General features: G+C 43.8%; 1 protein-coding gene across 1 annotated transcript; it reads right to left on the reverse strand.

Annotated features, from left to right (window-relative positions):
• Positions 1-3,121: 3,121 nt before the first annotated feature.
• Positions 3,122-56,776, reverse strand: LOC147737389 (uncharacterized). The gene is made up of 3 exons (XM_086928509.1): positions 56,607-56,776; positions 11,456-11,527; positions 3,122-10,117 (listed from the first exon to the last, which is right to left on the reverse strand). The coding sequence occupies exon 3, from the start codon at positions 9,001-9,003 to the stop codon at positions 7,774-7,776; it is 1,230 nt and encodes a 409-aa protein (XP_086784635.1). The 5' UTR covers positions 9,004-10,117; positions 11,456-11,527; positions 56,607-56,776; the 3' UTR covers positions 3,122-7,773.
• Between the last annotated feature and the right edge of the window lie 15,313 nt (positions 56,777-72,089).

Here is a 72,089-nt window from a genome sequence, read left to right on the forward strand (position 1 = left end):
AAATGAAGAAGCAAGCAGCGAGACTCCTCCAAGACTCAGGCTGCACTGAATGGCGCTGGGGCAATGTTTGCCTCTGAATAAACACAATGTCTTTGCCCTTGAAACAGCTGGAAAGCTTTTCCAGACCAACAACTAACCCTGTTGTCCCAGGTCTGCGCACCACCACAGAACCTCGAGAGATAGGTAGGTTATTTATTGATTCTACTAGAACCAGCATAGCGCCTAGAGATAGCACAGTGAGGGTGTTTGCGCTATAAATTGTGATAATGATTTTACAAGTTTTTCACTGCTCTGAATCATTTTTGTCCACCATAAGCGTGGAAGGGTATACTCAGATGTGAGTCCCTTGCTCATTGCACCATCAGGATTCAAGCAAGCTGGGCCGAAGACGGCTGAAATGCCAGAAACCGGTCCCCGGAAGCTTGTTTCCTTCCCAGTATAAGAATTGGCTTGGTAGTTTGGTCTGCCCTGTTCCCATGATGCACTGGGCCAGGGTCAGACTAATTTGCATATAGCCAAGTTCTGAGCTGGGATGGTGCAGTGAGCTAAAAAACGGTGATGGATCAAGCCCTGATCTTTGGACTGGGTAAGAGTGGTCTGCTTAATTCAGACACTCTGTTCATCACCACCCCCTTTTCTGAATCATTTTTGTCCACCATAAGCGTGGAAGGGTATACTCAGATGTGAGTCCCTTGCTCATTGCACCATCAGGATTCAAGCAAGCTGGGCCGAAGACGGCTGAAATGCCAGAAACCGGTCCCCGGAAGCTTGTTTCCTTCCCAGTATAAGAATTGGCTTGGTAGTTTGGTCTGCCCTGTTCCCATGATGCACTGGGCCAGGGTCAGACTAATTTGCATATAGCCAAGTTCTGAGCTGGGATGGTGCAGTGAGCTAAAAAACGGTGATGGATCAAGCCCTGATCTTTGGACTGGGTAAGAGTGGTCTGCTTAATTCAGACACTCTGTTCATCACCACCCCCTTTTCTGAATCATTTTTGTCCACCATAAGCGTGGAAGGGTATACTCAGATGTGAGTCCCTTGCTCATTGCACCATCAGGATTCAAGCAAGCTGGGCCGAAGACGGCTGAAATGCCAGAAACCGGTCCCCGGAAGCTTGTTTCCTTCCCAGTATAAGAATTGGCTTGGTAGTTTGGTCTGCCCTGTTCCCATGATGCACTGGGCCAGGGTCAGACTAATTTACATATAGCCAAGTTCTGAGCTGGGATGGTGCAGTGAGCTAAAAAACGGTGATGGATCAAGCCCTGATCTATGGACTGGGTAAGAGTGGTCTGCTTAATTCAGACACTCTGTTCATCACCACCACCCTTTTCTGAATCATTTTTGTCCACCATAAGCGTGGAAGGGTATACTCAGATGTGAGTCCCTTGCTCATTGCACCATCAGGATTCAAGCAAGCTGGGCCGAAGACGGTTGAAATGCCAGAAACCGGTCCCCGGAAGCTTGTTTTCTTCCCAGTATAAGAATTGGCTTGGTAGTTTGGTCTGCCCTGTTCCCATGATGCACTGGGCCAGGGTCAGACTAATTTGCATATAGCCAAGTTCTGAGCTGGGATGGTGCAGTGAGCTAAAAAACGGTGATGGATCAAGCCCTGATCTTTGGACTGGGTAAGAGTGGTCTGCTTAATTCAGACACTTTGTTCATCACCACCCCCTTTTCTGAATCGTTTTTGGCCACTATAGGTGTGGCAGGGTATACTCAGACATGAGTCCCTTTCTGGGTAAGAGTGGTCTGGTTAATTCAGACACTCTGTTCATCACCACCCCCTTTTCTGAATCATTATATCTGCGAAGCATGACCAATCTTCTGGCCTTCAGGAAGGCACTGAAAACATGGCTGTTTACTAACTGATCTTGCCATCCTCTCCCATGCCTTTCAATCCTCTGTCGGCCTTCACACAGCGCCAGGACACCTCAGGGTATTGGTTGCGCTATACAAATACCAATAACATTACCATACTCACGTGTGAACACATTTCACCTTACATATATGTCTTATCAGTATACCATGACTAACGCTGCGAGGCATCAGAGCTCTGTACATGGTCCAGGACCTAGAGAGTCAACATGTGATTAGAGGGGAGATGGTTTCTAAGAGTGATAGAGGACTGTTAATGCGTCACAATGTGATATTCTTTAAAGAGGTGCATTTTCAGCTCTTTTCGATCACAATTTGTAGCTCTGACAATTTCATATATGCCTGATGTATTATTTCTATTACAGCTCCTTCTGCATTGAGAAGGCCCATCCTAGAACAGCAGAGGGACAAAACACATGCTGAGAAATCGAGAATGAAGGGATTGTGACAAGGTCGATGAAATCTAACAATATATCCTATGAAAAACCTCAAATTTTGAATTGATGGAGCGCAAAGAGCGATAGAAAGTGATAAACTGAGAAAAACGTAACCTGGAGAATTACTGGAAATTAACATGAATTGAAAACTAACAAAGAACTACATAATCACAGCTCTGTGACCTGGAAGTTGATTATTTCTCAATATAGCCCTTGTTTGTGATTACCTTACAGTGCTCACGTTATCATCCGCACTAGAAGAGATGGGAGCCTTGGGTGTCTGGCGACAGAAGCTCATTTACATACAAAGGGGGTGATGCCTGTTCACAACGCACAACACAACTTGTTTACGTAAAATGCTTGTACACATCACAGTGTAAAGTGACTCAGGTAACAGTGCGACCGTTGTATGACATGAGTGGGCGGTCTTAGTTGTTGAGACATGAATGTCTGACGGGTGCATCTTTAGCTCTTTCAACTGTTCGAGAGAGGGTGGCATTCTCAAATACTGGGGGCACATCTACCAACAGCTTTCCTCATAATCTTTACTTTTTGCATCTACAGTGGGTGCAGATGCCACCTAAGACAGTAACCGTTGTCAGGTAGGTGATCTGCTTCCTGGAATCAGCCTGCTTTGCTGTTCCCTACTATGGTCGGCAAAGGTAAATGTGTCTTCCACTAAAATGACACCAGCTCGCTTTTGGTAACATGGCTTGAGCAAAAAGGCCACGCTCGAAGGTAAATCAAAACAGTTGATGTCACAAATGTCAATACAATGTAGAAAAAAGAGACAAAGAAATTCAAAATTCAAAGTTTAGAGAAACAGGAGTATTTAATAATTACTCATGAGTGAAAATTAAAACCAGGTCAGTAGTTTAAGGGTTATTAATTAGCAAAAACAACTGTCACAATGGAAATAAAGGACTCATTTAGTTGTGTGTTCAAAATCACAAAAAAGGAAAATGAAGAAAAAAGCAGATCCACTGAATCCATCAGGAAGTCACATACAAAAAAGTAGGGGACCTCGCTAGCCATGCTCGAGAGGCACTGGTACGTCCAATTTCTGGTGATGATCAACACTGGAATTTGATGCAATGTTTTGGGCTCAATCAGTTCCAGAAGCTGACGAGATGCGCAGAAGTGTCATGAAGTGCAACATTCCCACAGAGTAGAGTTGGGTCATCAAGTTGAACCTGAATTCACAGACATCAAAATTTATGAAACTTCAGGCAGTTACAACAGCTGCGAAGTCTTCGGAGCTTCCAAGTTATAGAGATGGTCCAAGGTTGATGATAAGAGCCAAAGCATGGAGCGCGGTGTGAGACAAGCAGCGTACTGGAGCTCACGCTGGAGGTTCAAACATGAAACTTGTAACCACCAAGGTGTATCACAGCAGGTTTAAAGGTTGTTCAGCGATTCGAACACATATCTCACTTATCAAAGTGGAAAGGATACCAATAAAGGCAGATCAAGGTGCAGGAATATCAGGATTTGGGCTCTCTGTGCTCACCTGTAGCCGTACAGCGAAGGTGTTCATCGTATAAAAATGTATACAAAGGATAAGACCTCAGAACCAGGTAAAAGTAAAGTACATTTCTGTGCTTATGTTGTGGTGAAACCAACAAAATTAGGTAAAAGGAAGAGAAGGGAAAATACAAAAGCAAATCACGATAACATGGTTAAGAACAAGGAGAAATTACCTGATCCTACTACGGTAATGATAAATAGCTGCTACAGGAGGCCCTCTGGAGGCGAGTGATGTAGCAAGTCCAGGAAAATTACTTCAAGGTATTTATTGCCGCTCCCCAGTCAAACAAACACACCGGACCATCCCATTTGCTCTAATAACAGCCCAAGTGCCCGCGTCTACTTTAGCGTTACCACAAAAAAGGAAACACTCAGGTTGAGTTGGACACCTCGAGCTTACTCACAAAAGTACCTTACACCTGTGAGTAATCTATACATACAAGGATGCTCGTAGAGTAACTTTTCTAGTTTTAGCTATTCACCATTACGATAAAGTTACTCAAAAGTGTGGACTTGCACATCTGCACAGGCTTAAACAGAGGTGGAGTAAAATTTACAAATGTAACTTACTTAGGCAAAAGTGGAGCAATAGAAAATGCAGCACCATACATAGCCAACCACTGGTAATGCAAAGCCCTCCCATAGAAAATAATGGAGAGAGAGACTTAAAAATCAAACCCATTCGAAAATAAAGATAAAATTAAATTATGTATTTTGCCTTTTAAAAATACACACACCTTCAAAAGAATATTATAAAATTTCATATATTTAAAATTAATTCGTTCATGATAATATGTTATGCTTTTAAGTTTAAAAATATTACAACTATTAAAAAATACTTTCAATTAATTCTATACATGATTTTTTAAGGATGTACCCCTCCGAATAGAGGTGAATAAGCCACTCAGTAATTCGGAGTACGTAGTAAGAAAATCAGATGATTTTAGCTAGTTGGGATTTTTGAAACAGATCTGTGAGAAAACCTTTTTTTTACATTTAAAATCAATTAGATCTCTAAGTAAACTGTGAGTTTTTAATTTGTTCAATATTTAAAGTTTATAACATTTACATTTGTATTTAACATAAAAATATTTTTTCCAAGTGTAATAAACAATTTAAATATTGTTTATATTTTTTACACAGGGAAAATTCCACCCAAGTTGAATATATAGAAGATATATTTGTATTAAGGTTTAATTAAAGGTGTCCCACCAAAATTAACATTTATAATATGTATTAATAATTTTTAAATGTATTGTATTGTAATTGCATGTATCTACAGGCATTTGCATCAAAGTAAATACCGGTCGCAAATGGGCAGATTCTGAGAATCTGCCCCTTTGCGACCAGTATTTTTGCATTTGGGATGCATCATCCTAAATGCAAAAATAGCAATTTAAGGAATCTCTAAATTGAGATTACTTAAATTGCGATTGCATTTAAGGAATCCCAAATTGAAACTCCTTAAATGCAATGCATGAAAGTCAAAAAAATAGCGAATTCGCTAATAGGAGTAGCAAATTACCATGAAGTTGAACTTCATGGTAATTTGCTAAAACTTTGAAAAAAGCACTTTTGTGCATTTTTAAAGTTTCATGTTGCGCACACACATGCCTATGTGTGTGCAACATATGTGCAGAGATCAATTTCAGGGGTGCAACAGAGTGTCATTTTGACACCCTTGCACCCCCTGGTACTCGCAAATCGCTCATGCGATCTCCCCTTCATTCCTATGGGCCTGGAGGCCTGGAGGCCCATAGGAATGAATGGGACCGCATTCCTTAATTGCGACTCGCAATCTCCCATTCATTCCTATGGGCCTGGAGGCCCCATAGGAATAAATGGGACCGCATTCCTTAATTGCGACTCGCAATCTCCCATTCATTCCTATGGGCCTGGAGGCCCATAGGAATGAATGGGACCGCATTCCTTAATTGCGACTCGCAATCTCCCATTCATTCCTATGGGCCTGGAGGCCCATAGGAATGAATGGGACCGCATTCCTTAATTACGACTAGCAATTTGCGAGTAGCAATTAAGGAATGTTTAGGAATCGCTATTTTAATAGCGCTTCCTACATGCATAGGCTTTTGCTATTCCTAAATAGCGATTCCTTAAAAATCGCTATTTAGGAATAGCAAAAGGCTACGTTGATGCATCTGCCAGCTAGTGCTTATTACCCCTCACGAGGCATCAAAGCGCTTTTTCGGAGAATAGCACACTACTAAGGAACCCATCAAAGGATTAGTGTTGAATTAGTATAGTGAAAATTGAAATTATATTGAGTGGTGGACATGTTAGTCTGTTATTTGGATTGAAAATAAGAAAATCTCTGCAACGTGGTGTCACCGGATTGCCTGAAATAACCAGAAATTTGATTTTGGGCATTAATTATAACATATGTAATTATACTTCACTAAAAATGAAGTTATATTAGTGTTGCAATTCAACAAATGTTATTAAAACATTGGAAAATATTTTTTTCTTTTTAGATATTTTTTGCCTTGAATGACATTTGTTTAGATTTTTAATTAGTTTAAAATATTTCATTTAATGACGTTTTAATTTATGTCCGTACCTCCATTATTATTAATGGGAGTGTGTTGCAGTTCCAGTGGATGAGCATGTGTGATATTGGACTCTGAGCTCGGGTACATTTACAACTGTTTTAGGTACATCATGGCTGTTGTGACTGTAGAGGTGTGGTTTGTAAATAGCAATGGGTTTACTCCTTTGTGGGTGAGTGCTTGTCCGTCCCTACACCCCTCCTTGCTCCTCCCTTAGCCCCTCCCCTTTATTCATAAATATTTCCCATTTTACACCCACTCCTCTCTCTCCCTCTTGCATTTACTACAAAAAGTATATAAACATGTGCGGAAACTCTGCAGTCGGGGCAGGCAACTCCACAAAGAAAAAGATAGGAGAGGCAGAACGACAGCACGTAGTTTGTGAATCGCATTTTCTTGTATTTTAGTCGTCCTATAGTAGTTTATGAATAGGCCTGTAAGACTCTCTTGGGTGTATCTGATGAGATTGTAAAGCTTGTGAAACTGTCCTCAGCAGATGGGAAGCAGGTCCATTTGTAGCAAAAAGGACATGGAAAGAGGCCACTAAAGTGGATCTTTGTAATAAGAGGCTGTGTCCCATTGCAACAGAAGTCATTAGGACTATCTAGGCCAAGAATGGTTTGCATATGGCTGGCCTTGTCTGTAGTGGTACAGAGACTGGAGAATGATGTGGCGGGATGTTGCTGAGATCAACTGCCAGTCATTCCATCACCTTTAGTTTTTCTCAATGATCAGCCGTAAGTGGCGCAGACATGAACAGATGTTGGTCCCATAGAGACCTATGACAAAGGGACTCCTGCTGCAGCCCCCTGGTGAGTCTCATTAAGGCTGGAAACAGTTTGAAGTTACTTGCATTCCAGATCCTAGCAGCGTGGCCTCAAAGTTCAGGATCAAATGGCCTTTGTGGGTCGGTCATTGCTTATAAACACTCAGGGAATAAAACATGCTGAATGGAATGAGGCCACAAATAGTTGTAAAAGAATGAGATTAACTCAAGCATTTCCATCCCTCGCTGTGTGCTTTTCTCAGTAGACAGTTTGTTGGACAATCAATGGATCAATGTCTTTGTGGCTGCTTCATGTAAAGGTTTTGCGATGCTGAAAGCTCCTCCTCAGGGTTGACAGTGAGCACCTTTTACTCTCCCACATTGGCTCGCTTATGTAGAAAGGTTACATTTACAACTGAAGTTTTTGTCACATTGAGAGCACGGGTCATTTTCTTTCTCATTGTGCCTTCTCTCTTGTTGAATGAAACTGAATCTCCAGCAGACCCTTCCCCGGCATTTATAACAATGACGAGGTTTCTTCCAGGAAAGTTCTCGCAGGTTGAGTGAGACCAGATTTTCGACTTTTTCAGCATTCAGAGAGCTAATCAGGTATTTTCCCAGTGTGAGTTCCCTCATGGTGAGTGAAAGTTATTTTATGACTGAACCTTTTCTGGGATTCAGAACACCGATACGGTTTGAGCCCAGTGTGGGTTCTCTCATGTACCCTAAGGTTGGATTTGCTTCTGAAGTTTTTACAGCATTCAGAGCACTGATACGGTTTGAGCCCAGTATGGATTCTCTGATGTTGAGTTAAACTTATTTTGTAATAGAAACTGTTTGGGCATTCAGAGCACTGATACGGTTTATACCCAGTGTGGGTTCTTTCATGCACAGTAAGGCTGGATTTATGACTGAAGCTTTTCCAGCATTCAGAGCACTGATAAGGTTTTTGTTCAGAGTGAGTTACCTGATGTCGAATCAGACTGCCACGAAAACTGAAGCTTTTTTGGCACGTGGAGCACTGATATGGTTTTTGCCCAGTGTGAGTTCTTTCATGTAAAGAAAGATTGGATTTGGTACTGAAGCTTTTACAGCATTCAGAGCACTGATACGGTTTTTGTCCAGTGTGAGTTCTTTCATGTAAAGTGAGATTGGATTTGGTACTGAAGCTTTTACAGCATTCAGAGCACTGATACGGTTTATGCCCAGTGTGGGTTCTTTCATGCACAGTAAGGCTGGATTTATGACTGAAGCTTTTCAAGCATTCAGAGCACTGATAAGGTTTTTGTTCAGAGTGAGTTACCTGATGTCGAATCAGACTGCCACGAAAACTGAAGCTTTTTTGGCACGTGGAGCACTGATATGGTTTTTGCCCAGTGTGAGTTCTTTCATGTAAAGAAAGATTGGATTTGGTACTGAAGCTTTTACAGCATTCAGAGCACTCATACGGTTTTTGTCCAGTGTGAGTTCTTTCATGTAAAGTGAGATTGGATTTGGTACTGAAGCTTTTACAGCATTCAGAGCACTGATACGGTTTATGCCCAGTGTGGGTCATTTCATGTTTAGTAAGGGTGTCTTTATGACTGAAGCTTTTACAGCATTCAGAGCACTGATAAGGTTTATGCCCAGTGTGGGTTCTTTCATGTACAGTAAGGTTGTATTTGCAAGTGAAGCCTTTCTGGCATTCTGGACACTGATAGGGTTTTCGTCCATCGCTAGTTTTCTCATGTTTAGTGAGGTGGGATTGATGGCTAAAGCTGTTCTCACAGTCATTGCTCTTACTCGAGTAGTTTGTTTCTCCAAGTTGGGTTTGTTCCTGGATACATGCCATCTTAAGACTGACTCTGATTTCTGATCATGTACTTGTTTGTTACAACTCAGCATTAACTTCTAAAATACATTTCAGATGCTCTTCTTAACATATGTATTTAACTAATTATAGTTTTTTCCTGGAGATCATTTTCCTACCTTTAAAGTCACCGATCTAACTTGTCTTATAAACTTTCACTGAGGAGCCCCTTGTATTGACTAAGAGGCCTCTCATGGATTCATTTTCTCCAAGTTATGCCCGGGTGAATTCTATCTAGTTTAATTAGTCTCATTTAGTTATTCTAGTTTATCACATTTGATTTAGGAGTTTTAAAGGCACCGATAAGGTCTTTGGGCTTTAGTGTTTGCCTGTTAAGTATGTTTGTTCATACAAGTAATGGCAGGTAATTAGGGCATGCCAGGGTGGTTTATGAATTATCAATAGTGTAACACTGGCCTCTTTTATACTTTCTGTGCCAGTATATGCTTTTTCTGTTCAGTGGTTAAGACAGGTACATAATCCACTTTGGAAGTTACAGGATCCTTTGAAACTACTCGGATCAACCCAAGAGACAGAGTTGGTGGGGGAAAATCTTCCTATATTGGAAATGATAATCCGGCATCTTTGCAGAAACAACATCTAAGAAAGAGCATTTACAATTTGTTTCTTTTAAACAATCTTTAATCTCCTCTGAATCACAGGAGACGGAGTCAAAAGCTTGCACTTGTAAATCGGGGATATTAGTCTTTTTGACAGTTCTGTCACATCACAACACGTTTACGGATGCTAATCTGTTGGGGAGGGTTTTAGTCTTCAATGCATTTCTCATGAACCATGAAACAGAATTTACAACACTGAGTTTTCTCAAGTGCTCTGTGTGGGTATCAGTTGTGGCCAATGTTCTCCTTACTCTCAGTCACTGACACTTGGTAAACATTTATGATCATTTTCCTTTAGGGATTTGACAACTTTCACATTCACCAGTTTCTTCCGCTCCAACATCCTCACCATTCCTGGCACATAGAATGTGTTTCTTCTCTAGAGCTCGAGAATGTTTTAACTTTCCTTGAAATAATCCTTTTCGTTGTGTTTCACTAAATTTAAACCTTCTTTTATCTGTTCATGCTTCTGTCACCTGTAGAAATGGAGTAAAAAATTGTAAATGAACACAAAGACAAAATATTTGTGACTTTATACTTTGCACAAAGAAAGCATTAACAAAAACAAGATAGGAAATCAGTTTCAGTTGCATTTCTGATAGTGGTGAAACAGTGTTGATCGGTAGCTTGGGATCACTGGAAATCAAGGATGTGAGAGCAAAAGAAGTAAATATTTAAGAAAGAAACACAGATTCTCAGAAGCAGCCACACTATCAAATTGCAATTTCTGTGGCAACAGCTGGGAACATAGTGAGATATTTGTCATTCTTGTAATAAATTACTAGATGTTATTTACTCCCCTGCCCACCTAGACTGTTAATCTAATCCTTTTTCCAGTGATCTAAGAAGGGACATTTTATTGAACAGCACAACAGCAAAGGAAACCAAAAAGGGTAAAAAAAAGAAAAACACAAAACAGAGGAAAGAGAAAAAAGGCTATCTTCCACTTTCACCACAAGGATCAGGCGTAGGAAACTCCGCAGTAGGCCTGGGTGGTAAATTCCGCTTGTGGAATTTGCGGAATCTGGGTAATTTTGCATTCTGCGGAGAACACGGAATTGCCAAAAATTCTGCGATTCGACGGTTTTGAGTAATTCTTTGCTTGCTCGCGCTTTCAAAATACTTGTTTGCGAGATATTTCTCCCCGAGCACGCAAACAGCATTCACGAACAGGAAAAAAGCAACGCGAACGGGGGGAACAAGCAATTCCGTGTGTTTGCAGAACTTTTGCGTGCTCGCAGAGATTTTTTACCATTTCGCCAAGCTTTGTGTAGCGCGACTACTCAAATTCCTCCCACCCCTACTCTTCAGCAGATGCTTGTGAACCCGTAAGTTACTTCTAAATACAGTGCCCCCAAGGTCAGCACCAGGTGCAGTTCCACCGGTCGCACCACCCTAAAGCAAGCCCTGTGTGCATGTGTGTCCACACACATGTACTGTGTCTTTTGCTTGTAGTAGACAGGACAAAAAAGGGCAGGATGGGAGGACGCCAAGAGATGGAAGTCAGATCCAGAGAGAAAATACGCAGAAAGAACAGACAGAGGGAGGATGGTATCATGTGGTCTGGAAGAGGAGACAGATGTGCCAATTGTTAAGAAACTGGTGGGTAAAACTGACCTAAAATGAACTGGACCTGCACTACACGCCCAACACGTACCAGGAGGAATGTGGCTCCATCAGGTGATTATCAGAAGTTTGATAACAACAAGAATAGTGCACAGAGGGAGTCAAATGTGGAAGCTGAAGAGACAAAAAAGGGAATAGAGAAAGAAGAAACAGGGGAAAAGGAAATGTAGAGTTATAGGTATCCTTACCTGACAGTTATATTATATTTTGTTCTTCCGGGGGTGGCACCCACGCTGCACTGCCTGCTCATCCCAGAATACCTTGAAAGGAAGGAAAGAAATGGTTTTGCGTCAGACGACAATCACACTTCATCCCATTGTACAAATAACCGTCCTGAACTCACAAAACAAAAGAATCTCTTGTTCTCTGGATGCCATTGTCAAGCAACTCTGGTTATGAATACATATTTTTTTTTTGGTTCAAGAGCCATGATCCCTCGCTGGAAAAGGTCTCTGTGAATATAGAGTGCACCCACAGTCTCAGAGAACAAACCCTAACAACCCAGTACACGTCTTCATAACCCCCATCTTTCCATTTACAGACCATGAAACTTGCAAATTAAAACAATCTGATTTGCAAAGGTATGTTAATGTCCTTGTACATAATTCTGCCCACCGTTCATAAATCAGTGAACCAGACTCTTAGATTTAAACAAACCACGCTCTCTGGGCAACAGTAATTCAAGCTCAAGCTGATGCAGAGTTTGAATGCTGAGCAATGGAAGCAACAAAGCATCAACGTGTTGGTGCTTTTTATCGATAACTTATCTGAAGGGATGATGCGGGGGTCAGCATAAATAAATCCTTCACGAGACAAAACTTGGAACATTGAAATGTTGAGACCTCCATTGAAGACAATGGAGCAGCAGCAGCCTATTCAACCTGATATAGGACCGCTGCTCTCAACATTACAATGTCCTAATACACAGCCTCTGCCTCTCTGAAATATATGGTTTGGGCAGGAGAAGGCAGAAGATAGAGCCTGCAGCGGGGCACACAGGAGCCTCCCCCCTTCCTCCTCTCATAGCTCGTAGTGTCACTGGTATCTAAGAAGGAAGAGGGGGGTTCTGCTCATCTCCTGCATCTCCCCGGCTCAACTGAATGATGAAAACAGTTTAGCCGAGCCCAGGCAGAACCAGGGTCTGACTTCAGCCTCCTTTCACAGCTATTGCTGTGACTGTTCAACATTTCACCCCTGTGGTCCTGCATGCGGCTGTTAACTGTTTCACATTCACAGCAACAACTGTGAGATAAAGGTTTCGGAGTACCGGAGGTGTTTCGACCCCCTCGGTCTCTGGGACACCTTTATTTTATTAATTAACACATTCTGCCCTCATGGGGCAAACAGTGTAATGACCTTATAGTCAGCCGTAGCAGGCAAAACTGCCCATTAAAGGACCGTTCCCTTGGTAAAGGCACTTGCATTTAGCTTTGGAGTTACAGCAAGCAGTAAGGTCATATTAAAGATTTAAAGTAATGGTTACTTAGTCAGAGAAATAATCATCATAATATTTGCAGAAGGATCACATACAGTTAACCTCTAAATTATATTAAAAGCCAGACTCAGATATAACTCTAGATGTAAAGTCAACAGACAGACCACCACAACAAATGTGTGCTAAGAAATAAGAAAACCTTTTTCTATAATATCAAATAGCAAACTGACATAGAATCTGCTTAGTTCAAAATCAAGGAAAAGTTCTTACGTACAAAATCAGTAAGAGGAGTGACATGTAGTCTGCATTTTGGAAAAGGGTAAAATAAAACAATTGCAACAAATATCCCAAAACAGTACATTTTATAAGTTTTTAGACAGAGAGAACACATTATTGACATGTTCATGATGAGGTAAAAATGACAACAACTAATGAATGTTCATGAAAACATAGCACAAAAAAATGTAATTTAATAAAACACACCTACAAAATGAATAATTAATTATGACTCTTCACCTTAAAGCAGGAGATTGGCATTTGATCTTGCATGTTCTACCATACAATACAGCAACATGGGACAACAATAGTATTAATTCTTTTCAGGTCCTTTACTATCCTCCTTTTTCTACCTGTTTATTTAATTCCCGTGATAGTAGAGTTACATGGGCTCCATATCTCTTCTTTTAGAATGCCTTGCTTAAAAATGTTATCAATGACAGGCATATGCCCTCCTTTGCTTCACGTATATGGTTGTACTGAGGAGTGTGTGGACACACTGCATTCGGTTTCACCGTTATTTAAGCTGGCTCTGCACTTTCAATCAATTCACATTTTTTTCCTGTAAAATTCCAAGCCTCTTGATTTACTGTGCAATTTAAATCTGGATTTAAATACTCTTATGTAAAGCCTGGAAACAAATTAACTCTCGAGTTGCCGAATGTAATTTAGAGTCTTCACGTTGTGTTTGAATACCAACACCATCCGGTGTACAGTAAATTGCTCAAGTCAATTTACATGGTTATTCCCTAACAAGTTTCTGGCCATTCATCATTGACCCAATTTGTACGGGAACATTTGCTGACAGCTCATCAGTTGTTTATTAGAAATGCCTACAACTTGGAGTCCTTTCCCAAGAGGGGCGGGTTGGGAGCTCCTGTCAGTCTGACTGTGGAACGGGTAGCACATTTAATGATTAAAAGTGATGCTAGGCGTGGCTTGGCGCCGGCTGTAATGGCCGCCTGATCTCGGAGCTCCGCCGGCCCGAGCCCTCAGCCTCGATCCAGCCGTACATAATCCGCTGCTTCGCGCGGATGACCAGTGTCCCCAAGTTCCCCTGACCCCGCCGCGCACAGCGGTCTGCCTCCGGCTCCTCTATGTCTCGCCGGCACCGAGATACGGCTCCCCCCGGAACGTGCCTGCATCGCGGCCGGCGTGCCGCGCAACGAGAGGCCCCGGCTTGAGGCCTAGTCTTGGTGGGGACGAACTTGGCTCTGCGGCGGGCACCCAGCCTCTGCTTCACGAAGCGCGCTGGGGGGAGGCCGCATGGGCCGCGGACCTTCGGCCCAGAGCCGGTAAGACCCCTGGCTGGACACTCCTGCCACGTGAGGGGGCGGCGTGCAGGGAACTGCGGCCCCAGCTTGCGGCCAGTCTACCAGTGGCCGACTTCACCCACCGGGGAGCACCCGACATCCTCCACATGGCGCCCTGTAAGGGCAGGACATTTTGGGCCGAGGGGCCCCCGGTGAAGTGTCGGCGGACCTGAGACTGCGGCGCATGGGCCCCAAGGAGGTGGCGGAGGCCTGGTGCGGCGCCAGAGATACTGTGTAAGTGGCGAGCTGGCCTGGGGGAGTGACTGGGACCCTGCGGAGCCCCGGCCCGACGATCGTGTTGCCTCTGCCGCGGCAGTGGTGGTTCCGCCTCTGCCTGTGGTCCACTGAGGTGCCGTATGGCTGGGTAGTATGGCCCCTGGTGTCCACGCCGATCACCTCACACTGCCTGAACTTTGAGGCGCTACCTAATACCACGGACCTATCCTATCCGCCCTGGTGATCCTCTCCTGACCGTCGGCCCAGTTGGGGGGCTGGAAACTGGAGGGACGAGCACAGAGTGCTTCCATTTTACCAGCTATTGCATTGCGTGCCGGCGACCCACTGTGACGACAGAACACCGCCCCGGCCCACGGGTCTGCTTCTCGATGCCAGCTTCAACATGAGGCCTAAGCAGGGTCCGCCCGCACAATCGAACAATCTCGATAAATACACAGTACAGAGGGGTACGCCGCAGACCGAGGTAACGGCGAGCGGCCAGCAGAGTCCAAAGGAACCATCGCTGGCCAGTAGTATGACGGCTATTCAGGCACTGGGCACCACCCTTGAAACTAAAATCGACAAGATGGCCATAGAGGTGAACCTTCTCCGGACTTACCTCAATAAAACGTCGGAAAAGACAAAGGCTAATGAGACCGACATTGCGGACCTGCGGGCGTCTACGAAGCATCTGGAAAAGAGAGTCAATGATTTGGTCCAGCAACACCGTCAGATGACAATACGGCTGGACGACCAGGAAGGGAGGGCCAGAAGAAGTAACATACGCCTGGTTGGAGTTCCGGAGGACCTCGAGGGGCCCAGTGTGGAGCTGTTCGTTGAGGATTTAATCCTTAAGCACCTCAAGCCAAAACGTTTGTCTAAAATCTTTACCGTCGAGCGCGCGCACCGGGCGCCCATCCCCAAACCTAAACCGGGAGCGCCACCGAGGACAATTATTGCTAAAATCCTCAACTACAGAGACAGAGACGCTGTCCTTCAGGCGGCCAGACAATCTGGGGATCTACTCTACGAGAACGCCGTAATTCGATTCTTTCCCGACTTCACCCTCCAGGTCCAGCGCGAGAGGAGGTCTTTTGCAGGTGTGAAAGGGGCACTCCGAGAAAAAGGTATCAAATACATGATGTTCTTCCCCGCCAAACTCAAGGTTCTCATGGGAGGAAAGTCCTTTTTCTTCACATCGCCGTCGGAGGTGCAGGAATGGATCGACAAGGAGGTGGCCGTGACGTGCGAGGGTGCGGAGGCCCAGAACTGGAGAGACACTCAGACCGCATCTCTGGGCTCAGCGGCCGGGGGATCTGAACGAGATGGCCAAAGTCAACGCTCCTGGAGATCCCGCTCCACAAGTCCGAGCTGAACGACACAGCAGAGGGACGCCCGAAGACGGCCTTCGCGAGACTCAGAGCCGATAAGTGTCACTTTAATGAATTGATCTGTTGCCTTTGACTCTTAGATTCTGACCCAGGGGGTTAGTTGCCCATATGACATCATAACCAAACATAGACACTGGAATTCCGAGTTGCAGGACTTATGAACTACCTCACTTAGAGGTTAGGGGGGGCGCGGGTGGCGGGTGGGGCCGGGCCAATGCCCGCTTCATGTGACAGGTCCATCTGAGGGGAGGGTGGATTGTTCATTGTTGGAGGTTCCTCTTTGGGGTGTGTCTCTGGGGCGAAAGGCACTCTGCTAATTGGGGATGTGGGTAGTTCTAAACCCGCAGAGCAGGGCAGCAGGGAGGGGGGATGTGGGTGGGAAGGGCTGGGGGGGTCGGGAACAGTTTGGTAACGCTGGGCTCCACCAATGCTGTAATGATCAATGTTTGTATTGAACATGAATGTTGGGGAGGTAGCTGGGAGGGTGGGGGAGTTGGGAAGGTTTTACGGTCATGTGTAGTTCGCAACGTCATAATCGACCCGGGCGCCAGAATGCAGGAACAAGTCATGTCACACAGCAACGGTTATGGCTAGGAGATGGGAAAAAAGCCTCAAAGTTCTGAGCTGGAACGTCAACGGGCTAGGAGACAGACTCAAGCGCACCATAGTCCTGAGATTCATTAAAAGGTACCAGCCGAACGCAGTCCTGCTGCAGGAAACACACCTCATTGGGAACACATGTCAGTCCCTCAATAGGTGGGGGTACACCCTTACAGTTCACTCCGGCTTTACCTCAGGCTCCAGGGGTGTAGGGATCCTGTTGCGTCGCTCACTGCCCCTTCACATAGATCATGCTGAGTCAGACCCTCAGGGCCGCTTTGCAGTGGTGTCCGGCAGATGGGAAGGTTACCACCTGAACCTGCTCTCTGTGTACATCCCACCTGGCCTCCAGACTCAAGCATACACAGATCTGGGAAAACTGCTTCTCTCCCTCCCTGATGGTCAATTGGTAATGGGAGGAGATTATAATGCTGTAGTGTCGGGGACCCTGGACAGACACCCCCCCAGAGACATACCACAGGGGCAGAAGTGGCTGGCAGACTTCTTGGAAGCCTTCGGGCTCACAGATGTCTGGCGGCTACTGCACCTAGTGGATACTCACTTCACCTTTTTTTATGGGCCATATCGCTCATTCTCCGGCCTTGACTACATCCTCACTCTACTACAACACGACACAACGGTACCAGAAGCCACGCACCTCACCCTTGGCATATCTGACCACTCGCCGGTTATTACCCATATAACGTTCGGGACTCGGCGTGAGTGCTGCGTCGCACCAATAAGCGCTTGGCACTTGAAGAATGAGGAGACTAGTAGGAAGCTATCTAAGTCAATTACCCAATACTTTGACGATAACGTAGGGTCGGTGGACTCCCCAGTCACCCTGTGGGAGGCCTTTAAAACCGTGATCAGGGGGGAGGCGTTGTCGGCCATCGCAGGTAAGCGAAAAGATAAAGAAAAGCTGGTTGCCGCAGCGGAAGCAGATCTGGCGGTGTTAGAGAGGGAAGCGCGTGAAACTGGGGCGACTGACGTGCAACATCGACTGCAGCTAAAAACAACGGAATATAGGGAACTAGTTACACAGGAAGCTAAAACAGCAGCCATACATAAGATGGGAAGGCTATATGACCAGGGCGACAAAGCTGTGAAACTTATAGCATGGCTCGATAAAAAACAACAGGCCAATAAAGTAGTGCCGGAAATACAAACAGCCTCAGGGACTAATGTAACTGAACCCCGGGAGATAGTGGCCGAATTTGGACGACACTATAAACAGGTTTACAGCCGGGAGTCCGACCGCCCAGAGGAGGACTCGGTAGCCCTCCTTACAGATATCCGACTGCCTTGTCTGTCGGAGGAAGACCGAGAAACCCTTCAGAGCCCACTCGAGGTCACTGAGCTTCAATGCGCTATAGCCGACCTCCGCCCGGGAAAAGCCCTAGGACCCAACGGCCTCCCAATAGAGCTCTACAAGCTAAAGCCGGATGCCCTCAGTAATCACCTAAAACACATGTTCGAAAAAAGTAAAGAGGCGGGACTGTTGAAACGAGACCAACGCCTAACAACTATAGTGGCAATACCTAAAGAGGGGAAACCTAGAGAGTCCTGTGCCTCATATAGACCAATCTCGCTGCTCAACGCGGAGCCCAAAATTTTGGCCAAAACACTGGTAAATCGACTTCAATCGGTCCTGCCTACCCTGGTCCATCCAGATCAATCAGGGTTCATGCCCCACCGCAACACCGTACTCAACATTCGACGTCTTAATGGGGTACTTGGGCAACGACATAGGTTGCAAGAAGATGCAGTGGTGGTCTCTCTTGACGCCACTATGGCATTTGACACCCTAGAGTGGCCCTACATGATCGCGGTACTTCGTAAATTGGGCTTTGGGCCGAATTTTATATCCTGGATCCGTCTCCTTTACACTGAACCGCTAGCCCAGGTGGTGGTAAATGGTAAGGCGTCCGAGGTCTTCACCCTTGAGAGAGGGACTAGACAGGGCTGCCCTCTCTCTCCCCTCCTATTCGCGCTTTCCCTTGAACCGCTCGCGGCCTGGATAAGGCAGGACGTCTACCTCAAAGGGATAGCATGGACGGAGGGAAGGGAGGACAAGATCTCCCTATACACCGACAATATCCTTCTGTACCTCTCCAGACCGCGTAGATCTGTCATGGCGGCGCTTGATATCTTCACGATTTTCGGACGAAACTCCAGATTTCGGATAAACTGGAGCAAATCCCATTTTTACGTACTCCACGGGGACCCCCCGAGGCTCCCTGCCACTTGTCCCATAACAATGGTGGAGGACGGCTTCAAATATCTAGGAGTCTTTGTCTCCACAGACAAGACTCTACTGTACGAAAGAAATCTACTGCCACCTCTAAGACGGCTCCAACGCGACGTTAAATCCTGGCGGCAACTTCCATTGTCATTGCTGAGCGGCCCTTTTTAAAATGATGGCGCTGCCAAGATTTCTCTACGCTTTACAGAACTACCCAGACCTAGTACCCAACTCGTATTTTGCAGCAGTTGAAACGGCGCAGCGTGACCTCCTATGAGCAGGGGCGCCTATAATCGCATTGCGCAAACTCACACTGGGGTGGTACAACGGTGGAATCGCCCTCCCTGACATCCGCAAATATTACTGGGTTGCCCACCTCTCAGCGATCAACCAAGGTACATACAGTGACGGGCACGACCCCGGGTACGGGATGGACAGATGGCTACTTCCTGGGGGGAATTATGAGGTCGCACTCTACTCCAAGCCAGGTAAACACCAACTCACGGGACCAACTAAACACTCAGTACAGATATGGCACATTGCTCAGCGGAAACTAGGGTGGTCAGATGTCTATACTATGTCAGCTCCACTATGGGCCTCCGAAAAACTTGGCAACTTGGGGCACACCAAGGGGTTCCGTAACTGGGACCTGATAGGAATCTCACAAATCAGAGACATCGGGGGCCCTAAAGGAATTCACACGTTTACCCACTTCCAGGACACATACGACCTAGCTCAGACCGAACACTTCAGGTACATGCAAGTGCGACATTCTCTGCAGGCGAACATTCCACCAGAGACTACACTGCCTCAGACCTCCCCACTCGAAGACAGATTACTGGATGGACACATTACAGACCACGCCATCTCTCTCACATACAAAAAGCTAATCAACAACCCCCCCCCCGACACGCTCCTTCCCCTAAAAGAGAAATGGGTTGCTGACGGGCTAGAGATAGATGAGGAAGAATGGATGTATGCTCTTGCTTCCCCTAGGGAGGTGGCGATTTCGGCCTGATTGCGATTAATCCAACTGAAAATTCTTCACAGAGTGTATATCTCATGTACTAGGCTACAAGCGATGGGGAGGGGAGGATAAGGGCTCTGCAGAAGGGGATGGGGAGGGGAGGAGAAGGGCTCTGCAGAAGGGCATTTGGGAGCCCACGGACCTGCCTCCAATCTGGGTGACACTTGGGCAGATGGTGGCGAAGAGAAACATTGCTAGACTGTGGGGAGCCCCCAATCCACCAAAACTGACAGACTGGCAAAGCGACATGGATTGGTGCATGCTGCAAGAAAAGACTGTATATACAGCGAGAGGATGCCCCCGCAAATGGGGAGAGGTATGGTCAAGCTGGAATGACTTTAGGGGAAACATATGTGGGCCTCCTCATGTCCCACAGACCGGCTCGGAAGACATGGACTAAACTGTTTTTCTTGTTGCTATAAATGTGAGTAATGTATACATTTCTGATGTATTCCTGGTGATGTAACGGACTTAAGCTGAACGTAACTTACTGACCGTGTTTGTTTCATTACTTAATAAAAAAGAAATTAAAAAAAAAAAAGTGATGCTGGATTCCCATTTACTTCTTCTACAAAAAGGGCCACTCTGGGTGACCTCTAGGACTGCACCAAGCATGCAATCCTTCACCCGTCTCAGGCGCTGTCATTGTGTCTGATTCAGTCCAGTAGAAACTCCTAGTGTAGATGCAAGTTATGGAAAATCCTTATTAATCTCTGAAGGATTTTGTTGAAATCCTGAATTCTATGTCAGGAAGCGGAGGCGAGAATTATGCATGTTCTTTCTTCATTTTATTAACAGCAAGTTAGAAGAAACAGAAAAAACACAGGCTGCCAACTACATATCCCATGAGGCACAACAGTAACCATGGGAGCCAGTCCACCAATCATAGTCCAGCCGAATACATAAAGCAGCTCCCTCGACGAAGTCCGTCCTCTTTCTTCATTGCTGCCCTCAGTAAAGTCCCTTTGCATATTCTTAACTGCGTATTTGGGACTTGCGGGGGCAGTTTCCTTGTGTGGCAGCTTTTATTTATATTGTATTGCTAGCGGGTTTCTCCCGCTGTGTAGCCGACGCAGTAGGCTTAGCTTGAGCGTCTCTGTTTAGCCAGTGCGCCGTGCGGTGCTGTCTTTCCATAGACGCGCGGCCGGTGCTTCAGCTTCACCACAGCGTTCTTCGTGCACGTGTGGTGAAACACTCCGAGGCTTCTGGTGCTTCGTCTGTTGTGTTGCCCTGCCTCCCCCCAGCACTGACACCGCATGGCGGTCTGTTTTACGGGTTTTGCCCTTTAATAATAAGCGTGGCCTGGTTGTATTAAAAAAAAAAAGTTTGAATATATGTGAAAGTCTTCACAGCCACTTCTGTAGTACATTGAAGTCTAACATTTTGGTTACTCACCTGTTTCTAGAGGCACTCGTGTTGGGGGGGAGCCTTTTATAATTTAGTAGGGTGTATCTGTTTATGGGTGCCCGGCCCTCATTAAATATGCAGTCACCTTCTGACCATGACTATGTATAAGCTCACTCTGCTGAGGTGCAGCCCCCCCAGGCACGCACTCCTGCAGAGGTTGACAGGCTCCTTTCTTCGGCCATTGCCCAGGCGCTTGCCCCTCTGCAGGACAGCGTTAATAAATTGTCTGCGCAAGTGTTCAAGACTGGTTATGGTGTTGTGAATCGATCTAGGACCCTAATTAAATATTCCTGATTCATGCCCTTATGTGGGGATAACAAAACATATCCTTATAAAGGCATAAGAATCATGTCCATATTTAGTCATAGCCAATGCAGTACTAATACGGCAAGGCTACTCCCATCTAGAAAGTACAACGTGTTCTTTAAACAAATCCAAGCCTCCGGCAGACCGGCAATTCCCCCTGCTTTTGTCTTGATTTGCGCAAGAACTCCTGGAGTCGAGAACATACTGTTAGTTCTTAGTGACGTCTTATGTCAAACCTTACATCAAACACGCCACCTTCCAGGTATAAATATACCAACGTTGCCTTAAGCAAATACACGGTGGTGGTTTGGAGCAGAGCGGCTATCTACTTGCCCGAAGCCCAGCTGATGAGAGAGCCGAAGGAAGCCGACCCTCCCTTTGACGCACTGAGAGAGATGCTGTCTTTTCTCCTGCCGAGAAACCCAGCTCCGGTGTTTCCAGTCACCCTTGCGGGTAACTGGGAGATCGAGTCCTGAGAGAGAGATACAAGACCTCCTTCATTCTAAAAACCAAGGTACGGAGCTGACTAAAACGTTAAGAGAATTCTTGATTCAGATTCTTGGCAAAACAACCAACTTAACTTAAACTGCTACTCACTTACTCCTTTCCACGTATTAGGCTTAGGTCAAGTACACCGGGTAGGCGTATATCAGAAGCACCAGTTGAGTACAATAGTCAATGTTTTTATGTATGTATATATTTTAACCATTTTAAAGTATCATATGGCTAAGAAACCATATCAATGCTTTTACAGTATTATTTCATAATACTCCTTTTACTGTACGCAATTTACTTCATGATAAGTATTGCAACTGTGGCAATTCATTTCTCTTGCATGAGAAAGAAGACTGCTTAATAAATAACAACTTTTATTGAAAACGCCCGTCTCTCTATTTCTCTGCAGTCTGGTGAAACTAAAGCATGCACGATTGACTGAGTGAAATAGTTGTCTATTGTTTTCACACGACTCTGGAGATACACTCTTATTCTGAGGGAGCAAAGTTGTCATGTTTATACGGTTGTCAGAAACGAATCCCTTCTTGTCTATTCAGGGAAGTTAACACCTCCTTGTTCACTCAATAAAGTTTCTAGTGACCTCTGAGCTAGCTGGCCAAATTAATTAAGTTTAATATAGTCAGTAGAGACCTAGATAACCTCAGTCCTACGTCTAAACTGCCGTCTATATTATTCCAATGCGCAGAGCCTATTGGGAAAATAGGAACTACTCTACATGGCACCCAACATGGGGCGCCAAGTAGTGTAGTTTCTAGTGACCTCTGCGCTAGCTGGCAAAATTAATTAAGTTTAATATAGTCAGTAGAGACCTAGATAACCTCAGTCCTACGTCTAAACTGCTGTCTATATTATTCCAATGCGCAGAGCCTATTGGGAAAATAGGAACTACACTACATGGTGCCCAACGTTTAGTAAGGCGATAATCTAACGCAAGACGCAAGACGCTAGAGTAACTCAGTCGTGCTTTTCACACAGACCCCTTTTTCCCATAAAAAACTCCAATAGACGTCTGGAGCGGGTAAAAGGTTAATATCCGCCGAAACATAGTAGGATGAGAATCCTATGTATTCGTTTTTGGTTTAGTCAACGTTAAAGGATACAGTGTTCCAAAATATTGTGCACCTAATCTTAGTTTCCCTTGAAACTTGTTCTGCATAAAAGAAAAAAAAAAACTTTCTGTCACAAAAAATGCCAGAAAGTGATGAAGAAAGAGAAGCTGCTTTAGCAACTCAACTATTAACTGAGGACACAAGTCTTCAAGATGAAGACCCGAATGCTATAAACATTCCGGTCAATGTAAGAAGAACCATAACTATTAAACTCATAGAAAATGGACTATCATCGAGAGTTGTTACAGTCATATTCGTGGTAGAGGCCCATGAATATCGGCAGACAGAGGTTTTCTATTCATGGATACACTTTCCAGCAGCACACGCTGTAACACAAGTCTTCCACTATTACAAAATAGAGGAACCTCCAGATGAACACGCGCCTTTCGAGGACGTTGAAATCCCACTAACTTACCAAGAGCACCTGCTCTGGTTTAATGGCGCCCTAAAACATCAACATCACATCACCAGGCTCGGTCCACTAGGTAGACCAGGAGCCACGTGGCCGGTTCTAGCCAGCTACACACCACATCCTGACATTGAAAAGATGTCAGACCGAGAGCTTTTAGCTCAGCTAAAACTGCTAATTAAAATACATAGACAATTGGTCCAATATGTAATGCGGACTTCAACAGTCCAACCAGCAATAAAAATTCCACAGACCACCCCTCAGCAGGGGAACATAAATAAGATAACTCCACAAAATATACAATCAGCGATTGGCAAAATTCCCGCAAAACGGGAACAGATTCCATTCTGGTTAGCTCAGAAAATTACTCAAATAGAGGCAGTATTTCCTGATACTACACCTTATGAGAAACACAGAATTCTGACTATCTGCCTTCCAATGGGGATTGCACCACATGTGGAGGACTGTGACACTTGGGGCACAATCTTTGCTTCAATTTACACAAAAACACATGGTGTTCCGTCTATGGCGGTTTTACCAGACGTACTAAGCCAAATTCAAAATGAATACGGTCCAGAGCCTGCTTTAAATCTAGGTATGAAATTACTGAAAGACTTTAAGCAAGTCTCGGCTATACTACTAGCCAACATGAAAGGAGAAGCAGCATCTGTGGCGATCCGCCAGAAACTGAAAGAAACAGCTATAGCAGAACAACCATTTGAACTTTCCAAAATCATAGAAAAATCCTATGAAGAATTAGGTAGAGATAGTTTGGGTGGGAAACCAGTAAAACCCCAACTAACTGTCAATCCTGAAAAAAGATTTATTAAAAATAATCTCAACACTCCAAAAAAGAGTTGGGAGGGTAATAAACAATCCACTCCCAGAGAAAAACGATTCCAGTCCAGAGGAAAGTCTCCTCAACGAAGAGATAGATCTATAGAACAGGGAGGCAAGTCTCCCCAGAGGGAGCCCTCTGAGAAAAGATACAACCTTAGGAATAGGGATAATTTGAAAAAAAACGGACAGATATCAAGACACTGATACACGTCCCTCTCGATCTTTTCAGACTTCCTCACAGAAATCGGAAAGAAGAGGACGGTCAGAACAGAAAGAAGAGCACGTCAAGTCCAAAGACAAGGAACCTGCTCATCAAAGTAAAAAATTACAATTTCAAAAGAAGAAGGTAGCTAGTGTTAAAATAAAACATGCCGAGGATTCTGAGGACACAACTGAAAAACAGAGAGTGGACCCAGACAATGCTAGACAGCGCAGCAGAAGTGACCATAGCTCGCAAGATCTTGATGAATCTTCTGGAGACAGTGAACACGATGAATACATTCAAGTGGAAACTGCAGACACCAGAGTTAGCAAACCCCATAAGTTATACGAAATAACATTACGTATAGAGGGGGACAAAACTAGGAAATTAAGGGGTCTCTTTTGGGATAACCTTTCGAAAGGCTATGACATCCTGTTAGCTGAGAAAGACTGGCCACCAGAGTTTGTCAGGGAGTGCCCTCATGGCGAAGAAATAATTATGCCTGCCTTCTCAAATAACATTCCAATTCATAAAAAATACACATTGGCAAGAAAATGGGCAGTGGCACAAGCTCCTGCATTATATAAAAATCATGTAGGATGGGGGTGAGGATTCTCCTCACCATAAAATCCAGTTAAAAAATCAACCTACTGCACAAAGGCAGTATCCTGTTAAGCAAGAAGCTAAAAAACAAGTCAGGGAGATCTTAGATCAACTTGAATATCAGGGGGTGATTGAAACATGCACCTCGCAAATGAACAATCCTTTGTTTCCTGTCTCCAAGCCAGACGATTCATATCGTCTAGTTTTGGACTACAGACACCTTAACTCATGTTGCAAAACATTTGCAGTACAAAACTCACACAGTGCAGCACTAATGAATAACATTGTGCTCAAAAAATATAAAACAACATTAGACATCTCTAATGGATTCTTCTGTCAAAACATTGCACCAGAAAGCAGGTATTTGACCGCTTTCTCAACAATGGGGTCGCAAAAACAATTCTGTCGACTCCCACAGGGATTCAAGAATAGCCCAGGATTATTCTCAGCCAGGGTAACAGAGTTACTACAAATATATGATGATGAAGCATTGTCATATGTCGATGACATCTATCTTACAGACGACGACCTGGAGACTCACTTGAAAAGAGTGAACACCATTATACTTGGGTTCGCAGCTGAAGGGTACAAATTCAACTTTAAGAAGTCTCGAATTGCCCATCTAACTGTCCTGTTTTTAGGATAAGAATTATCAAGTAAAGGCAAAAGCCTAGCAGACAACTTCTTAGAGAAGTGTGCTGTACTCCAAGCTCCAAAAACGCGGAAGAACTTACAATCAATACTAGGTTTTCTGAATTTCGGAAGAACATACATTCTAAATTACGCAGAGAGGTTTAAACCTCACTACGAATTAATAAAACCTGATTTCAAACAAAATAATTGGACTCAAAAACACACAGAAATCTTAAGATCATTACAAACAGACATGTTAACAAAAACAAAACTGCAAACATGCGAAAACATACGCAACCTTGTAATCCGAGTCATCCCAGGAAGATGCGGATTCACGTACCTGACCTCTAATGAGGGAGAAACGGTACCAATAGCTTACAAATCACATTTGTACACACAAGCGGAAATGAAATTCAGTTCTACTGAAATAATTCTAACTGCGGTTCAAACTGCTGTAGCAAAAGAAAGAGCCCTAGTCCAAGGGAGAAACATATCTTTTTTCACAGCAGAATCAGCCCTTGAGGCATTAACAAGCCCACACAATCTAAATGCTGTGGCATTAGATCCAAAATGGATACAATGGGAAAATTCTCTTGCTGCAGAAGACGTGAAACACTATTTTGATCCGAAAATGAAAAAACTAGAACATCTAGAATATGAACAGGAATATCCTCTGCCAATCGAAATTCTGCCTCTAGAACAGTATTCCTGTGTAATCTACATGGACAGATTTGCACAACACTACGTTGTGGACAAACAACTTTACTATCACGCGTTAAAGGTCGCTGGCGCTTAGGTAAATTTAGACCTATGATCACCAAAACTGAATCACTCAGAAACTGTACAGCTCAGCGAGCTGAAATAAAATCTTTAAAGATGGCGCTTGAAAATGCCGATCGCGAATTCCCAACACTAATATAGTGTGATTCGCATTTCTGCGTCAGGTCTTACAATAATGACATGCAGACATGGATCAAGAACGGTTACAAAGATGACACAGGTGCCACAATAAAACATAAAAAGCTTTGGGAACAAGTAGTTCTTTTACAGAAAGAACTACAAAAGACTCACGTGATACATACACTGAGTTATCAATGTGATGGCGTTCACGTTGCAGGGAATTCATTGGCTGATAGAGCCTCCGCTGCAGCAGTTCAACCGGCTTCCGTAGCCACAAAAAACGTTCTGAAAAAGACATAGATGGAGAAACCAGGATGGCAGTAAAAGCCTGATTAAAAGGCGACTATGCAGCATTACCTCTAGGCTATCCACTCAATAATACATACATAATTGATGCAAACTCCGTTCCTTATGCTCAAATCCCTGAAGTGGGGGATAGAGTAATTCCAAGCACGAACCGGAGGGCTTACTTGATTTAAGAAGCACACATGGGACAGGGTCTGAGACGCCAAGAGATCTTAAAATCCCTAATTGAATTAGAATCAGAATACTGGTGGCCGGGGATGAGCCTGCATGTTTTTAACTTTGCAATGGCTTGTCACAACTGCAATAGAGATCGCAGTTGTGAACCGGACCAGAAACCAGCCCAGATACCACTATTAGAAAGCATAAGGCTATCTATACGCAAACGTCCAGAAAGATATCAGCGGTGCCATAATTATTAAGACTAGATTCCCTTAAGATGTAGACACCAGCACTCGGCTGACGCCAGAACTGTTATAAAAGATTTGCGAGTCTTTATCGGCATATACGCAATCGGCATGCTACATTCTGACCAGGGTCCTGCGTTTAGCTCTCGAGCTTACAAAGAGGCCATGGCCAGCATGGGCATTGCATTGCGGTACTCTAGTCCCTTCCATCCTAAGGGAAATGCGGTAGTGGAAAGAAAAAAACGTGACATAAAGCAATCTATAACAGCGAGGGTATTAGGTTCGGGTGATGGGTGGGTCAAACATCTAATAAGTGTCCAACTTAGTCTTAACAATCTGCCAAGAAATTCTGTACAAGGTATAACTCCTTACGAACTATTGTTCAGCACTAGAATGAAAGTCCAGAACTTAGATTGTCAGACTTCAGTGGTGAAAGAAAAAGCCTTTGATATCAAAGATCGTTTGGCTGTTTTACAGGACTTAAATGAAACAAGAAGAAGTCTTAGTAACATAAAGTTAAAGCCAACAGCCACTGAAGAGAAACCACCTCTCCCAGCAAGACCTGTCTGGATTCCAAAGATTGGGGATTTAGTCAGAAAAAAGATCGCGGTGAAGAAGGTATTTGGGCCTTCTTACAGAAAAGCAGTACCTGTCTTAGCAATCAGCGGAACAAGATCAGTAGTACTACCGCCCCTTGCTGGTAAAAAGGAGAACAGAGTTGTATCCATCGACCTGGTAAAACCCCAATCATGTGGCCAATAATCAGGATTAGGCTCAGTGGACTCCCAAGAAATAGTAGAAGACCAAAACTTGCTACAATCCAAGAGGTTCAAACTGAGAGACTAATCACCTTTGATTAACCTACAGTGAACAAAAATGGACTATGCAACAACGCCATGGAACTTGTGTCTCTTGAAACCCAAACTGCAACAGTTCGTCAAGAAACACCAGTCTACAATGATGTAGCCTCAGACTATGCTAATGAAACAAAAAAAATGCAAAGACAAATGAAAATCCGGAAACAATGCCAACAATTGACAGAACTGCATCTGGCTACTTCGTCAACTTCGATGACTTTTCCTATAATCCAAGGGAGCATGAAGAAATGCCAGCAACAAAAACTTTCAAAGAAAAAATAACTGAACATTTTCACCAACTAAAAGAAACATATCTAGTTTCACCATGGATTGAATTTTGGATTGTGTTAGGTGTACTTTTCCTCCTCCTTTGGCTCATCATGGTTTTATGTTTGGGTAGATTTATTGATGGAAAATATAGTACAATGGACACAGCAAGTCAGAACATCAACTTGGTCCTAAAGCCTCACAGATCCTCTAACATCGAGAAAAGAGAACTGTCACCAGTAAACATCACAGCCAATCCAATACCCGGTGGGGTAGCATGGGACAAAATGGAGTATAAGTCCTATCTTGAGTGTGGGACACACTCAACCTCGTTGCACTGTTGCTATATGTGGTTCACAGTTTGAACAACACTACATATTCAACAATTTTCACAAAAATAAATGAATAAACATCTATGTATTGCAGAGAACACAAATCATCAAAATTTACTGCACAAAATTATAAACATTCTCTTTTAAACATTCCAAAACATTTTTAAGAAATATTTTCATGAGTATTAGTAGAACAAACAATCAAATTGATGAATCTTCTCTTGAGCCCAATGCATTTCGAGCTTATAAAGCTCTTCATCAGGGGCCAGAAACTGAGATAAACATGATATCAACTCACTCGAATTCAAGATGAACAAGGCTTCAGACTTTACATGGCAAAGATTCTAATTATTTAAAAATCACTTCTAGAAGATGGCGAAGTCAAGTGATAGAGTGATAGGATTAAACCATAGCTCACACCGCGGTGCGTGAAAAAATTATACATACTCACAATCCCAAAACGATTGTAGACTGAGCCCTTAAAACCTAAAAAACAAATTCAGGAAATGGAACTCTTGAGCGGGTTCGACAAAACAAGAATATAAGTTTTGTGGAAGAGGCTATTTGGAGAAATTTATAAACAACAAAGGTACCAGAGGGTCTCAAGAGATGTGCCCAGAAGTAAAGAAAAGCCAACCAATCCCTGAACTCTAAAAAGATGCGTCACAGAAGGCTCTCAACAGGATGAGGAAAATACCCATCAGTCACCATACGGATCCGCCCTTCATCATTTGGGATTTTATCCGTACCACCCGTCTGAGAAGATCGGTGCCACACTAAGAGGTCAACCCGGTGGTAAGGGGGTTCCTCGAAAGGTATAGGCAATGACATTGTGGTATGCCACTCGATGTTATGAGTGGCCAGAGACATGGGACTGGGGTGTGCAGTGCTGGAAAAAGTGAGGGAGTGAGAAAACCAAGAGAAAAGTGTATTAAAATTGGTTTTGAGAAAGCACTTGACAAAATTTATTCTATGTGCGCCTAACATACCAATATTAAAAATAAGTGCAACCTAAGGCTGTCTGATTATGTAGACCGCCTGAGGTAAAAGTGGTCGACTAGTTTCTGCAATCAAGGGACTATTGCGTCCTTGCATTCATCAGGACCAAAATACAATTAAAGCTACTGCACCAAGTGAACTAAGTGAAGTGAAGGGTGACACCAGGAAAACAAAAACAAGTGCACATGGTCACCTGAATGCTCCGGGTGCCCTTACAGTCTGTGTTGATCACTATGGAAAGAGAAGAGGGTTAAGTATAGCTATCATTAACTAATGGGCTGACTGGAAAGTCCATTTCATGTGGATCAAACATAACATCACACTCAGAGTGTTGATATACAGGCACTTCGTATTAGTATAGCCCGATGTTAATTCATTAGGAAAGAAATTTCATAAGCCAAATGTCTTTCAGTCCTTACCTCGATCTGTAAGGTAGACTGGCCTCACCCCACCTGGCAGTGGCTCAGGGGAAGATGAAGCACCGCTCTAAAAAACATGTAGAACACATGTCAGACACAGTATGCACATACAGGGACAATGCACTTCCTGTTATCGGTAGCCGATAATGAATGGTATTGGTATCTTTAAATAATCGTACCCAGCAGTGGCGGAGCCGAGACCCCGTCTAAGGAAAACCTTTTGTCGGAAATGCGCATTTCCGACAAAAGGTTTTCCTTAGACGGGGTAAGGACTGAAAGACATTTGGCTTATGAAATTTCTTTCCTAATGAATAAACATCGGGCTATACTAATACGAAGTGCCTGTATATCAACACTCTGAGTGTGATGTTATGTTTGATCCACATGAAATGGACTTTTCAGTCAGCCCATTAGTTAATAATAGCTATACTTAACCCTCTTCTCTTTCCATAGTGATCAACACAGACTGTAAGGGCACCCGGAGCATTCAGGTGACCATATGCACTTGTTTTTGTTTTCCTGGTGTCACCCTTCACTTCACTTAGTTCACTTGGTGCAGTATCTTTAATTGTATTTTGATCCTGATGAATGCAAGGACGCAATAGTCCCTTGATTGCAGAAACTAGTCGACCACTTTTACCTCAGGTGGTCTACATAATCAGACAGCCTTAGGTTGCACTTATTTTTAATATTGGTATGTTAGGCACACATAGAATAAATTTTGTCAAGTGCTTTCTCAAAACCAATTTTAATACACTTTTCTCTTGGTTTTCTCACTCCCTCACTTTTTCCAGCACTGCACACCCCAGTCCCATGTCTCTGGCCACTCATAACATCGAGTGGCATACCACACTGTCATTGCCTATACCTTTCGAGGAACCCCCTTACCACCGGGCTGACCTCTGAGTGTGGCACCGATCTTCTCAGACGGGTGGTACGGATAAAATCCCAAATGATGAAGGGCGGATCCGTATGGTGACTGATGGGTATTTTCCTCATTCTGTTGAGAGCCTTCTGTGACGCATCTTTTTAGAGTTCAGGGATTGGTTGGCTTTTCTTTACTTCTGGGCACATCTCTTGAGACCCTCTGGTACCTTTGTTGTTTATAGGCTTCTTTGGGGATTGTATCCAGAGCATGGTCTTTAAACTTCCCCCAGGTCCCCCCCTACCGTAGTGTTTTTGTTATTTGGAGAAATTACCTGAAATGCTGAAGCTTCACAGATCACGAAGGGGTTCGAGGCAAGTGGACTAGTCTAAACTTAACCGATCACAGCAACCGGCATCCACAGTCTGCTGGACAAAAATAACTATTACTAACAGACTCTGGGAGCTACCAAACTCTGAAGACAAGAAACTCCTAAACACAGATCCTTACCTCAGTCAAAACGCGTCACACAAGGGACTGCTCAAGCTCACACTCTAACTGGGTTCGGGTGTTTACCGGAAGCCGCTTCTCTCTACATTTCCTCTTACGTCTATAAGGGATCTAAACTAAGAAAACTGAAAATGGACTACAAGCGGACAAGTCCTCTGACTCCGTGAAAACGAAACAATGACACTAAAAATGACGGGCGGGGGAACTCAACAAAACAAGTCCTCAGCAAACACATGGCAAGGAGGTCCTTATACTGCTACTAGGGCTAAAAACCAAACTGGTGGAAATCTACCCGGATCTAAAAACCGGCGCCATCTTTGAATGGGAACCATGCTCACTCGAAGTTGAAAAAGAAAGGAGAAAATGTAGTATAAGAAGAGAATAAGAGGATAGGTTAAATGAAAAAGTGAGGAAGTGAAAAGTACTTATGGTGCCATGTAGAAAGAGTAATACACTCTGATATATGAATGATAAACACAAACGCTGAAGATAAATAACATTTTAGGATTTGCATGCACAGCCAAGATTACAGACCATAGTGCAAAAAGGGTCACAGAAAGCATGATAGGTCGATTTTTTCATTAAGACCTGCAGGTTCTTGTGTTTTGAGAAATTTTATCCAGTGAATCTCTCTCTGGAGGAGGGATCTGGTGAGATCAACCCCCTCATGCATTTTTATAAGTTCCAGTATGGAAAACCTGACCTGGGAAATGTTGTGACTATTCTCTGACCAGTGTTTAGCAAGGTTACTCTTGAAGTTTTTGTTCCTAATCGTGCTTTTATGCTCAGAAATTCTGGTTTTCAGTTTCCTTTCAGTTTTGCCTGTGTATAATTTACCACAGGGGCATTTAATGTAGTAAATCAGATCTTTGGTGTTGCAATCACCGTCATAATGTAAAGTAATTTCTCTTCCAGTTTGAGGGTGATGCAGTTTGTTGCCTTCAATCACATTCGAGCAATGAACACAGTTGTGGCATTTTTTCATTCCTCTATGTTGAACATCAGTGTTTCTTACGGGTGTAGTCAGAAGTTCCTTGATATTTTTAGATCTTGTATAAGCGAAGATCGGTTTATGGATAAAAATACCATTGAAATCGGGTTCATTCTGTAGTAACTCCCAGTGTCTTTTAACAATGTTCTTGATTTTCTGTGATGCAGTGGAAAATTTTGAGACAAAGACGTGCCTCTCATTCACTTTTTTGGGCTTCAGCCTAAGCAGATTGTCCCTACTGGTGGTTTGGATCCTCAATTTGGCTTTATCCAGTACCTCATCAGGATACCCTCTTTCTTTATATCTCTGATGCTGTGATATCAAACTCATTTCAAGGTCTTCATTCGTAGAATATATTCTCTTGATTCTCATATACTGAGACACAGGTAAATTGTTCTTGAGATTCAACGGATGAAAACTGTTGAAGGATAATGCATTATTGACATCGGTGTCTTTGCGGTATAACGTTGTGAATACTTTTTGATCTTGAATGTTGATCATAACATCCAAGAATGAATCTCTTTGTCACTGATGGTGTGCATGAATTCAATCTGTTCTAGACACTGATTTAGTTCTCCAATTTCAAATTCTAAACTTGCTTTTGTGCCAGACCATAGTACAAAGATGTCGTCAATAAAACGGCGGTAGATGATAGCGTGTTGCTTCCAAGATTCTTTACCGAATACAAAGTCTGCTTCAAATTTCGCCATGAAGGTGTTGGCATACGCGGGAGCTCCCGCAAATCCCATAGATGTTCCATTCTGTTGGAGAAAAAACTTTGAAGACCACTGAAAATAACTGTGATAAAGACAAAAATGTAACAACTCAAGAACGAAAACTTTATCTGCTTTAATTGATGGTTGCTGCAACAATGCCCATTCTACGGCTTCCATGCCGGACTGGTGAGGTATAGAAGTGTACAACGACTTAACGTCGATGGTACACAATAATAGTTGATCACTGATTTGTATTTCCTGCAATTTTCTCAAAAAGTCGTTAGTGTCTTTAATGTACGAGGGCCACTGTTGGACAAATGGCTGGAGAAATGTGTCAATGTACTGACCGAGTGGCTCAAAAATGGTGCCACAACCGGTCACAATTGGACGCATAGGGGGATCTTGTAAGTTCTTATGCACCTTGGGGAGCATATAGAGTAGTGGTCTCTTGGGGTACTGAACTGTGAGAAAAGATTTGGTCGTGTTGGAAATGTGACCTGACTCAAGTGCTTGTATCAAAATGTCTTGAAGAGTTGCTTTGAGATCCTCTGTCGGATCCTTGTCTAATTCATAGTAAATTGATGTGTCTGCCACGTGCTCATCAACTTTCTGTTTGTACATGGTAGCATCCATGACAATGATTGCTCCTCCTTTATCAGCCTTCTGTATCTGAATTTCGGTATTCTCCTGTAGGCTCTTAAGGATATTCATGTCATAAACCGATAGGTTTTTCTTTTTAGACTTACTTAGATTCAAACGTTCAAGATCATTCAATACCGCATTTTCGAAAGCGTCCAAGATTTTATGAGTGACCGGTGCTTGAAATTTAGATTTAGGTTTAAATTCCAAGAATTCTGGTTCCTCTTTGTTGGGCTGCGGTGGAACGATATTTGTGAAAAAATGTTTGAGTTTCAAGACTCGCATGAATCAAAAGAAAGAGATTTCACACTCCAATTTATTGGTGTCATAAGTAGGCACGAATACAAGACCTTTATTTAACACTTTAATCTCGTCCTGTGTTAACTGAGTTTTTGAAATGTTGAGGACTGTTTGCCTCTTGCTTCTTGTGCCTGCTCCTTCTGTGTCCTCTGCGGGGATTTTTTTGGGGGCTGTTTTCCTGGCGGTTGACTTAGATCCCCTACCTGGGCTAAAAAAGACTGGTTTGATCCTACTGTTCTTACAGCTTCTGATGTTGTTGCTTGTGCTGGTTGTGAAACATCATCCATATGAGTTTGAGCGGATGGTCTAGTGATGTTTAGGTCTGTATCTGAAACAAGACTCTCCTCTGAGGTTGTGGGAGCTTTTTTCTTTGGATATACCTTCCTTTGACCATAAACTTCAGCCCACGTATATACTTCATTAAGTTTATAGTCCAAAGTGTCCCTTTTTAACTTCCTCAGTTTAACTTCTTGCAACTCTTTGGAGTATTTGTCAAGGTTTATGTTGATGTCATTCAAAGATTTTTCCCAGTCTGTTTTGTCCATTCTTGATTCAAGGTTATGTTTAATTTCTTCAATTTCATGAGAAAGCTCGTTGATTACTTTGGCTAGCTCTTCAATCAATAATAGGATCAAGTCCAAGGAGCATTTATTAAGAATTGAGTACCACTTCTCCATGAACTCCTTGTTAAGGTGGAATCTGTACAACATGGGTTTGATAGACATTCTCAATCCTCGTGGGATCCTTTTCACTCTGTGGTACTGCACCAAAGTTGACGCATGCAGTTTTTGGTTTACTTCTCATTTTGCCAAGTATTCCAGCTGTTTTAATTGTTGTATGATGGTATTGCCTTGTATGTCCGAGGACTTGACATCCTGGATTAGAGAATAAATAGCACTTGCTTGTTCGCTGGTGTATGCTAAGATGGTGGCTCTGTTATCTGTGATACTTGAAATTTGATCAAAAGACATGGTTGGGTGCTCACTCCGTATAGACAAAATCTCAAAATGATATGGGTGGGTGAGAGGAGCACTCCTGTTATGTTTCAGTAATTTTTAACTGAGCTTAGTTTTTATAAAGTTCAACATAAGCGTGCAACAGAGGTAGCACGTTTGTCCTAACCGTACCTGAATTAAAGTCCTATCTTGAGTGTGGGACACACTCAACCTCGTTGCACTGTTGCTATATGTGGTTCACAGTTTGAACAACACTACATATTCAACAATTTTCACAAAAATAAATGAATAAACATCTATGTATTGTAGAGAACACAAATCATCAAAATTTACTGCACAAAATTATAAACATTCTCTTTTAAACATTCCAAAACATTTTTAAGAACTATTTTCATGAGTATTAGTAGAACAAACAATCAAATTGATGAATCTTCTCTTGAGCCCAATGCATTTCGAGCTTATCAAGCTCTTCATCAGGGGCCAGAAACTGAGATAAACATGATATCAACTCACTCGAATTCAAGATGAACAAGGCTTCAGACTTTACATGGCAAAGATTCTAATTATTTAAAAATCACTTCTAGAAGATGGCGAAGTCAAGTGATAGAGTGATAGGATTATACCATAGCCCACACCGCGGTGCGTGAAAAAATTATACATACTCACAATCCCAAAACGATTGTATACTGAGCCCTTAAAACCTTAAAAACAAATTCAGGAAATGGAACTCTAGAGCGTGTTCGACAAAACAAGAATATAAGTTTTGTGGATGAGGCTATTTGGAGAAATTACCTGAAATGCTGAAGCTTCACAGATCACGAAGGGGTTCGAGGCAAGTTGACTAGTCTAAACTTAACCGATCACAGCAACCGGCATCCACAGTCTGCTGGACAAAAAGAACTATTACTAACAGACTCTGGGAGCTACCAAACTCTGAAGACAAGAAACTCCTAAACACAGATCCTTACCTCCGTCAAAACGCGTCACACAAGGGACTGCTCAAGCTCACACTCTAACGGGTTCGGGTGTTTACCGGAAGCCGCTTCTCTCTACATTTCCTCTTACGTCTATAAGGGATCTAAACTATGAAAACTGAAAACGGACTACAAGCGGACAAGTCCTCTGATTTCGTGAAAACGAAACAATGACACTAAAAATGACGGGCGGGGGAACTCAACAAAACAAGTCCTCAGCAAACACATGGCAAGGAGGTCCTTATACTGCTACTAGCGCTAAAAACCAAACTGGTGGAAGTCTACCCGGATCTAAAAACCGGCGCCATCTTTGAATGGGAACCATGCTCACTCGAAGTTGAAAAAGAAAGGAGAAAATGTAGTATAAGAAGAGAATAAGAGGATAGGTTAAATGAAAAAGTGAGGAAGTGAAAAGTACTTATGGTGCCATGTAGAAAGAGTAATACACTCTGATATATGAACGATAAACACAAACGCTGAAGATAAATGACATTTTTTGGATTTGCATGCACAGCCAAGATTACAGACCATAGTGCAAAAAGGGTCACAGAAAACATGATAGGTCGATTTTTTCATTAAGACCTGCAGGTTCTTGTGATTTGAGAAATTTTATCCAGTGAATCTCTCTCTGGAGGAGGGATCTGGTGAGATCAACCCCCTCATGCATTTTTATAAGTTGCAGTATGGGAAATCGTGACCTGGGAAATGTTGTGACTATTCTCTGACCAGTGTTTAGCAAGGTTACTCTTGAAGTTTTTGTTCCTAATCGTGCTTTTATGCTCAGAAATTCTGGTTTTCAGTTTCCTTTCAGTTTTGCCTGTGTATAATTTACCACAGGGGCATTTAATGTAGTAAATCAGATTTTTGGTGTTGCAATCACCGTCATAATGTAAAGTAATTTCTCTTCCAGTTTGAGGGAGATGCAGCTTGTTGCCTTCAATCACATTCGAGCAATGAACACAGTTGTGGCATTTTTTCATTCCTCTATGTTGAACATCAGTGTTTCTTACGGGTGTAGTCAGAAGTTCCTTGATATTTTTAGATCTTGTATAAGCGAAGACCGGTTAATGGATAAAAATACCATTGAAATCGGGTTCATTCTGTAGTAACTCCCAGTGTCTTTTAACAATGTTCTTGATTTTCTGTGATGCAGTGGAAAATTTTGAGACGAAGACGTGCCTCTCATTCACTTTTTTGGGCTTCAGCCTAAGCAGATTGTCCCTGCTGGTGGTTTGGATCCTCAATTTGGCTTTATCCAGTACCTCATCAGGATACCCTCTTTCTTTATATCTCTGATGCTGTGATATCAAATTCATTTCAAGGTCTTCATTCGTAGAATATATTCTCTTGATTCTCATATACTGAGACACAGGTAAATTGTTCTTGAGATTCAACGGATGAAAACTGTTGAAGGATAATGCATTATTGACATCATAACCATCAATTAAAGCAGATAAAGTTTTCGTTCTTGAGTTGTTACAAAAATGTAACAACTCAAGAACGAAAACTTTATCTGCTTTAATTGATGGTTGCTGCAACAATGCCCATTCTACGGCTTCCATGCCGGACTGGTGAGGTATAGAACCCGGTTAGAGTGTGACGCGTTTTGACGGAGGTAAGGATCTGTGTTTAGGAGTTTCTTGTCTTCAGAGTTTGGTAGCTCCCAGAGTCTGTTAGTAATAGTTCTTTTTGTCCAGCAGACTGTGGATGCCGGTTGCTGTGATCGGTTAAGTTTAGACTAGTCCACTTGCCTCGAACCCCTTCGTGATCTGTGAAGCTTCAGCATTTCAGGTAATTTCTCCAAATAGCCTCATCCACAAAACTTATATTCTTGTTTTGTCGAACACGCTCTAGAGTTCCATTTCCTGAATTTGTTTTTTAGGTTTTAAGGGCTCAGTCTACAATCGTTTTGGGATTGTGAGTATGTATAATTTTTTCACGCACCGCGGTGTGGGCTATGGTTTAATCCTATCACTCTATCACTTGACTTCACCATCTTCTAGAAGTGATTTTTAAATAATTAGAATCTTTGCCATGTAAAGTCTGAAGCCTTGTTCATCTTGAATTCGAGTGAGTTGATATCATGTTTATCTCAGTTTCTGGCCCCTGATGAAGAGCTTGATAAGCTCGAAATGCATTGGGCTCAAGAGAAGATTCATCAATTTGATTGTTTGTTCTACTAATACTCATGAAAATATTTCTTAAAAATGTTTTGGAATGTTTAAAAGAGAATGTTTATAATTTTGTGCAGTAACTTTTGATGATTTGTGTTCTCTGCAATACATAGATGTTTATTCATTTATTTTTGTGAAAATTGTTGAATATGTAGTGTTGTTCAAACTGTGAACCACATATAGCAACAGTGCAACGAGGTTGAGTGTGTCCCACACTCAAGATAGGACTTTAATTCAGGTACGGCTAGGACAAACGTGCTACCTCTGTTGCACGCTTATGTTGAACTTTATAAAAACTAAGCTCAGTTAAAAATTACTGAAACATAACAGGAGTGCTCCTCTCACCCACCCATATCATTTTGAGATTTTGTCTATACGGAGTGAGCACCCAACCATGTCTTTTGATCAAATTTCAAGTATCACAGATAACAGAGCCACCATCTTAGCATACACCAGCGAACAAGCAAGTGATATTTATTCTCTAATCCAGGATGTCAAGTCCTCGGACATACAAGGCAATACCATCATACAACAATTAAAACAGCTGGAATACTTGGCAAAACGAGAAGTAAACCAAAAACTGCATGCGTCAACTTTGGTGCAGTACCACAGAGTGAAAAGGATCCCACGAGGATTGAGAATGTCTATCAAACCCATGTTGTACAGATTCCACCTTAACAAGGAGTTCATGGAGAAGTGGTACTCAATTCTTAATAAATGCTCCTTGGACTTGATCCTATTATTGATTGAAGAGCTAGCCAAAGTAATCAACGAGCTTTCTCATGAAATTGAAGAAATTAAACATAACCTTGAATCAAGAATGGACAAAACAGACTGGGAAAAATCTTTGAATGACATCAACATAAAGCTTGACAAATACTCCAAAGAGTTGCGAGAAGGAAAACTGAGGAAGTTCAAAAGGGACACTTTGGACTATAAACTTAATGAAGTATATACGTGGGCTGAAGTTTATGCTCAAAGGAAGGTATATCCAAAGAAAAAAGCTCCCACAACCTCAGAGGAGAGTCTTGTTTCAGATACAGACCTAAACATCACTAGACCATCCGCTCAAACTCATATGGATGATGTTTCACAACCAGCACAAGCAACAACATCAGAAGCTGTAAGAACAGTAGGATCAAACCAGTCTTTTTTAGCCCAGGTAGGGGATCTAAGTCAACCGCGAGGAAAACAGCCCCCAAAAAAACCCGCAGAGGACACAGAAGGAGCACGCACAAGAAGCAAGAGGCAAACATAGTCCTCAACATTTCAAAAACTCAGTTAACACAGGACGAGATTAAAGTGTTAAATAAAGGTCTTGGATTCGTGCCTACTTATGACACCAATAAATTGGAGTGTGAAATCTCTTTCTTTAGATTCATGCGAGTCTTGAAACTCAAACATTTTTTCACAAATATCGTTCCACCGCAGCCCAACAAAGAGGAACCAGAATTCTTGGAATTTGAACCTAAATCTAAATTTCAAGCACCGGTCACTCATAAAATCTTGGACGCTTTCAAAAATGCGGTATTGAATGATCTTGAACGTTTGAATCTAAGTAAGTCTAAAAAGAAAAACCTATCGGTTTATGACATGAATATCCTTAAGAGCCTACAGGAGAATACCGAAATTCAGATACAGAAGGCTGATAAAGGAGGAGCAATCATTGTCGTGGATGCTACCATGTACAAACAGAAAGTTGATGAGCACGTGGCAGACACATCAATTTACTATGAATTAGACAAGGATCCGACAGAGGATCTCAAAGCAACTCTCCAAGACATTTTGATACAAGCACTTGAGTCAGGTCACATTTCCAACACGACCAAATCTTTTCTCACAGTTCAGTACCCCAAGAGACCACTACTCTATATGCTCCCCAAGGTGCATAAGAACTTACAAGATCCCCCTATGCGTCTAATTGTGACCGGTTGTGGCACCATTTTTGAGCCACTCGGTCAGTACATTGACACATTTCTCCAGCCATTTGTCCAACAGTGGCCCTCGTACATTAAAGACACTAACGACTTTTTGAGAAAATTGCAGGAAATACAAATCAGTGATCAACTATTATTGTGTACCATCGACGTTAAGTCGTTGTACACTTCTATACCTCACCAGTCCGGCATGGAAGCCGTAGAATGGGCATTGTTGCAGCAACCATCAATTAAAGCAGATAATATTTTCGTTCTTGAGTTGTTACATTTTTGTCTTTATCACAGTTATTTTCAGTGGTCTTCAAAGTTTTTTCTCCAACAGAATGGAACATCTATGGGATTTGCGGGAGCTCCCACGTATGCCAACACCTTCATGGCGAAATTTGAAGCAGACTTTGTATTCGGTAAAGAATCTTGGAAGCAACACGCTATCATCTACAGCCGTTTTATTGACGACATCTTTGTACTATGGTCTGGCACAAAAGCAAGTTTAGAATTTGAAATTGGAGAACTAAATCAGTGTCTAGAACAGATTGAATTCACGCACACCATCAGTGACAAAGAGATTTCATTCTTGGATGCTATGATCAACATTCAAGATCAAAAAGTATTCACAACGTTATACCGCAAAGACACCGATGTCAATAATGCATTATCCTTCAACAGTTTTCATCCGTTGAATCTCAAGAACAATTTACCTGTGTCTCAGTATATGAGAATCAAGAGAATATGTTCTATGAATGAAGACCTTGAAATGAATTTGATATCACAGCATCAGAGATATAAAGAAAGAGGGTATCCTGATGAGGTACTGGATAAAGCCAAATTGAGGATCCAAACCACCAGCAGGGACAATCTGCTTAGGCTGAAGCCCAAAAAAGTGAATGAGAGGCACGTCTTCGTCTCAAAATTTTCCACTGCATCACAGAAAATCAAGAACATTGTTAAAGGACACTGGGAGTTACTACAGAATGAACCCGATTTCAATGGTATTTTTATCCATTAACCGATCTTCGCTTATACAAGATCTAAAAATATCAAGGAACTTCTGACTACACCCGTAAGAAACACTGATGTTCAACATAGAGGAATGAAAAAATGCCACAACTGTGATCATTGCTCGAATGTGATTGAAGGCAACAAGCTGCATCACCCTCAAACTGGAAGAGAAATTACTTTACATTATGACGGTGATTGCAACACCAAAAATCTGATTTACTACATTAAATGCCCCTGTGGTAAATTATATACAGGCAAAACTGAAAGGAAACTGAAAACCAGAATTTCTGAGCATAAAAGCACGATTAGGAACAAAAACCTCAAGAGTAACCTTGCTAAACACTGGTCAGAGAATAGTCACAACATTTCCCAGGTCAGGTTTTCCATACTGGAACTTATAAAAATGCATGAGGGGGTTGATCTCACCAGATCCCTCCTCCAGAGAGAGATTCACTGGATAACATTTCTCAAAACACAAGAACCTGCAGGTCTTAATGAAAAAATTGACCTATCATGTTTTCTGTGACCCTTTTTGCACTGTGGCCTGTAATCTTGGCTGTGCATGCAAATCCTAAAATATCATTTATCTTCAGCATTTGTGTTTATCGTTCATATATCAGAGTGTATTACTCTTTCTACATGGCACCATAAGTACTTTTCACTTCCTCACTTTTTCATTTAACCTATCCTCTTATTCTCTTCTTATACTACATTTTCTCCTTTCTTTTTCAACTTTGAGTGAGCATGGTTCCAATTCAAAGATGGCGCCGGTTTTTAGATCCGGGTAGACTTCCACCAGTTTGGTTTTTAGCCCTAGTAGCAGTATAAGGACCTCCTTGCCTTGTGTTTGCTGAGGACTTGTTTTGTTGAGTTCCCCCGCCCGTCATTTTTAGTGTCATTGTTTCGTTTTCACAGAGTCAGAGGACTTGTCCGCTTGTAGTCCGTTTTCAGTTTTCATAGTTTAGATCCCTTATAGACGTAAGAGGAAATGTAGAGAGAAGCGGCTTCCGGTAAACACCCGAACCCGGTTAGAGTGTGAGCTTGAGCAGTCCCTTGTGTGACGCGTTTTGACGGAGGTAAGGATCTGTGTTTAGGAGTTTCTTGTCTTCAGAGTTTGGTAGCTCCCAGAGTCTGTTAGTAATAGTTCTTTTTGTCCAGCAGACTGTGGATGCCGGTTGCTGTGATCGGTTAAGTTTAGACTAGTCCACTTGCCTCGAACCCCTTCGTGATCTGTGAAGCTTCAGCATTTCAGGTAATTTCTCCAAATAGCCTCATCCACAAAACTTATATTCTTGTTTTGTAGAACACGCTCTAGAGTTCCATTTCCTGAATTTGTTTTTTAGGTTTTAAGGGCTCAGTCTACAATCGTTTTGGGATTGTGAGTATGTATAATTTTTTCACGCACCGCGGTGTGGGCTATGGTATAATCCTATCACTCTATCACTTGACTTCGCCATCTTCTAGAAGTGATTTTTAAATAATTAGAATCTTTGCCATGTAAAGTCTGAAGCCTTGTTCATCTTGAATTCGAGTTAGTTGATATCATGTTTATCTCAGTTTCTGGCCCCTGATGAAGAGCTTTATAAGCTCGAAATGCATTGGGCTCAAGAGAAGATTCATCAATTTGATTGTTTGTTCTACTAATACTCATGAAAATATTTCTTAAAAATGTTTTGGAATGTTTAAAAGAGAATGTTTATAATTTTGTGCAGTAAATGTTGATGATTTGTGTTCTCTGCAATACATAGATGTTTATTCATTTATTTTTGTGAAAATTGTTGAATATGTAGTGTTGTTCAAACTGTGAACCACATATAGCAACAGTGCAACGAGGTTGAGTGTGTCCCACACTCAAGATAGGACTTTAAATCAGGTACGGTTAGGACAAACGTGCTACCTCTGTTGCACGCTTATGTTGAACTTTATAAAAACTAAGCTCAGTTAAAAATTACTGAAACATAACAGGAGTGCTCCTCTCACCCACCCATATCAACAAAATGGAGTATGACATCTATGGCCCGATTGAGCTCTTGAAATATCCTCATCAATTTAAGGTTTCCTTAAGTGACTTTGTGACACCAAGTACTTTCTCTGATGATTGGGAAAATATTAATAATATGATGTCATATTTAGTAATGTCAGCAAAATTTACAGAACATGATTATTTACAGATTTCATCGAACTATGAAGAAATGTACTGTTTTAACCACTATGGTCATCACTATTTGCATAAATCTGCTCAACCTAGAAATGTTTTAACTTAAAATCAATGGGAACATTGTCCAACACCGCCGAAGGGCAGCTCGAAAACATTTTTTGAGAAATTCACATACTTCTCAGGGTTTAACAACAGTGATCCAGAAACGTTTTATTTTATAAATGACAAATAAGACAGGAATGAAAACAATGTTGACAAATACTAAAATGATTTATTCTGAAAAATTTTATGATAAAATGTCTACAATTGGTTTTGAATTTAGGGAAAAATAACATTGAAACAAAAACTATCTGGGGGACAAAAGACTGGCAGGTACAAGGTCTAGAAGCATTATTTAGAGCCTGTGTGATCCCAGAACAAATGATATTCCTGAATGACACCATTCAACAGACAACCTGTCTTGGTTTAGCCAAGATTAAAGATTTAAACAAACCGTCTATTCCAACACCCATACCTGATGATACTAGTACTACAGATATGGAGGTAGACGTATCCCATATTTTACACCAAAACAGAACAAATCCTGATTGGAAAAAATGGTTGATCTGGCCCACAGACACTAAAACCTGTCAAGATAGATTCCTGAACAAAACACAGGGGTTCAAACAGAACAGGTCAGACCCAAGATATTCCCAGAGACAACATCCAGGGATAATTATAACATATAGTGTAGGAAAACTCTGCCTTGAATGGCTACAGAAATCCACACTGCCAGAAATTAAGCATCACTTGACTTTACTTAAAGACGGTGCTGACTTGAGAGATTTCATAATGGGACCTCCCAAACAGCGTCAAAAACGTTTCATATACGCCGGTATATACGCTGCTTACAACAAAGCTTGGAAAGTAATGCAAATTGAAACTGCAGAAAAAATACGAGAAATTGATCGTATAAATTTGGAAAAATCACTTTCTGTAGTGGACAATGGGTTAACGACTCTGTCCTCCAGGATTTATTTTTCATTGGACAGTATTGTATCATCTGCTATTGATATAATAGAGCAGGACTTGCTAATGTTACTACATGGTCAGTCCCAATTACGTTCTATTGTACAGCTAGGCTGGATGTTGCAAAACCTGCGTTCAGGCTACGTGCCATGGCGTCTAATCAACACAACGTCATTATTCTCTATCTTTAACCTTACTGATAAACAATTTAGTTTGGCACAAAAAGGAGCAGACTATACGATTCTGAGCATTGAAAAACTTGAGAGATTACCATTGACAATGTCAGAGAGACCTGTCATTGAATGGATAATACACGGAATTATTACAATTCCGATAACAACTTTCCAGTTTAAGTATTGCCAAAAATATATACCAGCAGGCCTGTATGAAAGGTTGGGTAAAGGATACATCAAATCAACCTGGAAATTACCTTACACTCATAGATGTTGGAGTGGGAGAAATAAAGAGGTATTCCTAAGTGGTAACAATTGTAAACAATCACTAAGCGGTACACTTATGTGTCAAGGTATTAACTTGCATGGAGCCTGTTAAGGTTCATCGAATAACCTTTCATGTCATCTGCACGGCACTCCTGCAACACAGATAGAGCCTTTTTTCAGACAGCTTTCCAACTGCAGTTACGTTCTAATAAGTGACCACAGCTGTTGTGGCATGGTGCTCGGAAAAGCCTATATCGTAACCGTCACATCCAGGGTCATTTGCTGTATGCAAGTATTGTATCCTATCAGCAATCCAGACATGGAGGCAACACTTTGGCCTTCTCTGAATATCTCTTCTATTCGAATTGATACTTTAAGCAGAATGAAGTCTATTCTTTTACAGACAACTGTGCCTTTAACCTCGTCCAAAGAGACGTATGATCTGCAGGTTGCAAGGACAGAGGCAGAGATACACTCCCTATTATCAACAAATTGCCAAGTACGTTTCGTAGAAGTGTTAGGTCAGATTTTTAACATGTCTAATACCAGTGGCATCGCACATGTATTTAAGACAATTTTTCAGGGCTATTAGCACCATTTGAAGTAGACTAAAAGTCTAAGAGGAATCCCTGGAAAAGGCAATTCACTCACTCATACTGGATATTTCTAAAGACTACTAGTAATCACTGGTCACAAACTAATTTATACCGTTCACAGACTTTTATTATTTGTTAAAAAACACGCATGTAAATAAAAATCAATGTACATTACATAATAGATTTCTATTACTCATAAAAAAGACTGATTAAAGTGTACTGAATAAAAAGCAAGGTTAAAAATAATTCAACAGTGTATACAAATAAGACAGAGGAAAAACTAATACATTTACACAGTAATACAGATCCTTACTAATTTCATCACACAATATTCTTAAGGCAAAAGATACTACATATACTGATCAAAAACAGAAAAACAGAAACCCCTAAAAATCAGACAACACCTATATTCTGATACTGATTTCAAGATTCAAAAAAGCCTTTTGAATGTAATTGGAACGGATCTTATTGGTAGTCAACCTAATTCATGAGATTTGCAAGACTTGAATTCTTATAGAAAAAGAAGCGTTGACGCGTTTCGGTGTCGCTGCCCTTGGATACTGGCACACCTTCCTCAGGACAAATTTGAATTCATTGGGGTTAAAATCATGTATCCTTCCTGTGTATTAGAAAAGGATTTGTTCAATGTACAGAAAGAACATTTTGCGCTCAAAATACAGAGAGTTGGAAAGTTTTTCTTGGGACTTTCTTGCACAGGGGCGCTATCCATGCAAAAAGATACTCCCGTATCCACAGAACAATAGGGAGATACTCAAGGCGTTTCCATGCACCTGAAGAGATTCAAGGGACAATACATTTCCCTTAATGGTAATAAACTTTCCAACTCTCTGTATTTTGAGCGCAAAATAGTCGTTAATAGTCGTATCTTATAGACTACTACTAGACAATACATCTAAATTCTAATAAATACACCATTCTGTGTTTCTCCAGACCACGTATACTCCCTAGACAACGTCTAGGACTAAGCACTGCGTGGATTTGAATTTGGATTTGGATCTGCATTTTCCAAAAAGCAACTCTTATCTAAAAAAGAAACACTGCCTTTAAGGTTAGTAATAGAAAGAGTGTATGATGTGTCTGAATGTATCTGAAGGTTACAGGTTACAGGTTACTGGTCATTAACTAGTTTATAACGGAGGATTGAAGATAGGATCACTGTAAATTTTAATATGTGGCCTATTTTTGTAAACGGAGAGTACATCAAAACATGTAACGCATCATACGAAGTGTATATGTCTGCCATGTAATAGAACAAAGTTGCCTTGATGAATAATTGAGAGAGCTACGGTATAGAAATGAGACAGTAAATAGATAAGGATAAGTTAAGTAACTTGTAACTAACAATGTTCTTTCTGTATATTGAACAAATCCTTTTCTAATACACAGGAAGGATACATGATTTTAACCCCAATGAATTCAAATTTGTCCTGAGGAAGGTGTGCCAGTATCCAAGGGCAGCGACACCGAAACGCGTCAACGCTTCTTTTTCTATAAGAATTCAAGCCTTGCAAATCTCATGAATTAGGTTGACTACCAATGAGATCCGTTCCAATTACATTCAAAAGGCTTTTTTGAATCTTGAAATCAGTATCAGAATATAGGTGTTGTCTGACTTTTAGGGGTTTCTGTTTTTCTGTTTTTGATCAGTATATGTAGTATCTTTTGCCTTAAGAATATTGTGTGATGAAATTAGTAAGGATCTGTATTACTGTGTAAATGTATTAGTTTTTCCTCTGTCTTATTTGTATACACTGTTGAATTATTTTTAACCTTGCTTTTTATTCAGTACACTTTAATCAGTCTTTTTTGTGAGTAATAGAAATCTATTATGTAATGTACATTGTTTTTTATTTACATGCGTGTTTAACAAATAATAAAAGTCTGTGAACGGTATAAATTAGTTTGTGACCAGTGATTACTAGTAGTCTTTAGAAATATCCTGTATGAGTGAGTGAATTGCCTTTTCCAGGGATTCCTCTTAGACTTTTAGTCTGCTGCACCCTGTTCCCTGGAACTTGTGGTGTCCTCTCTCTTCTTGTTGACCATTTGAAGCAGTCCTGAACATCTTCCCGAATTTTGTGCATTCATTATTTGGCGGCCTGCCTCTTCTTTTGGGACTCGTAGCAGGAATTTTATTTTTGCTCCTTCTGATCCGATATGGCAAGCCAAGCCACAGACAAAACCCTAGCTACAATAGAAGAAACAATCCTAGCAATACGCTACCGGGACCAAATCACTAAAGTGCTCGGATTAGCCCAGCTAAGAGATCTAAGTGCAACCTGCTTTCTTTCATTCCGACCAATCTGGCAAGATTGCATCTTATCTGTGCTTCGATGTCTGCTATGCGGAGAAGAATGCGTGTTGGACATCTGTCTTACACTACCATCAGCAGTACCAATGGATATCGATACTTTGCTCGGTCCGGTAACGACTCATGCAACGTATTGTCCCCAGCGGCTACCTATTCTGATGACGGCATTCGTTGAGACTTCACCATTACGAGTAGGTGGCGGTGAAGTACGAGATGAACGCAGCACCACACAGGTACAACCTTCTGAGAGCATTGCTGATCCAGACATCGATGATAGCAATCACTCTCACATATGTACAATTTCAGCTTTTTCGGACTTGGTCAAACTTTCACCTACTGTTGTAGACCAATTTTTCACAAGCTCTCTCCTAGCAACGAGAATAACTTTTAAAACAACGAGCACACAGCATTCCCTGAACTCTGAGTTCAGCCTTCAGTTTTGATAAACAACACTACTGAAAACAATTGGAACTATTTTTCCCCTGAAAACTAAATTATTATTTTTACATTTCCAAAATATTTACCTTTTTTTTGGCACATGGTACTCTGCTTAAAGTATTCTTAGAGAACAGAGCTTCTATTTTTAGGAACTCTAGAGACAATATTTTACCTCAGCCTCTAGCATATGTACAGTATTTTATAAATATGTGATGAAATGGTCTCGACCTTGTTTTCTGTATTCTGAGCCATTTCATAAATGTAATTTTCGCAAATCATTCAGCCGATATTTATATATGCATTATCTGAATGATACAACTGCTTAAGAAACGTACAGTATAATACTAATTTTTCGTGTATATACCATATACCATTTCAAATGCAATCAATATATTTTGGGGTGGGTTGGAAAACACATGCATCGTTATATGTTTACTATTGCTTAGTATTTTTAGTAATGATTGACATAATACGTGGAGTGGGTGTTGTGAATCGATCTAGGACCCTAATTAAATATTCCTGATTCATGCCCTTATGTGGTTATAACAAAGCATTTCCTTATAAAGGCATAAGAATCATGTCCATATTTAGTCATAGCCAATGCAGTCCTAATACGGCAAGGCTACTCCCATGGATTCCTAGAAAGTACGTGTTCTTTAAACAAATCCAAGCCTCCAGCAGCCCGGGAATTCCCCCTGCTTTTGTCTTAATTTGTGCAAGAACTCCTGGAGTCCAGAACATACTGTTAGTTCTTAGTGACGTCTTATGTCAAACCTTACGTCAAACACGGCACCTTCCAACTGTTAGTCTTTTGCTTTGGTCCTATGTAAAGTTTTGTTTATCTGTCTATATTTGTTTTTATAAAAAGTAGTGAATGCAGAGGTATGTAAGGTATGCATGAGAGAATGAATGGTAATAGGATATGATAAGTTGTTAGGGGTGTTTCGCTTCAACTGCACTTTATGAAATTTACAAAAATTCTTTTGAAAGCTTGTTATTTATGATTATGTTTCTATGTGACAAAATAAATTGTATTTATGTATAAACAGTCAAATTGAAAAAACAAAAAAGATAAAAAGAAAAATAATAAAATAATGTCTTCAAAGTAACTAAAAGCCTTTTTCTCTTTCTATAGCATCCATCTTTATAAAAATGTTTTTTGATAAATTCTTGTGATAAAGTAATATAGGTCTAATCAGAGGTACTTCCTGTGCTTAGTTTATCTTCTTCTCCCCCCTCTGGACCTAAAAATATACTGGGAGAACTCTTCTTTCTGGGTGAGTCCACCCCTGACTTGGACCCTGATGAAGGGTTTCCCAAAGACGGAGAGGGTGAAGATGATGACAATTCCTCCGACGATATGTTTGATTCGGGCAGGTCTTGGTGTCCACGTTCTTCTTGTTCTGATGTTGGTGATGGAGCTCAGGTTCATGCGGATATGTTTGACCCTTCCTGTATCTTTCGACCTCGGAGTTCTGATTGGGTACCTGATAAGAAGACGGCGGATTATGTTGCCGCAAAGATTAGGCAGCCTCTTTCTCAATAGGTGAGAACCCGCCTTAGGTCAGAATGCCCTAGACCGTCTTTTCCCAATGGCGTTGCTACTACCCCAGAGTTCGACCCCAAGCTCTGCACATTTTTTGCTAAATACATGAAGGATCCAAAAAAGGGGATAGATCGTTCCTGGAGGGCTTGTCAGGACAAGCTTCTTGATGTTGTGGGACCCCTAACTAAAATCATTGAGTTAGCGGAACGGTCCAGAGAGTCAGGCCTTCCTCTCCCGACGGACGATATTGCGGGATGAGCGCAAAGGGCAATGTGTCTCTTGGGCAATGCCAATTGTGCCCTCTCCGCCGAGCGTCGCCGTTCCCTACTTTTGAAAATTGATTCCAAATTAGGAGAACTGTCTTCCTCCGAGGCAGGTTCAGTAGCTCAAGGTATGCTCTTTGGTAATCCCTTCGTTAAGGAGCTAGGAAAGTTTGTAGCCACCTTTTCTGCCCTGGATAAGGTTTTTGGGAGGGCCGGGCGAGGCAGGGGTCGCTCTTCCGGCCCACAATTAAACCAAGGTCCCAATAGAGCACAGGCAAAAAGAAATAATGGATTGAACGATGGCAGACAAGGAACCTTCTATCCTTCCTGTGGAGGCAAGGGACAAGGCAGAGGCTGTGGTGGCAACAAGAATGCACGAGGATTCAATGGTAAGCGTGAAAATCCGCTCTCCTGTTCGTCTAGGGGCAGGATTTCTCTGTTTCTAGCAAACTGGGTGAATTTAACGTCAGATCCTTGGGTGTTAGAGACAGTTCAAGGGTTTCACATAGAGTTCTACGGGTCCCCCATCCAAACATCTCATCCTCGCCCTTTAGTTTTTTTCAGACTCAGAGACCAATCTGATAGATCACGAGGTTCTAGATCTTCTTTCAAAAGGTGCTATCACTCTCTCCCATCTTCATCCGTGCGGATTCTTAAGCAATATTATTCTGGTAGAAAAGAAAGAAAAAGGCTTCAGACCGGTTATCAATCTCAGGTCCTTCTACGAGTGGTTAGTTTACCGGCACTTCAAGATGGAGGGAATTCATCTGCTAAGGGACCTTCTTCTCCAGAACGATTGATTGGTACAGTTAGACCTCAAAGATGCGTATCTGTCAGTTCCAATTCCCCCCCCCCCCCATTGCAGGTTCCTGCAATTCCAGTGGAAGGGTCAAACTTACGAATTCAAAACCCTTCTCTTTGGTCTCTCATCAGCTCCTTGGTGTTTTACCAAGCTTCTTCGTCCTGTGGTGGAACATCTCTGCACCGAGGGTATTCAACTAATAATTTACCTGGACGATATGCTGCTCATGGATCAATCCAGGGATCATCTTCTCCTTCACTTACAGATTACAATATCCCTATTACAGAATCTGGGGTTCACCATCAATGTCCAGAAATCGGACCTGGTTCCCCAACAGAGCATGATCTTTCTAGGCTTTCGCATCGACACGAGGGATGCCTCCTTGAATCTTCCTTCTCAGAAGATTTCAAAGATCAAGAAGGAGATTTGACAGGTTCTCCGCAGAGACAGGATATCCCTGCGACAGCTGGCCAGGATTGTTGGTTTGTTACGTCCTCGATTCAAGCCATTTTTCCGAGTCCTCTACATTACAGGGCCCTGCAGAGGTTGAAGGCCTCCCACCTGCGCAGGGGTCTCACTTACTCGGAGCTGATCTCCTTTTCCTTGGAGGCCAGGGCGGAACTTCTTTGGTGGATGGACCATATGGAGGCCTGGAATGGGAGAGCGATCTTCGGATCCCATCCGGATCTAGTGATAGAATCGGATGCCAGTCGCCTGGGCTGGGGTGCCAGATGCGGCTCTCTATCGGTGGGAGGTCGGTGGACGTAGGAGGAACTCCTTCTCCATATCAATTGCCTGGAACTCCTAGCGGGCTCCTTTGCCATTCGATCTTTCACGACCAACAGAGTGTCCTGTTGTGTCCTTCTCAGGATGGAAAACACGACGGCGGTGAGGTACATCAATCGCCTTGGATGTACTCATTCCAAGATTCTGGCGGACCTCGTCAAGGATTTTTGGCATTACTGCCTCCAACGTCAGATTTCGGTGACGGCGGAGTATCTCCCAGGAGATCAGAATTGTGTGGCAGACTGGAATTCCAGGAATTTCAGGGATGCCAGCGATTGGAGACTGGATCCTGGAGTGTTCTCTCAGATTGTGTCCCTTTGGGGCCTTCCCCTAGTTGATCTTTTTGCATCCAGATGGAACGCTCAGGTTCCCCGTTTCTTCAGCTGAACACCGGATCCGGGAGCGGAGGCAGTGAACGTTTTCCTTCAGGATTGGTTGGGGAAACCAGCTTACGTGTTTCCACCCTTCCTTTTCATCCAAAGGGTTGCAGCCCAGGTCCGCAGACAGAGGGCCTCTCTGATCCTGATCACTCAAATTTGGAGAGCCCAGATTTGGTTTCCGTCCCTTCTAGAATTATCTTGGGACAGACCTCTTCGGTTGCCGTCTTTCAACAACATCCCCTCAGACCCTCTGGGACTTCCTCACCCCCTGGTTCTCCAAGGCCATCTACATCTTATGGCATGGAGGATTTCAGGAGACGTTGGACTGACGTCTCGCTTTCAAGAGAAGCTGAACTCCTTATCCAGCAGGCTTGGGCCCCGGGCACTACCAAGCGATACAGATCAGCTTGGAGAAGATCGGTTCGTTGGTGTGTGACGAAACACCTGGATCTCGTGGGCGCCTGCGTTGCAGAAGTTGTGAACTTCCTATCGGAACTTTTTCATCAGAAATTAGCCTATGGCACTATCAACTCTTTTAGGCCGGTCATTTCTGCTGGTCACTCTCTCGTGGATGGGGCTCCGATTGGGGAGCACCCATTGGTTTGTAAGATTTTGAAAGGCATACGTCTTTCACGTCCGCCGGAGCCTCGTTACCTGGGCCTTTGGGACGTTAATGTGGTACTTCGTCTACTTTTATCCTGGCAAGATAATGATTTCCTTTCCCAAAAAGAGATTTCAGCTAAACTTGCTATCCTCCTGTGTCTTATTTCTTGTAAGAGAGTGTCAGATGTCAGGGCCCTTGATATTTCTGCCTGTGTTTTTTCCCCGGAAGGTGTTACCTTTACCATCTCCAGGAGAACTAAATCGAGTAGGAGGTCAGTAATCTATCCTGCTTTTCCAAATTCTCCAAAATTGTGTGTTGTTCGATGTTTAAAATATTATGAAGATATGACTTTGGAGGTTCGTCCTCCGGGTGAACGGCAACTTCTGATTGCCATTAAAAAAACGTTTCAGGCGGTATCTTCTCCTACCATTGCTAGATCGGTCAAATGGATTATGACTGAATCTGGTATTGACGTCAGGCATTTTGGGGCTCATTCTACTAGGAGAGCAATGGCCTCCAAGGACGTCCAGGTCGGTTGCAGGTTGGGGACATTATGAATGCAGCTGATTGGTCTTCAGAATCTACTTTTAAGAAATTCTATTAAACCAATTCATGAAGCCGTTGCGCTGGTGGAGAGTAAGCTTTGAACTTTCATAATCCTCGCCCCTGCTTCCTGACATAGAATGAGACATTTGCTAGTTATCACAAAGGAAAGTTTCAATTCTATTAAGGACACGGAGTCGAGGATTATCCCACCCTGGCTTTTCGAGCCTCCCTCCCTTATGCTTGGAGTTCTTGCTGGATTTAGTATTTCTACATATAAGGAGAGTAATGTTTTCTTATATTTATGCTATTTTGTGCATTGATCTTGTTCTGTACATTTGTACGTTCTATTTCTCTTTTGGTTATGCTACTGATAGTACTTTTGCATTTGCATTTTATCTTGCTCTGTGGTTCTTCTCTTCCTTTTCGGTTACCCTAGGATCTGATCAGAAGACTGATTAATCTGGGGACGACTTATCTTCCTGCAGCGACGAAAGAGGACGGACTTCGTCGAGGGAGCTGCTTTATGTATTCGGCTGGACTATGATTGGTGGACTGGCTCCCATGGTTACTGTTGTGCCTCATGGGATATGTAGTTGGCACCCTGTGTTTTTTCTGTTTCTTCTAACTTGCTGTTAATAAAATGAAGAAAGGTCATGCATAACCCTCGCCTCCGCGTCCTTAATAGAATTGAAACTTTCCTTTGTGATAACTAGGAAATTTCTCATTTGTGTTCTATTCTGCACTGGGCTGTGGGACTATCTGGACTGAAGGCATGTTCCAATATACCTGCCTTTGATTCTGCATGCTCGGCACAGAGGCCAGTTGGGCTAGGACCATTGACTGAGACATCCCATTTGGTGCCATCTAATTCATGTTCCAGTTTCCCAGGTTCCTGCAAACATCGCACAGATCATGTCATATTCTGCACATTATTAGTGTTTGAGGTATTTAAAATGCCACTGTTAGTAAAACCTATACCCTAAGCGGTGCCACACTGGCCGTAACAGGCTTCCGGTGTTTCCCCGGGAGGCTGGAACAGTAGAGACCGATTGTTCAGTGCCGGGAAACATATTGGTCACTGGGGGCTGGTTTTGCTGTGGTGCTGCTATATCACCCCCCAGCTACAAAAGAGGCAGGGAGCTGGTCCGTCAAAATTGTCAGGCCTGGTTTGAGTTCCCAGTCCGGCCCTGACCCAAAGGAACAACATTTCCTCCTTGCACATACTGAACATCATTATTCTGCACACCAACGCCGTGCACATCCAAATTCATACCAGCAACAAACCCAGAATCAAAACAAGAATACAATCCGTGAGAACCACTTTCGTCACCCGTTTGGAAAAATTTTGTCTGAGCCATCATTATTTTTATTTTGATCTTCTTCTGCTTAGTAATAAAATTGTCACTAGAGTACTTTGGTTACAACAAAATCTCATCCAGAATGTTGGTCTGCAGCCCCTCACATTTTGCAGGATATGTGCACTAACATCTGGATGCAACGCTAAATGATGCGTCCTCTTTTACCCGGTCTTCGACTTTGCAATATTGTCTGCAAATCTGCAATAATCTCTTGTAATATATAATAAAATATTTGGAGGCGCTTCACTCTGTGGCTCTTCAATTAGCCAGTTTACAAACAACTTACACTCATTCCACAAATCTCTTGGAACAACAATTAACAAACTTAAACTCAGCTCTCGACCACCCTGCCTGGACAAACAGGTCTCATCTCCACTGCATCCCTCCTGGACAGGCCCACCTTCTATGAACCACCCAAACACAGGACAGACCTCACCTCATCTGCACCCCTGGACAGGCCTCTCCCCTTCTGCACCCCTGGACAGGCCTCATCTCCTCTGCACCCCTGGACAGGCCTCATCTCCTCTGACCCCTGGACAGGCCTGCACCCCTGGACAGGCCTCACCTTCTTTGCACCCCTTGACAGGCCTCACCTCCTCTGCACCCCTGGGCAGGCCTCTCCTCCTCTGCGCCGCTAGACAGGCCACACCTCCTCTGCACCCCTGGATATGCCTCACCTCCTCTGCCCACCTGGACAGGCCTTACCTCCTCTGCACACATGGACAGGCCTAACCTCCTCTGCACTCCTGGACAGGCCTCACCTCATCTGCACCCCTGGACAGGCCTCACCTCATCTGCACCCCTGGCCTCACCTCCTCTGCACCCCTGGACAGGCCTCGCCTCCTCTGCACTCCTGGACAGGCCTCACAGGCCTCGCCTCCTCTGCACCCCTGGACAGGCCTCTCCTCCTCTGCACTACAGGACAGGCCTCACCTCCTCTGCTCCCCTGGACAGGCCTCTCCTCCTCTGCACCCCTGGACAGGCCTCACCTCCTCTGCACCCCTGGAAAGGCCTCTCCTCCTCTGCCCCTGGACAGGTCTCACCTCCTCTGCACCCCTGGACAGGCCTCACCTCCTCTGCACCCCTGGACAGGCATCTCCTCCTCTGCACCCCTAGACAGGCCTCACCTCCTCTGCACCCCTGGACAGGCCTCTCCTCCTCTGCACCCACCTGGACAGGTCTCACCTCCTCTCCACCCTCGTGGACAGCCTCACCTACTCTGACCCCTGGACAGGCCTCACCTCCACTGCACCTCTGGACAGGCCTCACCTCCTCTGCACCCCTGGCCAGGCCTTACCTCCTCTTCACCCCTTCTGGACAGGCTCCAACTCCTCTGAACCCCAGCTCAAGGCCTCTCCTCCTCTCCCCCTCCTCTGGACAGGCCTCACCTCCTCTGCCCCTCCTCTGGACAGGCCTCACCTCCTGTGCACCCCTGGACAGACGTCTCCTCCTCTGACCCTGGGCAGGCCTCACCTCCTCTGCACCCCTGGACAGGCCTCACCTCTTCTGCACTCCTGGACAGGCCTCACCTCCTCTGCACCCCTGGCCAGGCCTTACCTCCTCTTCACCCCTTCTGGACAGGCTCCAACTCCTCTGAACCCCAGCTCAAGGCCTCTCCTCCTCTGCCCCTCCTCTGGACAGGCCTCACCTCCTCTGCCCCTCCTCTGGACAGGCCTCACCTCCTGTGCACCCCTGGACAGACGTCTCCTCCTCTGACCCTGGGCAGGCCTCACCTCCTCTGCACCCCTAGACAGGCCTTACCTCCTCTTCACCCCTTCTAGACAGGCTCCAACTCCTCTGAACCCCAGCTCAAGGCCTCTCCTCCACTGCCCCTCCTCTGGACAGGCCTCACCTCCTCTGCTCCCCACTCAGCCTCAGCAGCAGGAAGAGCTGAGCTCTCCTGATGTCACCATGAATGCCAGGGGGGAGGGAGTGAGGGGGGGGGGGGGGGGGGGAATCTGATCCTTGGATTCATAAATTGCAGCCAAGTGAGTTGGCAGCTCTCCTACCTGAGCAGAAACCTGTCCAGGCTCTCTCCTCCTCCTGGGGGCCTGCGGGGGAACAGATCTGGGGTCTGAGGGGGGGTCTGTGAGGGTCTGAAGATGGAGGTAACTGCACAGACAGACAGGGCCCCTTCCTCCTCTGCAACAGGCTGGACACAGAGCACAGGGAGAAAGTGATGTCACCCCCGCTGCTGGTTCTGTCTCTGCCACCGCTGACCCGGAAAAGGAAACCCTTCTCTTTTTCATTCAATGTGCAGCTCAGTCGGTTTTATCGGCAGGCGAGGAGCGCCCTCTGGTGGCCGCTGACGGAACCGCCGCCTCCAGGCTCCAGCAGTGAATACATTTCACATAAACAAGCATTTATACCTGTAAAGACCTGGGATTTCAGATGTCTCAGACGGGAATGTTTTTAAGGGTCAGACAGTTCAAGTACAGGGCCTCACCCTTGGCTGCTACTGTGGAAAAGCATTTATAGCTTCACTTCAGATGAGCATCTTCCAAACATTGTTGTATAGGACTTAAGAGTATTTACAGAAAGGTGACAACTGGAAGCGACAGTCCGTATTTCAATGAATATATCTGTATTTCATTGAATATATCTGTATTTCAATAAATATATCTGTATTTCAATGAATATATCAGAATATCAGTCAGTTTTCCAATTAAACTGGGCAGCTTATTTATTCTTTTAAATAATTTATTTGCAGTTGTTCAAATCCACAACGTCCTAGATAGCAAAGTAAACAGAGGTAAATACCATGGAGTTTAAGACACCAGATCAATGACAATGAGGCATAGGTCATGTGTCAAAGCGACAATTGAAGGAGCTTATTTCTAATTTTCCTGTGTCTGTGGCTTATTCCTTATATTTGATACGGTTTTATATCCTCAAACAAGACTGTAATGTAGGTTCTAATTAGGTTTTGAGTTTCTGGTTTAAGAGCACAACTGTCTCCTAAAATATTAAGATAGCGGTCTCTTCCAGGCTTTGTTTTTTTGTTAACAGTAACCACCATCCTCTCTCAACAAAGATTCGCTGACAAAAAATAAAGCAATATATCTTTGAAACAATTAATTCCTAAGATAGGGCAACCGAGTATGAACAAGAAATTTCTCACACAGTTTACATTGTATCATAAAAATTAGTGGGTGTTACTGGTCTGAAAAACGGGGGGGCGGGGCATTTCACTACTCGAAAATATTCTACTCCTTCACATAGGCCCCTATATCATAGTACGCTAGTCATCAATACACCATTGATTAGTAAGTGAGTCAGCTCTTTGTAGCATTGTCATGCAAGAAGCCTTGAGTGCCTCGACAGTGACATTATTTCGGACGTGCCTACATCAGAGCCCTCAAGCCTCACTCATCATGAGTGACACTAACACATTTGAAGGTCGGTCTGAAGTCTCACTCAAACCCGGCCCATTCTTCCAACTATGGGTATTAACTAGAACTTCACACATGACTATTCTGCACAGAGCAGACTCTCTGTCCCACATTTTGGTGGCAAACGTTTCTCATATTTCACCATGACTACTGCACACAGTTCAGTAGAATGTTGAATTGAATGTTTATTTTAGTGAGACTACGACATCACCCCATCGCAAGACCTCTGCAACTCCCTGGCTTCATACTTCCACAACAAGATCGCGGACATACACAACAGCTTCAACAACCAACCAACGCACACCATGACCGAACAACCACCCCCCACCACCACCCTCCACGCCTGGACCCCGATCAGCACCGAAGACACCATCCGCACGATGAACTCCATCCACTCCGGATCACCGACCGACCCCTGCCCCCACCACGTCTTCAACAAGGCCGACGCTGTCATCGCACCCCACCTGCGAGACATCATCAACACATCCTTCGACACCACCATCTTCCCCGAGAGCTGGAAACACGCCGAACTCAGCGCTCTACTCAAGAAACCAACAGCGGACCCCACCGACCTCAAGAATTACCGCCCCATCTCGCTCCTCCCGTTTCCAGCCAAAGTCATCGAGAAGACCGTCAACAAGCAGATGGCCGCTTTCCTCGAGACGAACGGATCCCTCGACCCCTCACAGTCCGGCTTCCGAGCCAACCACAGCACCGAGACCGCCCTCATCGCCGCCACCGATGACATCCGAGCCCTGATGGACAACGGAGAAACAGCGGCCCTCATCCTCCTAGACCTCTCCGCGGCATTCGACACGGTCTGCCACCGCACCCTAGTACGGCGCCTCAGCAACGTCGGAATCCAGGACAAGGCGCTGGAATGGATCATCTCCTTCCTCGACGGGAGAACACAGAGAGTCCGCCTACCACCGTACAAGTCAGAGGCCACCGAAGTCATCTGCGGCGTCCCCCAAGGATCATCTCTGAGCCCCACCCTCTTCAACGTCTACATGAGCCCCCTCGCGGCCATCGTACGCAAACACAACCTCAGCATAATCTCCTACGCCGACGACACCCAGCTGATCCTCTCCCTGACCAACGACCCCGCCGCCGCCAGAGCCAACCTGCACGAAGGGATGAAAGAGGTAGCCGAGTGGATGACGACCAGCCGCCTGAAACTGAACTCGGACAAGACGGAGGTCCTCATCCTGGGCTCCTCTCCCTCCGCCTGGGACGACTCCTGGTGGCCTCCCGCCCTGGGCATCGCACCCAAACCGACAGACCATGCACGCAACCTGGGCTTCATCCTGGACTCCTCCCTCTCCATGACCAGGCAAGTCAACAACGTCTCCTCGGCATGCTTCAACATCCTACGCATGCTACGGAAGATCTTCTGGTGGATCCCCACCGAGACCAGGAAGACCGTCACCCAGGCCCTCGTCACCAGCCGACTGGACTACGGCAACGCCCTCTACGCCGGTACCACCGCCAAGCTCCAGAAGAGACTCCAGCGGATCCAGAACGCCTCAGCCAGACTCATCCTCGACATCCCACGAACCAGCCACATCTCCGGACATCTGAGAGACCTTCACTGGCTCCCCGTCAACAAAAGAATCACCTTCCGCCTCCTCACCCACGCACACAAAGCCCTACACGAACAAGGCCCGAGCTACCTCAACAGCCGAGTCAACTTCTACGCTCCCAAACGCCACCTCCGATCAGCCAACCACGCCCTCGCCGCCGTCCCCCGCATCCGAAGAGCGACTACAGGAGGAAGGTCCTTCTCCCACCTGGCCGCCAAGACCTGGAACTCCCTCCCGACCGACCTGCGCCTGACCCAAGACCACCTCTCCTTCAGGAAGAAGCTGAAGACCTGGCTGTTCGAGCAGTAGCGGCTCCCCCCCCCCCCCCCCCCCCCCCCCCCAGCACCTTGAGACCCTACGGGTATGTAGCGCGCTTTATAAGTGTCACTGATTGATTGATTGATTGAGACTTGGTTGCAATTTCATCACTTTACATGTGTTCTGATCATGTCTATAAATTCAGTAATGTCTCTTCCTTTGGAATTGTCAAAGTCAAATGTTAAGTAACACCACTCCCTGTGTCTTTTTTTAAATACCTCAATTCTTTATTGATTTTTCATATACAATGAGCATATAATAGGTATGAAAGTTTATCGATTCCGCAGAGTCCAAGATACTGTGTAAACTAGAACTTGTGAGAAGACATTGAAAACAGGAAAAACAGTAAATGAAATAAACCCTCTAGATAGAGGTGATGTGGCTCAGAAGATCCCGCACATGATCAGGGAAGGAGGATGAGGGAGAACACGAGGGGAAGGGACATGGGAACAGGAAAAAAAATATGTTAGGGTGCCGAGGCCAGGGCCGGTTTCGGTTTCCAGTCGGGTCGTGGCTTGCTCTATCAGAATAGTACCTGCCACAACCGGTATTTATGTCCTACAGCCCCAATCCTGGGGAGAGGGGCGTTTGCATTATATTGTCGATTTTACTCTGGTCTGGGTTCTGGGGAAGGCAAAAAGAATCCAAAATTATTATTAGAAGCTGAGTCAGCCTGTGTCTTATTGGCGTGCGTAGCTGGTCCTCAAATGTTGATAACATAACTGCCATCACCTGCAGACAGCGCGAGGCACACGTGGATCCATGAGGCTGCACTTTGCCTGCTGATATGTTCTGGCAAGGCTTGCCCCGCTTTTTCATAATTGCAGCGAGGCAGACATTCCAGCATATCCCAAAAGGGCCACTTGCTTTGCAGCAGGCAGCAGCAGTGAATATACTCGTTCCTGGTGTGCTTGAGCCTGCCATAGTCAGGTCAAGTGTCTGCTGCATCCTAGCGCCAGATATCAGAGTGACAACTCGGACGACTTTATGTCTGCAGCCAGCAGACTCTCATGCAGGTGGACTTACAGCAGCCCTGAGCTGGGGCCTCAGCACACGCACCACTGCCACGTCACCAGTGAAGCGCTCCAATGGGCAGACACATTCCCCACACACTTGTGAACTGGCAGCCCGGGGGAGGCCCGCACTTAGGGCCCGATTCACAAATGTAAACTGAGACGAAAGTCTAACTTTGCAACTTTTGGTATTCACAAAAGGTATTTACGTGTAGTAAAGTTAGACTTTTGTCTCACTTTAATTTAAGTTTTGGTCTTAAGTCTAACTGAGTTATTCAAGAATAATTGCCCGATATTATTGCAGCGTGCTGGTGGTACGCCTGGGCCGCGAGGCCGAGGTGGCTTCCAGTCAACACCTAGGGGGAGGGGGCGAAGTACCATGTACCAGGATCAACGTTCCTTTCCGCCTCAAAATTCCATGAATTATTTTGATCAGCAAAATACTCAGTCTGCCCATTATTATAATGACGATTATTATATGGAAGATGAGAATCAGGGTTTCTCTAGCTAGGACAGCCGTAGACAAAGTGAGGGAGTCATTTCAGTTCCAGTGGACCAAAATGGGATTTATGTTGATGTCGTTGCGCTGGGTGTGTCAGAGCCATTTCTCTTGGATACTGGTGCAACGAAGAGTTCTATCATCCACTCTAAACTCCCTGGGGCACCTTTGTCTGGCTTAACATATGTTTCTGTAGGATTTTCTGGCGCCCCAGTTCGTAACCCAGTTTCTTGTCCTTTACCTATCTCCATTGGTCCTTATGATTTGGAGGCTCCTCTTATTTTGACAACTGGTTGTGGTGAGAATTTGTTTGGGTTAGACTTGTTAAAGAGACTGTATGCAACCCTGCATTGTTCTCCTTCTGGTGTACATCTTACTTTAGGCAAGAGATTAATGTCTCCGACATATTTGTCTAGAGACCAACTCCCTTCTGAATTACGTTCCCTGCCTACTACTCTTTGGGCTACGGGCCCCAATGATGTTGGTCTCTTGCAGATTCCACCCTATGTTGTCACCCTCAAGTCCAATGATAGGTTACCTCGCATTCCTCAGTATAGAATTTCGAGTGATGGTGAGAGAGCGCTGATGGCTATCATTTATGATTTGATTGAGAAAGGTGTGGTTGAAGAGACTAGAGGAAATGTGTGCAATAGACCTGTTATTCCTGTCCTTAAATATACTGACTCTTCCCAGCCACCTGTTTATCGTTTTGTGATCGATCTCCGGGAGGTCAACAAGCTCGTTGTACCCCAGTTTCCTGTCGTCCCAGATATCACTGCTTTATTGACAATGATACCTGCCTCAGCTGCCTGCTTTTCGGTCATTGACCTTAAGAATGCTTTCTTTAGCATTCCCATTGCTGAGGAAAGTAGGGATATTTTTGGCTTCTCTTTGGGAGGCTGAAGCTTCCGGTTCAGGCGCGCACCTCAAGGCTATTGTGAAAGTCCCTCCATTTATAGTCAGGCTTTGAAAACTCAGCTCGATTCTTTCACTTTGCCTCCAGGTGCCACCCTTATTCAGTACGTAGATGTTCTGCTGGTTGCTGCTGATTCGGAGGAAATTTGTAAACGAGTTACTGTTTCATTGTTGCATCACTTGTCTGACCTTAATCATAAGGTTTCGCCCTCTAAATTACAATATTGTCGCCAAGAGGTTACCTACTTAGGTTATCTCTCGTCGAAGGAGGGATGGCAATTGACCCCAGAAAGAATCCAAGCGATTGCACAAATGTCTGTACCATGAACACAGAGAGAGGTGCGTGCCTTTTTAGGAATTACCTCTTACTGTAGACAGTGGATTCCGATTTTTTAGTTGTTAGCGAAACCTTTGTTAGCACTTACTCTTAAAGATACATCCCAACCTCTCCCTTGGACAGAGGAATGCCAGAAAAGTTTTACTGATTTGCATAGTTCCTTGTGTTCTGCTCCTGTGTTGGGTACTCCAGATTTCAGCAAATCTTTTACACTTTATGTGCACGAGAGAGATGGTTGCACGCTGTCAGGTTTGACACAACAATTTGGTGACAAACAACGCCTATGTGCTTATTTTTCGGCTACGTTAGACCCTGTAGCTAAAGCATTACCTAGTTGTCCGAAAGCTAGAGCAGCAGTTTCTATTCGCCAATCTGCTGGATTGGTGCTAGACAATATGCCTATTGTCATGGTGCCACATGCAGTGGATACACTTCTAAACAGTACAAAAACTCAGCATCTTACGAGCGCCCGTTTATCGGGGTATGAGCTGACGCTCTTGGCTAGTCACGTGCACATCAAGCGATGTAATACCCTAAATCCAGCTACATTGTTGCCAATCCCAGTGGAGAAAGACATTCAAGAGCAACATGGTTGTTTTCTCCGTACAGAAGAGGAGACAAAAGGTAGGATCGATTTAAAAGATACGCCGCTCCTGGACCCGGATGGGATTCTATGGGTAGATGGTTCGTGTTTTAAGCTCCCCAATGGTGAAACAACTGCAGCCTATGCTGTTACCACTTTGCATACGATTGTGGAGACAGCACACATTAGGCAGAATTCAGCCCAAGCAGCTGAATTGATAGCCGTGACTAGAGCTTGTGTATTGGCTGAAGGGAAGAGAGTGAATGTGTTCACCGACAGCCAATATGCATTTGGGGTGGCCCACAGTTTTGGCCGCCTTTGGAGGGAAAGAGGATTCTTTACCTCACATGGTACTAAAATATAGCATGGTCAGTAAGTGAATGACCTTTTGGAATCACTTGCTTTACCCGCTGAGATAGCAATTGTGAAGTGTATTGCGCATAAGAGGATCACTGATGATGTGGGTGAAGGAAACGCTTTTGCGGATCAGATAGCAAAAGAGACAGCGAGAGATGTAACGAGTCATATGTATGTTGCTGGACCTGCTAGATGGGTCAGTCAAGGAGGAATGTGTGAGGACACAATAGAAAGTGTGAAAATGATTCAGGAAGAGGCTACAGAGAAAGAATTGAGTAAGTGGAGAGATGGTACAGGAATGTTGGATGCTACAGGATGTTGGAAAGAATTGTCTGAACACCAACGTTGGCTGTTACCAGACGCCTATGTACTTCCAGTAGTGACTATGGCGCATGGTCCAGCCCACATCAGTGCGAAAGGAATATGCAAGCTTTTGGCTCCGGTATGGCAGAATGCAGGGATTCCTAAATGTGCAGACAATATTGTTAAACATTGCATTGTTTGTTTGATGCACAACCCAGGAAGAGGGACACCAACCCCAGCAGGCCATTTTGCTCCCCCAACGTATCCTTTTGAGATATTGCAGATAGACTACATTCATATGGAGAGATGCAAAAACCTAAAGTATGTCCTTGTGGTGGTGTGTGCCTTTTCTAGATGAATAGAGGCCTACCCTCAAAAGGATAATACTGCCTTGTCTACAGCCAAGGTCCTTCTGAAAGAATACTTCCAGAGGTTTGGTTTACCTTGAATTGTCTGGAGTGACAATGGAAGTGAATTCGTAGGTCAAATTATGCAGAAAGTATGTGCAGGTCTTGGTATTAAGCAGAAATTCCATGCGACAAACCACCCTCAGTCAGCGGGTTTGGTCAAGTGCTATAATGGCACTCTCAAGCTTAAACTTGCAAAGATACAAGCCAGCACAGGTCTTGCCTTGCCCGACCCCTTACCTCTAGCCCTCTTGTCAACTCGAACAACTGTTCATTCTCGTGTGGGACTTAGCCCATATGAGATCATGTTCGGACGCCCGGCTAATGTCTGGGGTGTCCCTAGACCCAAGAAGTATTCTGACATAGAATACCCGATGTTAATTGATTATTTGCATGACCTCACCACTAAATTGCATGTTCTCCATCAGCAGGTACAAGACTCCTTGCCGCAGGCTTCCTCGGATCCTGGGCACACCCTCCAACCTGGCGACTGGGTGTGTCTGAAAAACTTCCAAAGCAAGAGGAATTTGGAGCCTCGCTGGCGGGATCCGAGACAGGTCCTGCTGACGACACTTACAGCCATAAAGGTCGTTGGGAAGAGGAACTGGATCCATGGTGTGCACTGCAAAAAGGTACCCTTGCCTTGGCCTTTTGGTCAGTGGGTCCGCGAAGAAATAGGTGATTGTGAAGGAGAGAGAGTTCCCCGGTTTGTACCTTTTGGCAATGCACACCTAGAATGGACTCGGACTGAGAAAGAGGACGAGGATGTTTTGCAAGAAGCTGTACCATCGCATCTCAGAATAGATACAACTGATCCAGAGACACTTTTTCTATACCAAACTGTGCCTGGTAAAGAACGCTACAACTTAAGGTCTAAAAAAGACAAATAAAATCTGAATTTTTTTGTGAATTACACTCTTTCAGGCAAGAGACTATTTTTCTTTTTCGAGCCACCATCTGGGTTCAGCTGCAGGGTCGCGGTATAAGACTTAAGGGGTGGCCCGCGTATTGACGAAAGGTCTGCAGTTTTAGGGATGTCTAGGACGCCTGGACGCACACTTGAGTTAAGAAGGAAAATTGCAGCGAGCAGCACGTTAGAGGATGGAGTCTGTTGTAACTGAAAGAGATGTTAAGAGAATAGACCTTAAGACAAGATTTTGCACATTAATATATAGCAAACGTTTTATAATATTTTGCTTCTTGATGTTTTTAAGTATCACATTAGCTTGTGTGGGTTGGATTGTTTATGTTACACAACAGACATCTACACCCACCTCCCAACCTATGCTTTCTTTCACTACTGTTTCTTTGCACCAGTTTTATATGTTGCCTGAACATGAACAAACAAGGAGATCAGAATTTGTCAACAACTCGTTCATACAGTTGTTGCATCAGCATCAGTTAGTAGTAAATACCACTAATTGTTGGGTTTGTGGTCTTATGCCTCATACGACGGATAAAGGTATAGCATATTTGGTTTTGCCTTTTTCTTTTAATGGGTCTGTGTGGGCTTTACAGACCATGTTTATCTATGCAAATGAGGTACACCCCTTATGTTCCCTTAAAAATAACTCCAGCAATGGTGCCTTGATAAGGAGAATAGTAGCTATGATCCAAGATATTGATGCATATAATGCTATCCCTAAGGATGAGGTGCAGGCTTATGCTGGTTGGAATGTGACTGGATATAGTACCAGCTTGACAGAGAAGGAGAGACGAAAAAGGTCTCCTCCTATTTGGATTGTACCCCATCGAGGCCATTTTTGTTTGCAAGGTACTGGTCGGAATCCGAAAGCTCAGCTAGGTAAGAGTGTGTGTGCTCAAACCTATGTCTATTCATCCCGGACTTCTCCATCGTTTGTGCCAGCTAAAGGCACATATTTTGTTTGTCATGACAGAGCCTACACATGGTTGCCACCTGATTTTTCAGGAACATGTTTTGTGGCGTTTTTGCTTCCCCTACATACACTACTGCTTCAGACTATCATAGAACGAGATATGGTAGAGGTGTCTTCGATAAGGAAGATACTGCAGCACACGAAGTAGGAGATTTTTTTAAGGGCTTCCTGCCCTTTTGGGGTCCAATGATCAACAGTAGGCATATTCGACAGCTTGTCCGCATTGTTGAAACCACTATTAATGAGACAACAGATGCTCTTAGTAATGTCACAGCTGAGCTTCAAGCGGACCGCCTTATGACTTTGCAGAATCGTATGGTATTAGACATCATACTTGCAGATCGAGGAGTATGTAAATTAATTGGATCCAGTTGCTGTGTTTACATACCAGATAATGCCCCTACAGTGTACCAAGCCATCTTTAGGTTGCATAAGATCTCTGAGTCTATCCATGTAGACGAAGGAGACTGGTCATTGACGGGATAGTTTTGGGGACTGCTTTCTGAATGGGGATGGAAGATTTTGACATTCCTTGGTATGGTTTCAGCCATCCTTTTCCCTTGTTGTCTTTGCATCCAGTGTGGTCCCGTCATTTGTAGTCTATGTGCTACTATGTGTGTTCGGAGATCTGTCCCGAGGAAGTAGAGAATAATAAAATGATGCTACAGCAACATCTTGATGATCTAATGAATATCGATATAGACCTAGATTCAAATTAACATGAGTCTTAGGTTATTGCCTATGTAATGGCAAAAGGAGGGGCTGAGGTTCTGTAATTCTCGAGTCTGACTCCATTTTGTGTTGCCCTCATGTAGGCCTGTAAAGGTAGCCTGGCGAACAAAGTGGCCTGGCCTTTTCAGTTCATGTATACATTAACTAGGTTTCTTTCGACTATGAAATGAACTGTAAGAAACTGACCTCTTCACCTGAAACTGACCTCGCAAAGCCAATCTCCCTGATCGATCTTTGTCCGAGATTGCCAATCAATGTTCAGGACATCGTTAACCTTTTTATTTTCCTTGCACATGTCTTATCTTGTTCAGCATCTGTTACTGTTTCTTTTTTATGTTTCTTCATTACATGGGTTATGCTTTCAATTATAGGTTTGTCCGGCTTGTGGAGATTGAATTTGGGACATTCCTAAGTCTATGTGCTACTATGTGTGTTCGGAGATCTGTCCCGAGGAAGTAGAGAATAATAAAATGATGCTACAGCAACATCTTGATGATCTAATGAATATCGATATAGACCTAGATTCAAATTAACATGAGTCTTAGGTTATTGCCTATGTAATGGCAAAAGGAGGGGCTGAGGTTCTGTAATTCTCGAGTCTGACTCCATTTTGTGTTGCCCTCATGTAGGCCTGTAAAGGTAGCCTGGCGAACAAAGTGGCCTGGCCTTTTCAGTTCATGTATACATTAACTAGGTTTCTTTCGACTATGAAATGAACTGTAAGAAACTGACCTCTTCACCTGAAACTGACCTCGCAAAGCCAATCTCCCTGATCGATCTTTGTCCGAGATTGCCAATCAATGTTCAGGACATCGTTAATTTTTTTATTTTCCTTGCACATGTCTTATCTTGTTCAGCATCTGTTACTGTTTCTTTTTTATGTTTCTTCATTACATGGGTTATGCTTTCAATTATAGGTTTGTCCGGCTTGTGGAGATTGAATTTGGGACATTCCTAATAATTAACTTTTGGGTTGGGATACTGTAAATTGAGTTTTTGCTATGTGATACTTTGTTTAAAAATGTATCTTATTGGTTAGAATTTTGTTCAGTGGGTGTACATTTTTAATGTGAATATTGGGTATAAAAGGAGACGTCTCACCTTAATGAAATGGGTAGTCTCCTGAGAACCTACTTGATGTACTTCTTGGACAACTGTGCTTAGCTGCAGCTAATAAACTTGGTTTTCTACGCCAACAGAGTATTCCGTGTCTCTGTGCAACAAGGCAGGTGAACTCGAAGATTTCAGGCGTGCCCTGTGCCGCCTGGCCCAAAGGCCCGGTTCTTCAGATGGCAACTGGAAGTGACAGATTGTATTTCATGGAATAAAAGAGAATATTGGTCAGTGGTGCAATTTTTAAGAACTTTATTGGGTTTTTTCAAATGCACAGCGCGGTTCATAGCAAAGCAAACAGAGAAAAATGCCACACAGTTGTATACACTAGATCAAATAAAGTGTGTGGCATAGTTCATGTGTCAAAGCAAATATTTTAAGGAAAGATTGCGCATTTTCCTATGTATGTGGGAAATTCCTTATATTTAATATGGTTTTACATCTTCGAACAAGATTGAAATTGTGGCCCAAATTAGGTGTAGAGTTTCTGGTTTAAGAGCACAATTGCCTCTTAAAATATTACGTTTGCGGACTCTGTCAGGCATTGATACTTGGGACTGTCTCTTTGTTTGTTGCTTTATTGACCACCTCCCTCTCTCTATCAATTCAATACATTGTTTCGCATACAAGTGCATAAAAGTGCATAAAACATTTACAATAATTTAATTAAAAGACATTAAATATTAAATAGTGCCAGTATAGGGATAAAAATATCTTACAACACTACCAAGCTTGTTTTAGATCAGCCACCCCACAACAAATTGACTTAAAAAAATTCCTAAAAGGCAATCCGTCATAAGTAAACTGAATAATCTATTGTGTTTCTCTCCAGATGGTCAATAATCCTATATTTCCACCATAACCACTTCATCTATCACTGGACACTCATCAACACCAATAATAGTCGACCATAAAAAAACCTCCCTCTCTCAAGTATGATTCACCTAAAAAAAATAAACAAGCAATGGCATAGCCAATAGGTTTCACCAACGGGACCTAATAAGTGTTTAGCCATGCAGGAGAATAGGGTTTGGGCGCAGGGGTGGGTTTGCTTAGACTAGCACTAATCTTTGAAGCTACTGTATGTGGGGTCATGCTGCTGCAACATAAATCACCCACCAACAGAACCAAGCAGGTCCAGGCACACGTATAAGCATACACACTCGTGCAAGCAGGCAATGAAGAGGGAGCATGCGTGCACCTGATCTGCCAGCCAGAGTCTGTGCCCAGCTCCTCGTGCTGCCCAAGCAGAGCCCCCCGCACACTGGGCCAGATGCCTTAGGCACGTCTCTTTTATTAACCGGAGTGACTAAATCGATGATATCATGGATAATGAGACCGCAAGCACCGTGGCACTGTTAATTGTTAATTGGCAGCTCGCCTTTTTTTTTTTAAATGATTGTCGCCATTGCTAAACTAGCAGCCAGTGCCCATGCCAGGGAGAGGTCGCCATGCCAGGCACACCATGGGAAGGCTTTTACAGCAAAGGTGACAAATCTCCCTTAAGGGAAGAAAGAGAGAGATGGGTCCTGCAGAAGAGGAAGCGATTTCGGACATCCCTTTTCCCAGTCCTTCCCCTCCCCCTCCTTCTCCTCACCGGATCCGTTACCCCAACACTGACGCCCCTTGTGTACCGGCTTGGCAGACAAGCATTGGCAAAGCCAATAGGTCACGCCTTTTGGCTTTGCCAATGGTTTTTGCTGACTCTGTTCAGCCTTTTAATAAACAGTGTTGTGCCACGGGCGGGCAAGGGCGGGGGAGCACCTCATGGGCCGCCGCAAGTGAAGAGGCAGGCGGAAACAAAAAAGAAATGCAGACAACGGGAGGAGGGCTGGAGCATGTTCAACACGGACAAAGGAGGGGGGCGGCAGCAAAGGGTATCCGGACAGCGGGGGACGATAGCCTGGTGAACACGGACAAAGGGTGGGAGCAAAGTAACAGGAAATTAAACAAGTGCACCGCTAAAGTGAAAGTGACTGCACTGTGTTTAATTAGTAACCTGATCCAAAATGAGGAATGCAGCTGCCACCCTGCGCGCCGCTGCTCGCTCCCGAGAGCAAAACGAGGTGGGAGTGAAGCTTTGAGAAGAGGTGGGACATGCACCCCCCTTTGTCCGTTTGTGCGCTTCCATTATTGGAAGACACACGCAAAGACCAATCCAATGTGTGGGAGGAGTCAGACCCATACGGAGAAGTTTAGAGTGCTGACAAGAAGCCTCCCATAGAACTAGGCTCGACCTAAAAAAGATATTGTTCAAACAAGAATTCCTAAGAGAGAGCAAAAGTAAGAGACACCGCTTGCCTCCCGCACTGCGTTTTTAAGCTCTTTCAAACACTTTACATTTTACCTTTCTCATTTTAAAAATACCTTACTCATTTGTACATTGCTTATTTGTACTTACATGCCACGGGGCGATGTTGTCATACAAGTTTGGGGTAGCTTTTAGTTTTTAAATTTACTGGGGGGTATACAATTCGAATTTGCTTGAATACGATCTGGATTTGCTTGAATTTGAAACAGCTTGAATCACTTTTACCTGCATTCAAATGGCGGTGATGTAACTCCACTGCGAAGCTTTTGCTTCCCCGCTCCAGTGTTTAGCAGTGGGCGGGGCAGCTTACTCCTTTCTCTTCTAACGCTTCTTAAGATGTTCAAAGTGCAGATGTGCCACTGGTGTACTGAAGGCGAGCCTTAGGCAAGCCCATCTGCAGCCGTCCGGGTTCCGTAAGCAACTAGATTCTAGCACATCAGACAACGTCAATGGGAATAGCAATTGCTCCTGCTGCAGATTATGTCTTACCAATGCCCAGTGCTTCAGGGGCAAAGAAATGCATGTGACAAGAGAGATCACTTATGAAAGGTCTGCAGGTTAAACCTTTCAGCACAATCTAAAGCACCTGAAAGAGAAAGGAATCTAGACTCTTCATGAAATACACATCAACAACAAGAGAAATACCGACTGAGAAGGGCTCCTCCACCAGCCCCATGCATGGTCAGGACCGCATATTTTCTATTCACTACATATTTGTTACTAAAGATGACTGCATCAAATAGCTGGTACTGGACGTCATTACTGATATAATTGTTTTTCCTAGGTTGATACAGTCCCCATGTTTTGTCTGCAGCCCACCTTGGTCCAGTTTGATATCGCTGTTTGCTGATTACCTGGCCTTCTGAAGTACTTCCTTTGCCCGTTGTTGCTGCCGCCTAGAGCCTCCTGAGATTTGCAGGCTCAATCCTTACATCAAGCCATCCACGTGCTTTCCTCGTGGACTGCGGACTGCTAGGGAACTACATCCCCCAGAAGGCAGTGCGGTCTCGCGAGAAGAGGTGCTAGAGGACCCGCGTCACCACCACATAAATCTGCCAGGGAGACCCCGCGGCGCGGGACGCTGTTTGCCGATTACCTGGTCTTCTGAAGTACTTCCTTTGCCTGTTGGTGCTGCCGCCTAGAGCCTCCTGAGATTTGCGGACTCAATCCTTACATCAAGCCATCCACGTGCTTTCCTCGTAGACTGCGGACTGCCGGGGAACTACATCCCCCAGAAGGCAGTGCGGTCTCGCAGGAAGAGGCGCGAGTGGACCCACGTCACCACCACATAAATCTGCCATGGAGACCCCACGGCGTGGGACGTGCATGGGCTCGCCCAGGCGAAGGGCGGGCCTGTCTGTGCCCGTCCGGGACCGTTCGAGGCCGGGCTGGGACACCCCCATGATATTGCCATTCCAAGGACAGCTGGATCCTGCAGCGGTGAGTGGGGTGTATTTTTTAAAGTACCTATTGAATGTCTGGGGTAAAACACACCATGGGCAAACGAACTCCAACTGCCACAGCTCGTAATGCTACGTCTATAGATACTATGTTGGAAAGGGCGATGGACATAGTCAGTACTGAGATCGAACTGACAGAGAGACGTTTGTCCCTGGGTCTCACAAAACCCCAACCTGCAGTACAAGTTGAGAACACTGATATAAGTGACCCTCAAATAATGGTATACAATGAGGCTGACCACTGTCCACACCCATTAATTGGAGATAACTT

The sequence above is a fragment of the Lissotriton vulgaris genome, chromosome 1_1 (genome assembly GCF_964263255.1).
Source record: "Lissotriton vulgaris chromosome 1_1, aLisVul1.2, whole genome shotgun sequence".
NCBI lineage: Eukaryota > Metazoa > Chordata > Amphibia > Caudata > Salamandridae > Lissotriton > Lissotriton vulgaris.

Excerpts from the sequence above, each read along its gene's own strand:
- LOC147737389 (XM_086928509.1), bottom strand. The coding sequence starts at position 9,003 with ATGGCATGTATCCAGGAACAAACCCAACTTGGAGAAACAAACTACTCG.